This window comes from Sorex araneus, chromosome 9 (assembly GCF_027595985.1).
Source record: "Sorex araneus isolate mSorAra2 chromosome 9, mSorAra2.pri, whole genome shotgun sequence".
Taxonomy (NCBI): domain Eukaryota; kingdom Metazoa; phylum Chordata; class Mammalia; order Eulipotyphla; family Soricidae; genus Sorex; species Sorex araneus.
In genome coordinates, this window is record NC_073310.1 from 20,260,412 (window position 1) to 20,332,500 (window position 72,089).

At 41.0% G+C, this 72,089-nt stretch overlaps 1 protein-coding gene and 4 gene segments (V, D, J or C); all 5 read left to right on the forward strand.

Annotated features, from left to right (window-relative positions):
* The first annotated feature begins 3,341 nt into the window (after positions 1 to 3,341).
* On the forward strand, positions 3,342 to 7,812 carry LOC129407043 (immunoglobulin lambda variable 9-49-like). The segment is given in 2 exon segments: positions 3,342 to 3,467; positions 7,471 to 7,812. Coding segments are annotated over 2 exon segments (468 nt in total).
* Positions 7,813 to 20,903: 13,091 nt separating this feature from the next.
* LOC129407129 (Ig lambda-2 chain V region-like) lies at positions 20,904 to 28,395 on the forward strand (the record flags this gene model as incomplete). The annotated part of the segment is given in 3 exon segments: positions 20,904 to 20,949; positions 21,049 to 21,360; positions 28,133 to 28,395. Coding segments are annotated over 3 exon segments (621 nt in total), but the record flags the coding sequence as incomplete, so codon positions are not given.
* Positions 28,396 to 29,371: 976 nt separating this feature from the next.
* On the forward strand, positions 29,372 to 43,112 carry LOC129407044 (immunoglobulin lambda-1 light chain-like). Its single transcript, XM_055147156.1, has 4 exons — positions 29,372 to 29,444; positions 35,001 to 35,102; positions 37,762 to 38,055; positions 42,787 to 43,112. The coding sequence occupies exons 1-4, from the start codon at positions 29,372 to 29,374 to the stop codon at positions 43,110 to 43,112; spliced, it is 795 nt and encodes a 264-aa protein (XP_055003131.1).
* A 6,649-nt stretch (positions 43,113 to 49,761) lies between these two features.
* Positions 49,762 to 50,324, forward strand: LOC101558032 (immunoglobulin lambda variable 5-37-like). The segment is given in 2 exon segments: positions 49,762 to 49,817; positions 49,925 to 50,324. Coding segments are annotated over 2 exon segments (456 nt in total).
* A 16,894-nt stretch (positions 50,325 to 67,218) lies between these two features.
* LOC101558570 (immunoglobulin lambda variable 8-61-like) lies at positions 67,219 to 67,769 on the forward strand. The segment is given in 2 exon segments: positions 67,219 to 67,339; positions 67,450 to 67,769. Coding segments are annotated over 2 exon segments (441 nt in total).
* Positions 67,770 to 72,089: the final 4,320 nt, after the last annotated feature.

A 72,089-nucleotide genomic window follows, 5' to 3' on the forward strand; every position in this document is an offset into this window, starting at 1 on the left:
CGTAATCCCTTATCCCTTTTTTATTGGGTAAATATTCTTTTCCATTCTTCGGCTCTTTCTGTATTTTGGTCACAGTTTCTTTTGAAGTGCAGAAGCTTCTTAGTTTGATGTAATCCCATTTGTTTATGTTTGCTTCCACTTGCATGGTCAGTGCTGTTTTGTCCTTAAAGATGCTTTTAGCTTCAATGTCATGGAGAGTTCTTCCTACATTTTCTTCTACAAATCTTATAGATTCGTGTCTGATATTGAGGTCTTTATTCCACTTTGATATGACTTTTGTGTCTGGCATTAGACATTTTTTTGCAAGTAGCTGTCCAGTTTTCCCAGCACCACTTGTTGAAGAGGCTTTCCTTGTTCCACTTTGCATTTCTTGCTCCTTTGTCAAAGATTAAGTGGCCATATATTTGTGCTACCTGCCAAGTGACAGACATTTTATGAAAATTTATGGATTTTACAAAGTGGACTGGTTGATTTAGGTGATTGGGTTATCTACTTACGATTTGCCTTGGGTATTGTCCATTTTCTCTTAGTGTTCAGTTAGCAAGAATCTTTGTATTAGGAAATTTCAAGCCTCCTTTCCTCAGGAATAACCTGAGATGTGACTCTATGCCTAAAATATAGAAGGAAGGCAGCTAAAAATGGACTGGTCACATCAGCTGCTAAGGGGAAACTGAGGCTTCCTCTTTCATCCCCACATCTCAAAGAAAAAATTCTGACTGCAGTCAGGAAATGAGCATTGAATTGATCAAGCAACTTCCTCCTTGGGAGTATTGATAGGGTTCAGTACACTTATTTAGAAGCAACTTCGGCTTCATAAAAATCATTCTAAGATTTTTCAATTTAAGATAGTTGAACGTACAACTTTCAGTGAACTCTCAAAAAAATAAGATGGAGCAGAGATATATATTTTACTTGGCAAACCAATTTTTAATGATGAGAAACAAATGGATTGGCTTTTATAAGACTATTTGCATAGCATCTATAACCTGCCTAGGTATCTTACTTAGACCATCAGCACCACCGTGCAGGTAGAAAGCCCTCACAGGACTTGGATTGTGTTTTGGTAGGTGTTTAAGAGACTTTCTTTACACTACTATTCATCAATCACCTCATCCATAGGCTCCTGTGCTCAGGGCTATTTAGTTTTCTCTGTCTCACAGAATAATGCATTCAGGTATTGAGAAACTGAGTAGATTCAAATGAAAAAGTATTTCCAGCAAAGAGACGATCTGACCTCTCTCTCATTTTCAGGCACTGAAGCTTCAGTTGTAAAATGAAGACAGAGGGTTCTGCAAGAGGGGAGCTGGGTCTGAGGTGCTGGATGAACATTGAGCCTGCTCCAGGGAAGATGGATGAATCACTTTTAGAGCCCACAGCACACAGGATCCAAATGCTTTCCACTGATAAGGTTAAGGAGTTCTCAAGGCTAGACTATATCCTCTCCTTCTTACACCACACAGGCAATTGGCCTGTGATGTTGATGTTAGTTTCTGCACATCAAGGATTAGCTAAGTTTAAGGTAACTTTATTCAAAGAAACTATATAGAAAACCCAGATCTACTGTCTACTATCTTTTAATGCAGTGGAAACAAGAGCTTTGGGGGTTCCTAGTGGGAGCCCAAAAGGAAAACTCCTAAGTTTGCCAGTACTGATTTACCGTCGTGATTCCCAGCCTGAATGTCTTCTTCTGGAGTAGCGAACGTCCTCTGGGTTCTAGTGAACACAAGACTGGCCATCCCTGTCTTTCAGGTGACATTAAGGTCCAACCACGAGAGCGTCTGATGAACAGACTCAAAATCTTCTATTCATCCAGTTCTGATATGTCCCTGTTTCCCTTCCTGTATCTCCCACATGCTTATCTTGTGTTTTCTCTTAACACCTTCTAAAATGAAGAATTAGCTCAAATAAAAACATCTCCGTGTCTTGTCAGCCACACATATAAAGATAATCATGTGATTTTGTGGGTAAGATTAGTTCCAACCACATAGCTGTGTGGAAAAGATTAAGTAACAAGAAGCACCCAAGTCCTGTTATGTCACCCAAGGATCCAGTTCCTTTTGTCTGACCTCATATAAGACCATCCTCAGGAACAATGATTTGCAGGTTGTATCTGAGATCTAAAACCATAGCTGTGCATAATTTATTTTCATTTGTCCAAAGTTCTTTCATCTATGGGACATTACGCTACTATTTTAAGCTACAGGATATTACTGTTACACTTCAGCTATATTATTTAGATCCCATCGTTTCATGTTTTAGTATCATAAATAACAATATTAGAAACTTATTTCCAGAAACTCCTGCTTTTATTCAGAGTCAGTTCACGCAGTATTTAGCAAACAATGAGTCAAAACCATATGTTTGTGATAACAGACCATTATCCTGTGGTTGAGGAAGAATCAAAGCCAGAGGGATGGGCAATCACTCAGGGTGAGGTGCATGATTTTCATTACAAGGACGCAGTTTGATCTTCAGCTCTGTAGTCCACTAGCACTAATAAGTGTAGCCTGGGGGGATGACTCTTATTGCACCTGGCACTGTCACACTAAGAGCAGAGCCACCTCACGGGGCCAAACATTGGCCTCAATTGGCAGAGAATCACTGTGTGAGGCAACTGGGCCCACTGAGCACTATATTGGAGTCCTCCCCTAATGAATATCTAATGGGGACCTCTCAGAGTAAAATTTTGGAGTTAGGGATTAGACCACATGCAGAGGTGCTCTGGGGCTATTCTTGGTTCTGTTCTCAAGAGTAATCCCTGGTGGTGCTACAGGGCCATACTTTACCAATATAAGTTATTGACCATTCATGAAATTCTATATTGTTCCTTCAAATCTGAGTAATTATTTAGCTAGATAGATTTTCTTAGTGAGAATTTCACTTCAAAGAGTTTTATATTATTTTTTTAAACTGTATCACATCTTCTTCTGGCTCATAGAATCACCTTTGATAATTCTCTTGTTAATATTTTGGGCTTTAACTTTATAGATATGTTATTTATTTATTTATTTATATTTACCTGCTTTCAATATTCTGACTCAGTCCTTGAATTTAGTCATTCAGAGTAAAATGTTTGTTTGCGTGTGACTGACTCAGGTTTGATTCCCTGCACCAAATATGCTCCCCACACACAACCACTGCCAGTAGTGAAACGTAAGCATATAGGCAAGAGTAATCCCTAAGCACAGACAGATGTTGTAAAAACCCACACACAACCAAAGCATCCCTCCCTCCCCCTAAGTGAAGGTACATCAACTGTTTGATCACTGAAACCAACTTTCATAAAGAAACTGGACACACTCCCACATACTGAAAAGGTGAATAAGAGATCCTTTGGAAAGATGTGTCTCCATGAGGTATTGACAGAGTTCTGGCAGCATCAGCAAAATCGTCCTGATTTCTCTGAGTCACCTTTCTCAGACATTGAAAAGGAAGTTTTAGGTATGGGCATGAGAAGCAATGTGAGAGTGAGTGCTCATTAAAGATTACTCTGAGGGCATGAAAAGATAATCAGCAGTATCGAAACTCCATTTACTTCAGGTAAAATGGTAAATCATAGGGGGAAAATTCCCCCAATTTTTATTGAGTTACTATGATTTATAATACTGTTAATGGTATTTTTCGGCATACATCATTTCAACACCAACCCATCACCAGAGTACCTCTTTCCATTCACTAGTATTCCAAGGATCCCTTCCAGCTATCCCCTCCACATGGATACTCAGTTGTGTAGACAAACTTACATCCTCTGTCCCCTGACTTGGTTAAGATAAGTTCTAAGCCAATTGTTAGATTTTGTTGCTTTTGATCATTTGACAATCCTGTATTTTATTTTCTTTTATATCTCACAGGTAATAGATATCATTGTGGCTTTGTCCTTCTCCTTCTGACTGGTTTCATTCAACATATGATCCTCTTCTTTCATCCATATAGTGGCAAATTACATAATTTTATCTTCTGTTATTTTGCATAATATTCCATGTTTACATATACCACAATTTCATTATCCTCTCATTTGTTTTTGGACTGAGTTTGTTTCTAGTTTTGGACTAGTGCATATTGTTGCAATGAGTATAGGAGCAGAAATGCCTTTCAAAATTGTGTCTTTTGGTCCTTTATCATATGTGAGAAGAAGTAGAATTCCTGGGTAATTGGAAACTAAGGAATTATATAAAGCAAAATAGAGAAAAATATGGTCATAAGTTATGATTTTTTCCTTTAGGGCTCACACCCAGTGATCCACAGGCTCTGCACTCAGGAATCACTTCTGGTGATGTTCAGGGGACCATTGAGTTGCTGGGAATCAAACCCGAGTTGGCCTCATGCAAGGGAAACACCTTACTCACTGTGCTATTGCTACAGCCACAGGTTATGAATTTTCTTACAAAACTGTGACAATAAATAAAACCAGATTGTATCAGATCTGAAATACAAAGGTGATTTTATTTAGAGTGTTAAAACTCTCAGCATATGAAGAAATAGAATGCCTCTGATATTCACTTTTACTTTGATCTCAGGGAATATTTGCATGACAGAAAGATCCTTTGTAGATTGACTAACATAGACACTGGTGGAGAGAAAGTATGACAGGCACTGAGTCTTTTGTCAGATATTTTAATCAGAGAGAGACTCCGTGTGATCTTAAGATAGGACAGGATGTGAGGACAGATCCACTCCATAGTGGGTCTCGTCCATATGCTGACCCAGATAATGCAGTGTGCCGTGTGCATCATGGTAGTCTATCACGGATTTTGAACTAAAGAGAAGAAAAAAAATTCTAATCTGTACTAATCAGCACTGAGTTGCTCTCTCTCTCTATTTTTTTTCTTGCCAACTCTAACCAGTGGCAGGAAGTATTACTGTGAAGAGTGTAAACTTGCTGAGAAGAGCCTCCAGGTTCAGAAGATGTGACTCTAGGGCTATGAGTTTTGTGGAGGTCAAGTGTGACGGCTCCAGGACTCAACCTGAAGGGAGGGGATCTGCCTTCAGTCCTGAGTAAGGTCAGGGATGTCAGCCAAGAGGTGAATCTCACATGCAAGGGTGGGGCAGCAAGAAGAGGTTCATGAGTTAGGGCATCAGCCCTGTTAATGTGCTAAGATTGTTTAAAGATATTACCAGGAGATTTCTAAGCTCTAATATTTAAGAAGCAAATTTTCTTGTATAACTATTTTTATTTTATTATTTTATTTTTATTCTATTATTTTTCTCGCCCCACCCCGAGCAGAGCTCCCGGCGGCCGAAGACCACTGGAACCTAGCTACAGCCATGCTGGAGGCTCCTCTCTATACCTTTGGACAGGCCTCATGCATGAAGGTACCGGCAGAGGAACCCAGGTGTGTGTAATCCCATCAACAGCCAACATCCAGAGATTTAAAAGCAAGCTTCCAGAAGCGCTTATATCTTTAGCCTACTTCTCCCTCTAGGAGAAACTGGCAAGCTTCTGAGAGTTTCCTGCCCACAAGGGACAGCCTTGCAAGCTTCCCATGGTGTACTCATATGCTAAATCCAGTAACAAGCTGTATCTCATTCCCCTGACCCTGAAGAGCCCCCAGTGCAACATCCATAGGAGGGCCAAGTCGAGATAGACTTCTAAGATCTCAGGGAAAGGATGAAATGAGATGTTACTAGCCAGCCTGAGAAATCAGTGATTAACGGGATATTGTGATTGTGAGTATTTTTATAAATATTTATGTTTGAAAATTTGTTGACAGAGCAATCCATGAATCAAGTTGTACCAAATAATCAATAAAATGTCTAAATACTAGGCTAACAAATTTGTTGGATGCTGGAAAAATACTTTATATGTGAAACTGCAGTTTTGATCCCAACACCACATGGTCTCTATGCTCCACTCTATATGGTCCAAACAAATATCAATGGAAGCCCAAAGCAACAATATATTTCTGTGTTTGTGTGTGTGGGAGGGTGGGATTTGGGCATGCTTGGAAGTACTTATGGTTGACTCCTGGCACTAGGATTAGAAATTATTCCTAGTGGAATTTGGAGGATACGTGATACCAGGAATTCACTTTTTGTTGTTTTTTTTTTCTTTTTGGGGTCACACCTGGGGATGCTCAGGGGTTACTCCTGGCTCAAGCACTCAGGATTACTCCTGGTGGTGCTCATGAGACCATATGAAATGCTGGGAATTGAACCCGGGTCTGCCAAGTACAGGGCACACACCCTACCCGTTGTACTATTGCTCCAGCCCCAGGAATTCACTTTCAAGTCAATTGTCTCAACCACAATATCTCTTTGGCCCCAAGTATCAGTTTTTATCTTCGTGTCATCTCGCTGAGTTTCTACAAAGATCCTCCACTGTCCTCTCCTTTAAAGTTCTCTGCATTATAAAACTTCTCACCCCTAATACACCTGCATCAAAACTGACTTGTGTATGTTCCTGTTCTCTCTCTTTAGGTCCAGACCCTCTCACAAGAGTCACCCTCTAAGATAATGATGTAGGTCTTTTTATTAGGAAATTCATGGTCTCTACTCCTGAAAAGGGATGCCACACTTAAACCTACTCTGCAGACTCCCTAATTCTCAAACAGTTTCAAATCTATTAATTATCCTTCTCCTCAGCTCAGAAATAGGTCCTTCAAGGTGCATTTTGTTGTTCCCTTTTCTCAGGAAATCCCGTTTCTTTGTAATCCCAAAACACCCATTGCAGTTTATGAGGTATATCTCATGAGGATCATGTAGAAAATGGGAGATGATGATTATTGAGCAGCCTAGGAAGTGACTTCATATTTGTACTACCTTTTCTCTGATCACCCATGCACTTTTGCACTCCCTTCTCTATTGCATTTTACAAGGATGGCTGCTATTGATTCCCGTGAAATCCTAATGAAAAAAGGATTGAATGAGGTGAGGTAGGAGGTTGCATATGCTAAGTTCTGTCCTTGTGCAGAAATGGGAGGAGGTCAAGCTCTGAAAGAGACAGGGACTTCTGTGAAAGTCACCAACCTTCTGGTGAAAGACATTACCAATCTGAGGCAGCAGGGGGCACTGTGCACCTTGCCCTAATGATGTGGAGGAGGCTGTTAGCTTTGGAATCAAACACCTGTCATCTGGTGCCTGCTCAGTGCTCACTGGACCCATCCACCAGTTGCTCTCTATCCCCATGGGTATTTTCTTATCAGACCCAACCCAGAGGCAATGCGGCAAGATTTGAAGCCAGGACATTGGGAGGGAAATAAGGTGCAAGAATGAGCTTAGTAGAACAGAGAGGAAGAGCACATTTGCATGAAACTGCTTTCCCCTGAGTCTGAGGGTATAAGAAACACAAGGCATACCTGTCTCACAGAGTTCTGAGTGTCTGCACCATGGCCCAGACTCCACTCTTTCTCCTCTCCTTCCTCCTTCACTGCATAGGTGAGGGTGTCTGTCTTCATTGTAAACTACAGAAAATTGCCTGCCCCTCACAGCTGTAATGCTCTTCTTTGCTGACCTTCTGAAAATGCTTAACAGGTATCTGTGTTTTCAGGGTCCCTCTCTCAACCTGCTCTGACTCAAGAATCTTCTGCATCTGCCTCCCTGAAAACCTCAGTAAAGCTCACCTGTACGCTGAGCAGTGGCTACAGTAGCTATGTTGTGGGATGGTACCAGCAGAGCCAAGGAAAAGGCCCCCGGTTTGTGATGCGTGTGGGTCCCAATGGTCAAGTTGGATCCAAGGGAGACGGGATCCCTGATCGCTTCTCAGTATCAGGTTCTGGCCTGGATCGGTTCCTGACCATCCAGAACATCCAAGCAGAAGATGAGGCTGACTACATCTGTGGGGTTGACCATGGTACTGGGAGCAGCTACGTGTAACCCACAGTGACACAGACAGAGGAGAAGTGAGACAAAATCTGTCCCTAGCCTCTTATATCCCCGTATCTCACTCTGGCCCTATGTCCATTCTCTAATATGGTTGGGGTATTGAGGTTCATATTTTGAACCATTACTACTCACCAGAAATCAAATCTTCCTGTTGTGACCTATCATTAATTAATACGATGCTGAAGTTAAGGTGTGGTATTTTGAGGATTAAATTTTTATGTTCATAAGATAAATGTTCTATCATTTTCATATTATAAAATATCTATAGATTACAATGAAGCATAATGCCTCAGAGTGTAGATTTTCTCCTTCTTGCTGTAATTATTTCTGTGGTCAATCCATAGAAACACTGGTATCATGATTTTCCTTGATGGTATTTTTTTAAATGTTTGTTCGTTTGTTTTAGTTATTAATGTGTATGTTCATAATTTCTGAGTTAATTATAATTGAATCTTAGTGTGTGTACATCTTTGATTTCATTGTTTTGTTAAATTTATTCAGTTGCCTTTAATTATCATTTTTTAAAAATTTCTCACGACCTTCTAATAAATCAGCAGCTAGAACAGCAGGAAAGCATGAGAGAATTGAAGATGGAAAATATGGTGGTAGAATTTCTTTGTAGCCAAGAACATTTGGTTATTTCCCTCCATGCAATGGCAGTTACTTTGCACTAGATTACAGGTTAGCAGTGGGAGAAATACCATCTGTCAATGAAGAAAGTCTTACATTTCTTCTGGAGATGTATTTCTGAAATATTTTATAAATTATGCTTGTGTGCATCACTTTTTTAATTATCATTTTTATATTATAAGTTGGAGGGCTAGGTTACAATGGTTATTGAATTTATGGTCCTGATATATAAGTTACTGCACAGAACCACCAACAAACTCCCCATGACCCTCTATTTCTGTTTCTGTGTCACCTCTGGTACCACCTTCTTTCCACCTCACACATACCCTCATTCTTTGTTGATTGACAATGATGGTTTGGGTGCATAATGTGTTTAAACCCTCCACATATGCTCCCTTGTGACTTCACAACTCTTCACCTTCCCCTCCACCCTGCCCTCTCATTTCTTTTTTTAATTTTTATTAGTGAATCACCGTGAAATAGTTACAAACTTATGAACTTTCGTGTTTGCATTTCAGTCTTACAGTGATTGTTTCCCATCCCTCCACCAGGGCCCATTCTGCCCTCTCATGTCTCATGTCTTTAATCCAGTGTCCAAGGTTTTCTATCAATGGACATTGTCCATACCCTTATTTATTCTTTACATACCACTTATGAGTGGTATCAATTTTATATGTCCCAGATTCCTTAAAGAAGTTAGGTCAGCTGGTCACTCACCTGATGTGAAAAAATAAACAACCCTCTGGGAGATTTGATAACATAGAGGTCAAGGGAAAGGACAATCTTTTAAGTAATTAGTAAAAGTTTCTATGATTTTAGACAGTTGGTGCCTGCACAATTAAGACTCGTTTGGTGTAAAAGTTTTCAGCTCTCTGAAAAAATTCTAAAATATCAAATGAACTTTTCCCAAACTAAAATAATGAAGGAGAAGACATGACCAATAACAAACTGTTTCCAAAGTGAGCAACTTACCAAGAAAGTAAGCAAAACTTAGATAAAACTCCAAAACACATTTGCACAGAGAACAAAGATATAATAAGCAAAGGGAACTTTTATCACAAAATATAAAGATATGTGTCTTAGTACTCAGATAAGTATTCAGTCTACTTAATCCTTTTGTATTCCCTGAATCACAATTCATGATTGATTCTATCCAATTCTTTAAAATGTTGATGAATTCAAAAGATTGTTGAGTTGATTACTTTTGGCAGCTATATTAAAGAAATTCTATTTTCATTTTGAGAAATGAACTAAATATTCTCAAATCTGTGGTCTTGCAGGACACTAAACATTTTTAATAATCATCACTGCTATTTCTAAAATCTCAGTTTTAGATTTTTATGTTTAGCATCTATAATGACTTCTCTGGGAGTTAGAAATACCGTCATCACATAGAGTTTTTGGCAATAATATTCCAAAAAATCAGATCATAGTTGTCTGACTAGAAAATTTGAGCTGATGAACTCTAGAAACCACATGGTTTATTTGACTATGCTCTGTGTTCTTTGTGTATACCTTATGTGTATATGTGTGTATCTGTGTGTTTGTCTGAGAGAGAGAAAGAGAGAGAGAGAGAGAAACAGAGAGAGAGAGAGATTGCATGTGTGCCCATAGGAGCACTATCATTCTCACATAAACCTTGAGAACAGCTGGGCACAAATTAAAAACAAGTTATCAAATGCTTCCTTTCCAGCAGGTCTGACTTTGGTTGGGTGGGAACTCCAAACAATAATAGTGAGTTTTTTTGTTGTCATATTGAATGTAACCAAAGTAAAGAGAAAGTAAAGTGAAATTTATCAACTACACAGGTGGGGTGGGAGGTTGGGGGTGGGGGGTAGGGGGGAGGTTTACTCTAGATCTTGGTGATGGAATATGTGCACTGGTGAAGGGATGGGTGTTTGAGCATTGTGCAACTGAGACTTAAAACTGAAAGCTTTGTAACTTTACACATGGTGATTCAATAAAAATAAATAAATTTTAAAAAAAGAAAGAAAACTTAAGAATTTGGTTTTACATGGCAAAAAAGAATCTTTAAAAAATTAAAAAACACTTATGAAAAAAATCTTTGCTGTGAATAATTAAAATACTCTAAACATTATCTTGAGATATCAACAGGAGACATTGATGCTTTTGAAGTGTACAAGGCCTGCAGCAAGTTCAGACTGAAGAAGTGCCAACAGGTGCTTCCTCCCAAGGGACTATCCCAGCTCAAAGCTAGCCCAAGGTTCCCCTTCACTGAAGAGCTAGTTCTGCACTGAAGACACAGAAAGGTGGAGGGGATTTATGCTAAATGGCTGAGATTTGCAGCATGCACACCCAACACAAACCCTTCCCCCAGGTCAGAGGGACATAAAAGAGTGACATAAAAGAGTCCTGTGTCAGCTGTGAGGCCAGAATGTCCTTCAGAGTCTGCACCATGAGCAGGGGTCTTCTCTTCCTCCTCGTCCTTCTTGTCCTTACTCACTGCCCAGGTTACTGGAGATTCAAGTGACCAACTTTTGGGGAATTTCTCTGATTTCCATTTTCATTCCTGACATGCTTCTGTTTCCATTTCAGGGTCCAATTTTCAGGCTGTGGTGACTCAGGAAACTTCACTGACTATGAACCTGGAAGGGACAGTCATTCTCACATGTGCTTCCAGCACTGGAGCAGTCACTGATGGTCACTATCCATACTGGTCCCAGCAGAAGTCTGGTCAAGCTCCCAAAACAATGATTTATGAAACAAACAAAAAACACTCCTGGACTCCGGCCCGGTTCTCAGGTTCCATCCTTGGGGACAAAGCTGCCCTCACAATCTCGGGGGCCCAATCAGAGGATGAGGCTGAATACTATTGTTGGCTGTTATACAGTAATGCTTGACACAGTGACAAATTTAGATGAGGTACCAGTACATAAATTACCTGCCCTTGTTACCTTGGGTCTATGAGTAATCGTGCTATACAGTTGCTGTAAATCTCTATGCATTTAAAGCTTTACTCAACTCTATAATATTTGAAATATTCTTTGAATTTTCACGAATCTTTTAATTTAAAATTTTATTCTTTATCATGAGTCATGATTTGCCAAGTTGTTCATAATACAGTTATTTCAGTCATTCAATGTTCCAACGCCAATCCCACCATCAGTGTGTTTTTCCCTCCACCAATATGTCCAACCCACCACTCGAGCTTGCCCTCTTAGCAGGCACAAACAACTTTGCTTCATATTGCTTATTGTAACAAAAAGATGTGCCCTGGTGACCTTGTACAAGGAGCCAATTCCAATGCTTCCTGTGACTGATGATTACAGACATAAACTACTGACAGATGGTCAGTAGACAAGTTTACTCAGGACAAGCCATGATTATATAAAAATGAATGAAATGCACTACGTGCAGGACAAGGGCATGTGGTAAGGGGAAGTGAAAGCAAAGATTAATGGGAAGGAAAATTAATCTTTATATGGGCTGTGTGTAGTTTCTGAAAAGGAATACGTACCCAGGGTCTCTAAGTTTTCTAAACAGGAACAAAGCTTTTACTCTCTTAGAGGATTCATATAATAAATGAAACTCACATCCCCAAGCCCAGCGAATTATAAATTATTCATCTTTAATTAATCTTTAATATTCTCCAGGAAACATTAGGTCCCTGACTTCAGTCTCTTGCCATTGTTTGGACTCAGTATCCAAACTTTTGCCTCTCGGATTCCCTGGAACATTCTCACAGGTTACCCAGTCCAGATGTCTCAGGAGCTAAGCCAGCAGGAACTCCAACATGAAGGGAGATGGAATGATCAAAACTTAGATCAATAAAATCAAATTTTCATAATTATTATGTCTCACAATTGATTACTAAAGTTATAGTCTGAAAATTTACTGGGTTGATTGATGCTAATTGAATCTTCTGTATTATTTGGTTTGCTCATTGGGATTGGTGGACTTCTGTGTGACTTTTCATCAGATTTTCTGTGGTCCTACTGGGCTGACAGTACTACAAAATTTGGAGGTATCTGTGGCTAAGAGCTCCAGGAGCTATGAAGCTGGAACGATTTGTGTCTGGATAAGTTTCAGTTGTGGGGCTGGGCAAGTTCCATGCCAGAGAGGGTCTCATGTTTCTGGGGGCTCCTGTGCCTTCATGCAGAAAGGAGAATCTGCCAGTCCTCCTTCCAAGAAGGCCCTGATGATTCAGATTCTTCTTTTTTTTTCATTCCATTCAAAATTACTTATGGAGCTGGGTTGTTTCTATGCCAGGGGCTGACGGTTGTGATGGGGGCTGTTGTACCTTTTGGCAGAAAGAGGAATCTCCCACCCTATTACAAGAAGGCCCCTAAGTTTTCAGTCCATAACCAGTCGCACCTGGGAAGATTCAGTTGCTTGTCATTCTTTTCCTGAGATTACATTTTTTCCACCATTTGTAGCACATTTCTGTGTATTCTCATTTTGTTTAAAACTACTGAAAAGTTTTATGTGCAGTGGGGAGGAGAAAGACAGTCACTTTCTCCCCTTCTGCCTCTGCCACCCGGGACCCAGGGTTATTGGGTTTTTGTCTGTCCTTGCAGAAAAGCATTTCAGAAGTAGACAAGCAGTGAAGCAAAACAGATTATATTGAAAGGTTTTGAAGGGAACAGGGGAGAGGAAGTGGAGAGAGCACCAAGTAATGTGCTCAAGAGAGAAACCAGGCTTCTCCAAGGGCAGAGGAGCCTCTACACACATGCCAGTATTAGACATGAAAACATGAAAGCACACATCTCAAGTGAGGAGATGCTGGCAACACATGTGCTCGGGCAACACATGTGCTCAGGTAACACATATGCCTGACCACGTGGGCACAAGTAGCAAATGGGTTTGGGCAGCATATCTGAGCCCCTCCTTTGTTTAAGGTGGCTTTTACAGAGTTTCTCCAACTTGCCCCCCATGTGGGGCTTCACCTAGGTCAAAGTCCATTGTTATGGAGGTTGTCAAATGGGTAGAGTTGGGAGTGGTGATGGACTTCTTTGAAATTCCTTTCTGGCCTTTTATTCCTGCTGGAGCTTCTGTCAGAGGGGTGTCAGCCTCCTCAGGGTCCATTGCTGGAGCCAGGGGAGGGTCTTATCAGGCCTTAGTTCCTGTTTTCTTCCAGGTTGGTCTTTGCAACTTGAGAACTTTTATTTCCCAGGAAATTTACTGCCATCATCTGGGGAGGAGAGATTCCCTATCTGCCTATATCACTATTATGTGTCTAGTTGGATTACTGTATTTTCTTGACTTGCTTTTCAGACTTTATGTGGAATTTGTAGACTGAAGTGTTAGACTAAGGATATTTACTCATAATGTTGCGTTTGCCTTATATATGGACACTCCTGAACATGTCTTGATTAGAGGTGTATTGTCATCGCAAGGATGAAATCAAACGAGTAGAGAGGTCTCTAGGGGAGAGTAGCATAAATTCTGAGCTGAGGGATGAGAGTGAGCTCTGCAGCCTCCCTCTCCTTAGGCAGCTCTATGGTCCCTGCTTTCCCACCACTTCAGGTTATCAGTAATCACTCATCTTTGGTCTGGTCCTGATCTGAAGGTTCTGTTGCCAGGTCTTTTAGAGGGTTTCAATAGGAAGAGATCTAGGACATACACATGTAAGATTGTCAGCAACAGACTCAAAAGCAATCAGTGAAGAGATTCTCTGTGAAATCTAAAAAGAAAAACTGAATATAGTCTATAGATATCGTATAGATATCTATAGTTGCAACAACTTTGTGTCTCACCACGCCTAGATGCTTAGACATCACTTCCTTCTCATTGGCAAATGATTTCCTACATCTTTTTCAAAGTAACAACTAAAAACACAGTCTCATGCTCAATTAGTAAAACTAAAAGCAAAATATTTTCAGTTCATATATGCTTGAAACAATATTTTTAATGTTGGATATACACTTCTTCATCTCTGACAACTGATGAATAACAAAGGAGAATCTGGTGTCCTGCACAGGAGGACCTATGACAATTTTTTTTATCTAAGAGCATATGGTATGTAAAAACAGGGGCTCATATATGACCACTCAATAAACAAGAAAGCCAAAAGAGTCCAAGTGGAGCATCAAGATTTGCCCGAGTTCCTGAGGAAACCATAAAAAGGAGTGATATGTCATACTTCTTTTTGTTTTTAACTTTTGAGAACTTTAATTTTTTTCCTTTATTTATTTTTAATTAGTGAATCACCGTGAGGGTACAGTACAGATTTACTCATCTTTGTGCTTTCGTTTCCCTCATACAAATTTTGAGAACCCGTCCCTTCACCAGTGCCCATTCTCCACCACCAGTAAACCCAGCATCCCTCCTACCCTCCCCAATCCCATCTCCCCCCACCCCACCCTGCCACTGTGGCAGGGTATTCCCTTTTGTTCTCTCTCTCTAATTAGGTGTTCTGGTTCACAATAAAGGTGTTGAATGGCCACTGTGTTCAGTCTCTAGTCCACATTCAGCCCGCATCACCCTTCCCCCACATGGCCTCCCACCACATTATACTTTGTGATCCCTTCTCTGAGTTGCCCTCTCCCCAGAAATTGAGGCCAGCCTCCAAACCGTGGAGTCAGCCTCCTGGTACTTATTTCTACTAGTCTTGGGTGTTAGTCTCCTACTCTGTTATTCTATATTCCACAGATGAGTGCAATCTTTCTATGTCTGTCTCTCTCTTTCTGACTCATTTCACTTACAGGATACTTTCCATGCCTATCCACTTATATGTAAAGTTCATGACCTCCTTTTTTCTGACAGCTGCATAGTATTCCATTGTATAGATGTACCAGAGTTTCTTCAACCAGTGATCTGTTCTAGGGCACTCGGGTTTTTTCCAGATTGTGGCTATTGTAAACAGTGCTGCGATGAACATAGAAGTGCAGATGTCATTTTGACTATACTTTTTGGCTTCTCTGGGATATATTCCCAGCAGTGGTATTGCTGGGTCAAATGGCAGCTCAATTTCTAATTTTTTGAGTGTTGTCTATATTGTTTTCCAAAAGGGCTGAACCAGTCGGCATTCCCACCAGCAGTGTAGAAGGGTCCCTTTCTCCCCACATCCTCTCCAACAGTGGTTGCTTTTGTTCTTTTGGATGTGTGCTAGTCTCTGTGGTGTGAGGTAGTATATAATGGTTGTTTTGATATGCATGTCCCTGATGATTAGTGATGTAGAGCACTTTTTCCTGTGCCTTTTGGCCATTTGTATTTCTTCCTTGGGAAAGTTTCTGTTCATTTCTTTGCCCCATTTTCTGATGGGGTTGGATGTTTTCTTCTTGTAGAGTTCAACCAGTGCTTGATATACCATTGATATTAACCCCTTATCTGATGGGTATTGTGTAAATATCCTTTCCCATTCTGTGGATAGTCTTTGTATTCTGGTCACTGTATCTTTTGCGGTGCAGAAGCTTTTTAGTTTAATGTAGTTTCATTTGCTGATCTCTGATTCCACTTGGTTGGCCAGTTGCATATCATCTTTGAAGATACCTTTATCTTCAATATCTAGGAGGGTTTTGCCGACCTTGTCTTCAATGTACCTTATGGTTTGTGGTCTGATGTTGAGGTCTATAATCCATTTTGATCTGACTTATGTGCATGGTGTCAGGTCGAGGTCTAAGCCCATTCTTTTACATGTGGTTTTCCAGTTGTGCCAGCACCATTTGTTAAAGAGGCTTTCCTTGCTCCACTTCACATCTCTTGCTCCCTTATCAAAGATTAGATGGTCATACATTTGGGGTTGTGTGTAGGCATATTCCACCCTATTCCATTCGTCTACGGCTCTGCCTTTGTTCCAATACCATGCTGTTTTAATTGTTACCGCTTTGTAGTAAAGTTTGAGTTTGGGGAGGGTGATGCCTCCCATCGTCTTTTTCCCAAGAATTGTTTTAGCTATCCGTGGGCGTTTGTTGTTCCATATGAATTTTAGGATTGCTTGATCCGTTTCTTTGAAGAATGTCATGTGTATCCTTATAGGGATTGAGTTGAATCTGTATAATGCTTTGGGGAGTATTGCCATTTTGACAATATTGATTCTCCCTGTCCATGAGCAAAGTATATGTTTCCATTTCCTCATGTCCTCTTTTATATTATGGAGTAGTGTTTTATAATTTTTTTGTAGAGGTCTTTTACTTCCTTGGTCAAGCTGATTCCGAGGTACTTGATTTTCTAGGGTACGATTGTGAATGGGATTGTTTTTTTCATGTCCCTTTCCTCTGCCTCATTGTTTGTATATAGGAAGGCCATGGATTTTTGGGTATTGATTTTGTAGCCTGCAACTTTACTGTATAAGTCTATTGTTTCTAAGAGTTTCTTAGTAGAGGTTTTGGGCTTCTCTAGATCTAGTATCATATCATCTGCAAATAGTGAGAGTTTGATTTCTTCCTTCCCTATCTGGATGCCCTTAATCTCTTTTTCTTGTCTAATGGCTATCGCAAGTACTTCCAGTACTATATTGAAGAGAAGTGGTGAGAGTGGGCATCCCTTCTAAGGAGAAATGTTGTGGACTGACGGCAGGGATCAGGCTGTATCGTACAACCACTAAGTCCTGTACTGGTGTGTTTGCATCTTTCTATAGGGGTACATTCCAGACCTGATGAATGTCCAGGGATAAACATAAATGGGAGCAGCCAGATAGAGCTGCCTGATGGTCTCTGCTGAGATCTCAAAAGTCAAAGATTCAGCTGCATGGATACCTGATGTTGAGGTAATAGTCTGTGAGGCAAATTGAAGTAATAGTCTGTGAGGTCCACCAAGCCAAGCAACCCTACCCAGTATAGTGTTTCTGTCTCTTCTTCAAATAGAAGTAAACTAACTGCTCAGGGTTGCAGCAGCCCATTCTCGAGCACTGAAAGTGGGGATAGGATGCTCAAATGGAGAACACGGAGGATACAATGGATATGAGTACCCATCTATCAATGCTTTGCTTTAAGAACTGCAAACTAAACACAATTCAGATATAAATTCTAAACAGAATTGGACTGGAGAAGCATTCATACATGACATAAGTAATCACCCATACGGCAATGTATCTATATTATTCTACAGGTTTGGGGAGAACAATTAACACAGAATAATGATACTGCTTAGATCCTCTGCTCAATAGGGCTAAGAAAGTAGGTAACAAGAAGGGAGGAGTGCTGATTCATGAAGACGCCTTCTTCTCAAAACTCCTCTATACAGTTCCTTCCTGGGAAATCATGAAGCTAAAGTTAGCTACTTTGGGACCTAACAACTCCAGATCTGAGAAAAAAGTCTAAGCTAGAAAAAAGAGAAGCAATAGTGAACACTAGAGGGGGCAGTAGAGGGGGCAGTGTGCCATGCCCTCAGAGCAAGATCTGCAATGAAATATAGCCCCAGACCTTGGAGCTCTCTTCTGTATGGCACTGACTTGGAACAACTCAGAAACTCTGTCATGGTCACATTGCTGAGTGACCCTCAGGAACTTATTTGCATGACAGCCCCACCTCCACAGTGGCATATATTGAGGATATTTCAATTCTGAAATTTTCTCTAGACAGACTAGTTGACCATGTCAGCTCCAGCTGCTTCTTATCTACTGCTTTTATGACACCTACAGCCACTCTGTTTAATGCTGTCAATAATAAAAGCAACTTAAAAGATAGCCAGAGTAGTTTTCAATATACTTACACTTGCTTGAATCATATCAACTCTGTCAAGGATCACATAATATCAAGAAATCTGGGGCCTCTTCCTGAGTTCTCCCAGAATTACCATCAATCTTAACTTTGTTTTAGCAACCCTGTAGCACTGTCTTCCTGTTGTTCATCGATTTTCTAGACCGGGCACCAGTAACACCTCCATTGTGAGACTTGTTGTTACTGTTTTTGGCATATTGAATCTGCCACGAGTAGCTTGCCAGGCTCTGCTGTGCGGGTGGTATACTCTCTGTAACTTGCTGGGTTCTCTGAGAGGGACGGAGGAATTGAACCTGGGTCAGCCATACAAGGCAAATGCCCTACCCATTGTGTTATCACTCCAGCGCAAGCAATCCTGTATTAATGCTAAAATCATGATCTTGGTAAAGACTGACTATGCAAAGAAGACATGTGGCACATGTGAAAGCATGTTCTGTCCACTGTGCCTGTGCATACAAGTTTGTGCCTCCCCACTTATACATGCTCACACATCACTTCCTTCTTACTTGCAAAAAATTTTCCCAGAATTATTCAGAAGAACAATTAAAAAAATAGTCTCCTCATTAACTAGTATAGCTAAAAACAAAATATTTTCAGTTTATTTATGCTTGAAACAATATTTTTAATGTTGGAGATACATTAAATGATGAATTAAATGACAAATGATGAATAACAAAGGAGAATTTGGTGTCCTGCACAGGAGGACATATGAACAACTTTCTTATCTAACAGCATATTGTGTGAAAAAACATGGGCTCATTTATGGCCACGAATTAAACAAGGAAGCTTAAAGAGTTCAAGTGGAGCATCAAGGTTTGCCTGACATCGTGAGGAAGCCACAAAAAGGGTGATGTGTCATGCTTCTAAGGAGAAATGTTGTGAACTAGATAGTGGGGAGGAGGACATATGATACTATCACAAAGTCTGGTACTGGTATATCTGAGCCTTTCTATATATTAGGGGTACATTCCATACCCACTTGAAACTGCCTGATGGTCTCAGCTGAGGTCTGAAAATCCACGATATTCAGGTGCATGGATAATGACACAGGAAACTTGAAGAGATACTCTATGAGGTTCACCAAGCCAAGCAACACTATCCAGCTTCGTGTTTTTGTTTCTTCTTCAAATAGAAGTAAACCAAGTGCAGGGGTTTGCAGCAGCCCATTCTCAATCACTTTGGTGGGGATAGGATTCTCAAACAGGACATACAGGATGCAATGGATATGAATACCTATCTGTCAACAGGAGATTTTGTTATAGTTTAGTTTGCTTTGATTTAAAAACTGAAAACTGAGCACTATTCAGATATAAATTCTAACCCGAATTGGACTGGTGAAGCATACAAACAAAGCATAAGTAATTACCCATAGAACAAAATATGTATATTATTCTACAAGTTTAGGGAGAACATGCTTCAATTTTTCTTTTAATTTTTTAAATTTTATTGAATCACTGTGAGATAGTCACAAGCTTTCATGTTTGGGTTACAATCTCACAATGATCAAACACTCATCCTTCCACCAGTGCACATTCCCACCACCAATATCCCGGGTATACCCCCCACTTTCCCACCCTCCCCTTGCGTCTATGGCAAACAATATTCCCCATACTCTCTCTCTACTTTTGGGCATTATGGCTTTCAGCACAGACAGATAGGTCATCATGTTAGGTCTATTATCTACTTTCGGCATGCATCTCCCATCCCAAATGGTTCCTCCAGCCATCATTTTCTTGGTGATCCCTTCTCAATTCCATCTGCCTTCTCCCCTCCTCTCAGAAAGCAATCTCCCAGCTATGGGGCAATCCCCCTGGCCCTTGTATATACTGTCCTTGGGTGTCAGCCTCATGTGATGTTATTTTACACTCCACAAGTGAGTTCAGTCCTTCTTTGTCTGTCCCTCTCTTTCTAGCTCATTTCACTTAGCATGATACTCTCCATGTCTATCCATTTATAAGCAAATTTCATGACTTCATCTCTCCTAACAGCTGCATAGTATTCCATTGTGTAGATGTACCAAAGTTTCTTTAACCAGTCATCTGTTTTAGGGCACTCGGGTTGTTTCCATATTTTGGCTATTATGAACAAGTGCTGCAATGAATATATAGGTACAGATGTCATTTTTACTGTGCTTTTTTGCATACTCGGGATATATTCCCAGAAGTGGTATTGCGGGGTCATGTGGAAGCTCATTTTCTAGTTTTGGAAGGACTGTCCATATCATTTTCAAGAAAGGCTGGACCAGTTGGCATTCCCACCAACAGTGAAGAAGCGTCCCTTTTTCCCCACATCCACGCCAGCACAGGTTGTTTTGAACATGCTTCAATTTACACAGAAGAATCCTCGACCTTAGATTCTCTGCTTAAAAGAGGAAAGAAAAGTGGAAAAGGAGAAGGAAGAAGTGCTGATTTATGAAGTATCCTCCTTCTCAAAACTCCTACATACAGTTCCTTTCTGGAAAATCACAGACACTGAAGTTAGTTACTTTGGGACCTAACAACTTCAGATCAGAGCAAGGAAGGTTTGAAGCTAGAAAAGAGAGAAGCAAAGGTGAATCTTCTCATCAGTGGACACTTGAGGGGGCAGTGTGCCATGTACTTAGAGCAAGCTCTGCAATGAGATGCAGCCCCAGGCCCTGGGGCCCTGTCTAGTGCATGTCACTGACTTGGAGCAACTCAGAAACTCTGCCATGGTCACACTGCTGAGTGACCCTCAGGAACTCATTTGCATGACAGCCCCACCTTCACAGGGGGAAGCAGGTATAAGGAGAACTTGGAGGTTGGTCCTGAGCTGAGGGAGTCTGACACATTACAGCATTGGGTTGTCTCCACCATGGCCTGGGCTCCTCTACTGCTCACATTTCTGGCTCACTGCACAGGTCAGGGGACTCTCTGGGTTGGTGGGAGAAATTAGCAAAGGATGCTCTGCTTCTTTATAACATCTCATCTTAAGCCCTTTGTCTTACATCTGTTTACAGGGGTCACTTCTCAGAATGTGGTGATTCAAGAATCGTCATTGTCCACAAACCCTGGGGGTACAGTTACATTCACCTGTGGCTCCAGCACTGGGGCTGTCACCACCAATAATAATTATGTTTATTGGATTCAACAGAAACCCTTCCAGAAGCCCCGGGCTCTAATAGGTGATGCCAGTCATAGGCATCCAGATGTTCCTGCCCGATTCTCTGGCTCCCTGCTTGGAAACAAGGCAGTGCTCACCATCACTGGAGCCAAGGAAGAGGACGAGGCTGAGTATTTCTGTGCTCTGTGGTTCAGCAACCATTTCCACAGTGACAGATGCAAGTGGGGAAGTGAGACATAAACCTGGGGCTAAGCTTTATCTTTTGCTGCTGAGTAGAGCAGGTCCTCTCATGAAGTCACCCAGCTCAAGATCTTCTCTATTTTGTTGGTGGAAAATGGCAACAACACTTCAATGCCAATTTTCAAATAAACAAAATTGTTCCAGGGCTTGATGAACTCCTTCACTTTTATACTGTTGTCCTATGACCTACCTTCATATTCAGTTAGGATTTACTCTATTTAGTTATTTTTTCTTACACAAGCTAAACACAGTAAAATTTACAGGTATGAACAAGTTATGCTATTACTGCAAAGTCAATTACATTTTCTCAAAAGAAGCCTCATAATGTCCATTCTCACTAGGGGTCAGGAAGGAAACAATGGTTTATGCATGTATAACATATATTTTCATTTTATACAATATAAGTATTTGTATTGCTATAAATTCATATGCATAAAATGTAACATAAATCATATATGCAATATTTGAAAATTAATTCAAATCATATCCTATAGCCACGATTTTCCAGAAAAGTATTAAAAATTTTTATGAAATAAAGGAATTTCTATTCTGGAAAATTTTCAAAACTTGTTAATATGAGGAAGTAACCAGGGGCCATCGATGCTTTTGATGTTTGGATTTGGGGCTGGGGACTGTTGTATTTTGAGGGAGGGTGTGTGTGGACATACCTTAAATGATCATGCTACGGTGATGGTCCTGGATCTGTACTCAGGAATTAATCCTGACAGGTGCATGAGACCATATGGGAAGCCAGGGATAGAACCTGGGCCAGGGGCATTCAAGGCAAGGGCCTTACCCACTGTACTGTCCCTCCAGCCCCATGACACTATTGAAGTGAACAAGGCCTGCAGGAAATCCAGATTTATGAGCCCCAGAAAATCTAAATCTCTCTGGTCTGAACTAGATGTGCCAACAGGTGCTTCCTCCTAGGGGACTAACCCAGACCCCAACCATCCCAGGCTTGCCCCTCCCAGCAGAACTAGTCCTTAATTGAAGACACAGTTGGGGTTGGGCATGTATGCTAAAGGGCCCAGGTTTTCAGCAAGCACACCCAACAATAACACTTCCCTCAGGGCCAGAGGAACATGAAAGAGGCCCTAGAGGTCAACTATGGGGTCAGTGTGTCCTTGAAAGTCATACTATGAGTAAACTCCTCTCTTCTTTCTTCTTGTTCTCTTCTTTACTCGCTGGCCAGGTTTGTGGATATTTCTTTTTTTTTTGATGATTTTTAAAAAATTATTAATTTTTTTAATTGAATCACTGTGAAATACAGTTACAAAGTTTTCATATTTGATCCACCACCAAACCCCCACATACCTCCCTCCCACTCCCCCTCTGCCTGTGTGGCAGACATTTTTCACTTTACTCTTTCCTTACTTTGATTACATTCAATTTTCAACAGGAATCTCACTATTATTATTTGGAAGTTTTCCTCCAACAGTCAGACATGCTGGATGGCATCAATAGATTGTATGTTTTCATTGTTTGGAAAAGGTCTGTCCCAGTCCCGAATCCCGGACCATGATAGTAGCTGCTCAGTGTCGCTGGGGCTCCATCTGGAGAAGGCGTACCGGCTGTACCTCCTTAGTCTGGCTCCCCGGTGTTGCTGGCCTGGTCTGGGGTCCGGAGCATTCTCCGGCCTGCGTGGCTTACCGGAATGCCTGGATTCTTCCGGTTTGTGGATATTTCAATGACCAGCCTTTGGAGGATTTATTGGACTTCAATCTTCATTCCTGACATGCTTCTGTTTCCATTTCAGTGTCCAGTTCTCAGGCTGTGGTGAATCAGCCTTCACTGACCATGTACACACAAGGGACAATAATTTCACATTTAGTCTCAGCCTGGAGCAGTCACTGATGGTCAGTATTCATACTGGTTTCAACAGAAGACTGGTCAAGCTCCCAAGATACTAATTGATGATACATCCAAAACACTGCTGACTTTGGCCTGATTCTCTATCTCTCTCCTTGAGAACCCAGCTGGCCTCACCCTCTCTGGGGCCCAGCAGAGCAGTGATGCAGGAGCAGGGAAAGCTTGTCTCTGTGTTCTTTACAAGGTTCTAGATTCTTCAATATTTGTAGAAATGCTCCACGGCATGGAAACCGACCTCACATGCTGGAGGAAAAGGCAGCTCAGATAGAGAGGGGAACACCAAATAAAAGATATTGGGAGGACCCATTCGGGTTGAAAGATGTGTGCCAAAAGTAGACCATAGACAGAACATAAAGACTGCTCAATACCTCTATTGCAAACCACAACACCCAACACAAGAGAGGGAGCACAAGGGAATGCCTTTCCACAGAGGCATGGCAGGGTGGAGGGGATGGGGTGGGGGTGGTGGGAGGGATGCTGGGACCATTGGTGGTGGAAAATGGGTACTGGTGGAGGGATGGGTACTCGATCATTGTATAACTGAAATGCAAGCACAAAAGTTTGTAAGTCTGTAACTATACCTCACGGTGATTCACTAATATTAATAAAAAAGACAAAAAAAGATGCTCAAATTTAGAAAATAGAAATAGGTCTTAGAAATTAAGAACAATAGAGAGGCTTAGTTTAGAAGTAAGTAAGATATGCTTCCTGTGTGTGTGTGTGTTTGGGTGGAGGGACTGAGGGGGTTTTATAAAAACTTGGTCTTCATTCGGGTTGAAAGATGCGAGCTGAAAGTAGACTATAGACCGAACACGAAGGCCACTCAAAGCCACTCAATACCTCTATTGCAAAATACGACATCCAAAAGGAGCGAAAACAAAAGGGAATGCCCTGTAGCAGAGGCAGGGTTGGGTGGTGTAGGATGGGGTGGGGGTAGTGAGAGGGATACTGGGATCATTGGTGGAGGAGAACAGGCAGTGGTGGAGGGATGGGTAAACCGATCACTGTATGAGTGAAATGCAAACACAAAAGTTCATAAGTTTGTGACTGTACCTCACAGTGATTCTATAGTAAAAAATTAATTAAAAAAAACAAAAAAACCCCAAAAAACCCAAAACTGGATCTTTGTGCTACTTGCCAAGTTACTAGCTTTTCATGAGTAGTTAGGGATCTTACACTGTGAGCTGCCTGATTAAGGTCTTTGGGGTTATCTACTTTACCATTTAAGATAGGTACTGCCCATTTTCTTTTAGTGTCTAATGAGCCTAAGCTCTGTGGTAGGAGGTGGTACTTTTTTCTTGGGAAATTTCAAACTTCCCTTCCTCAGAAAGGCAAACCCTAGATGTGAGGGGATGACTAAAGTGTGGAATAAAGACAGGTAAAAACGGACTTTTTTTTTTCATCAACTGCTAATGAGAAACTGAGATTCCCTCTTTCATTCCCTCCTCTCAAAGAAAAAAATTGTGACTGCAGTCAGGAAATAGAGAATCAGATTGCTCAAGGTACTTCCTGCTTAGGGGCATAAATAGGGCTCCAATGCAGTGAAGGTGTCTTAGGAAGAAGGATGCAGGGATGTCTGCAGTAACATGCCTCAGTCCCTTGTGTCCGTGGTTACACATTAGTCACCCTCTGTGGTTTAATGGCCTCAAGCATAAGGCACTGTAGCACTGTCTTCCCATTTTTCATGGATTTGCTCGAGTGGGCACCAGTATCGTCTCCATTGTGAGACTTGTTGTTAGTATTTTTGGTATATCAAATATGCCATGGGTAGCTTGCCAGGTTTTGCCGTGCTGGCAAGATGCTTTGGTAGCTTGCTGGGCTCTCCGAGAGGGATGGAGGAATCAATCCAGGTTGGCTGCATGTAAGGCAAATGCCCTACCCGGTGTGCTATCTCACCAGCCCTCAAGCATAGAGGCCTTAAGCATAGAGGAAACAAATTAGACAAGAAGGCTATAAGACCAGGTCCAGTTGTAGTCAGAAGACCACCATGGATTAAAAAAAGGCAGGACTTAAAAGAGCCAAGATTTAGTATTTACCATGGAAATCATGCCTGAGAAGCCTGTTCCCACAATTAGGGAATCTTTTAGTGAGTTGAAGATTGGTCTGTATTTGTCTAAATTTTTTCATCAAAGAAGCAAAATACCTTTCTATGCGTAGCATACCAATGATGGACTGATGAAACCTCACCTTTAGGCGATGGGTAAAATATTTCAAGGTCAAAAGCCAATTATTCCCAATATAATGGAGACCTTTAGAATTAATTTTTTTAGTTTGTGGTATTGGAACATAGCCATACAAACAGGGGAGAGGAAGTTGAGATGATTATCTAAGAGTAGAATCTCCATTCTGGATAGCATCAACAAATATAACTTAAAGTACTGTGAACGAGAGACAAGTTTTGTAAGGTGTACAAGAGGTAAGCACCAAAGGTTTTAATCGATTTGTTCAAGCAGACACCAGTAAGTCTCTCATTGAGAGACTTATTGTTACTGTTTTTGGCATATCCAATACGCACAGGTAGCTTGCCAGGCTCTGCCGTGTGGGCTCCGTACTCTCAGTAGCTTGCCAGACTCTCTGATAGGGGCAGAGAAATCAAATATGGGTCGGCCATGTGAAAGGCGAAAGCCTTACCACTGTGCTATCGCTCCAGCAAAAAGGTTTTAATGTGCGTAAATAATTAAAGATCTTAAGAAAACCTTGCTTAGTGCTAGTCTGGCCTAGAATGCATCAGACCCAGTAATTGAGGTTACTTAACCCCTCCAATTCCAGGGGTTCTGTAGGAGCATCCTCAAGCACTTTAAATAGGGGTGGGTGGGATGCTCAGCCAGAGGAAATACAGGATGCAAAGGATTTCAAGTTCCCTTTTATCTACAACAGAGTTTGTTTTGTTTTCATTTAAGAACTGAGAACTTGGTCCCTGGTGCCATCTTGCCGCATTCAGCATTGAAGAAACCCGGTGGGCACCACAACACTGGAGATTTCTCCAGGCCCCATACCAAGCCAATATCTCTGGGATGCCCCAGATGGAGCAGGTGCAGTCTCCCTGCCTTCTCCAGATGGAATCCCAGTGACCATGAGCTTCTATAAGCATGTCTCCAGTATGTGGCTATCAGAACTATCCCTCTGACCTTTCCTGATACGCAATGTGAGCAATGAAAAATAAATTATCTAGCATCTGCCCCTGGCCAAAACTAGACAGAGAGCAGTGACATTTGGGGCCTCACAGCATGGGGGATGGAACCGGCTCCTCTCCCCACCCTGGCGAGGCCCTGAACAGCGATGATCCCAGAGGCACACAGACCAATCTTGGAACCCAGTGGCTTTTGGCAGAAATGCATCTGGACTGAGCATTAAACTACTGCTCAGTATTCAACATGGTGCCACCCTGGGTGGGGAAAGTGTTTTTCCCTCCCGCCTTTTCTCCCTGGCAGTGTGGTGGCCTCCAGCTTTTCAGAGCCTATTGGAGAGCCAGGTATGAGACTGAAGTGACGTTTCACGTGGAGCCTCTCCGGATGGGAGGTGGAATTGGCCCCTCTTCCTGCCCTGATGAGACCCCGAGTTGCTGCCCACAAAAGGTTTCTTTCTCTTAAACAGCCATGATCCCAGAGGCACACAAACCAATCTTGGAACCCAGAGGCTTTTGGCAGAAATCCCTCAGACTTATTACTAAAATATGAGAAATCCAAAATCACGCATCTGCGAAGAGGCAATGTGACATGATATGCTTTTCATAATCAGCAATAGAAAACAAATTATCTAATGATGCCTATTTTGTCAGGTCTGATTGTTGAGGAAAAATACAAATAATAATGGTGGGTCTTTTGTCAAAATATTGAATGTGATTAAAGTGGAGAGAGAGTAAAATCATCTGCCACATAAACAGGGGGAATGGTGGGACAAGGGATATATCCGGATTCTTGGTGATAGAAAATGTGCACTGGAGAAGGGATGGTTTTGATCATTGTACGACTAAGACTTAAACTGAAAATCTTTGTAACTATTCTCACAATAATTCAATAAAAAAACAAAACAAAACAAAAAAACCCTGAGAATTGAATAGCACTCAGCTTTAAAAGGCACTGGTAGAGGTGAAGTATTACATGTGACATCATCAATTACCCATGTGGCAAAGTATCCACATTAATCCATGAGTTTCTCAGGAACTTGCAGCTATTAACAGAGAAGAATCCTAGACCTCAGAGCCTCTGCTCAACAGAGTTGTCTAAGGAAAGTGGAGGAGGATAAAGAAGAAGAATAGTGCTGATGCTTGCAGGTTCCCCTTTCACAAAACTCATTCATCCAGTTTCTGCCTGGGGAATCACAGGGACTGAATTTAGATTGTTGGAGACTTAAAACCTTCAGATCTGAGCAAAGAAATTGGAAACTAGAAAAAAAAAAAGCCAAGCAATAATGAATCTTCTCATCAGTGGACACTAGGGGGGACAGTGTGCCATATTCTGAGAGCAAGTTCTGCAATGAGCTGCAGCTCCAGACCCTAGGGCCCTCTAGTACATGTCACTAACATGGAGCAACTAAGAAACTGCCATGGTCACACTGCTGAGTGACCCTCAGGAACTCATTTGCATGACAGCCCCACCTCCACAGGGGGAAGCAGGTATAAGGAGAGCTTGGAGGCTGGTCCTGAGCTGAGGGGTCTGACAAGTCACAGCCTTGGTTTGTCTCCACCATGGCCTGGGCTCCTCTCCTGCTCACATTTCTGGCTCACTGCACAGGTCAGGGAACTCTCTGGGTTGGTGGGAGAAAATGGCAAAGGATACTCTACTGCACTTTTACATCATTGTCTCATCCTAAGCCCTTGGTCTTATATCTGTTTACAGGGGTCACTTCTCAGAATGTGGTGATTCAAGAATCCTCACTAGCCACAACTCAAGAAGGCACAGTTACACTCACCTGTGGCTCCAGCACTGGGGCTGTCACCACCAGTAATTATGCTTATTGGATTCAACAGAAGCCCTACCAGAAGCCCTGGGGTCTAATAGGTGGAACCAGTAATAGATATCCTGATGTTCCTGCCCGATTCTCTGGCTCCCTGCTTGGAAACAAGGCAGTCCTCACCATCACTGGAGCCAAGGAAGAGGACGAGGCTGAGTATTTCTGTGCTCTGTGGTTCAGCAACCATTTCCACAGTGACAGATGCAAGTGGGGAAGTGAGACATAAACCTGGGTCCAAGCTTTATATTTTGCTGCTGAGTACAGCAGGTCCTCTAATGAAGTAATCTATTTCAAGGTTTTCTCTGTATTGTTGATGAAAAATAACAACTATTCCTGCAAACTTTCAAATAAACAAATTTATTCCACGTTATGATCAATTTCTTCACTTAAACACTGGTTTCCTAGTTCCTGAATTCTCATTAAGTTAGGATTTACTCTATTTCTTTTTTTTTTTTTTGGTATACAAGCTGATCACAGGGTCTAGGAATTTTCCAGGCTCGCACAGGTAATATTATTGGGGTAAAGTCAATTATCTTTTCTCCATATGCAGCATCACTGACAATGTTCATTCACATTAAGAGTAAGGAATAAAACAATATTTTATGAATTTATAACATCACTGAAAAGCTTTTTATACAGTGTACGTGTTGCTCTAAACTAGTATACTTAAATATAACATAACCAGATGGAATATTTAAAAATTAATTCCAATTATATTCTGTTATCATTAATGTCCAGAAAATCATTGATAAATACTTATGAAATAAATGATCATTTGCTCTGAAAAATTAAAAACAACATTGTGAATTGAGGAAGTTACCATGGGACACTGATACTTTAGACTTCAGAGTTTTGGGTTTTTTGTTTTATTTTGTCTTGGCGGCCACACCCAGCAATGCTTAGGGGTTGCTGCTAGCTGTGCACTCAGGAATTCCTCCTTATGTTCTGAAAGATGACAGTTGACGTTTCTTTGGATGAAGCCAGAGTGGGATATATACACTTTATCAATATAATAACCTACAACCGGGATTTTTGAAGTTTAATTTAGAACATTTGTTTTAACATTTAAAATTGTAGGTTAGTCAGAGAGATAGTTCGGTAGGTTATGTGCATTCTTTTCATGCCAGAAACATTGGTAAATTCTCCAGGATAGCATGTTCTTTGAGCCTTCCAGGGTGACTTCCAAGCACAAAGCTGTTGTTGCCCACAAATCCAAACAGAAATATAGTTAGATGTATATAAATTCAATTCTTTTGAAAATTATTTATTTGAGTATTTAATATTTTATTATTTATTTTCAAAAATATGATATTTATTTTTCTAAAATATTATGAAAAATATTTTTGTTTGTTTTTGAGCCACACCCACTAGTGGTCAGAGATCTGCACAGAGGAATCACTCCTGGTGTCCTCAGAGACCATATGAAATGCCAGAGATTAGAGCCTGGGTTGGCCACATTCAAGAAAATGGTAGGAGACTACAGAATTGTCTAGAGGAAACCTGAAAGTCTGTGTAACATCTCCTGAGCAAGCACACTGACTCAGACAAGGACCAGGGCTTGTCTGTACCACCATTCGAGCCCCTTATGAAAATCACTGAAAGGAAATTTGACCATGTAATCTTGAGACTTCTCTAAGTACCCTCATGATATCTTCTATATTTTATGCAAATCTATAAACTTGCTCTATATGGCTTTTCATATCTTTTAGTGCTGCTTATTTTTTATCTAATATACAATTCTGTATCTTACTTGAAATATTATTTGTAATCTAGTCTATGAGCTCTTTTTAGATTTTATTTTCATTTCAGTTTCTTCAAATTCAATTAGCAGGGTCACTGTGGAACTACCTGTGCTTCTTCTTTATCTGTTCAGTGAGATCAGTAAACTTGGTGTCTGGGCTGGTGGCTGTTCCCTGTGCCCTCACTGACGAGACTCTGCAGCTGCTCCTTCTCTGGCCCATCAGAGTCGCTGAGCATGGACTGTAGTCTCCATAGGTGCTTCCTGCTGGGCTCTCCCATGGGGGAAAGCAAATCTCCTCACTGCTGACTCTGGGCTGAGATTTGGGTTCTAGATGCAGGACTCCGGAGGGTGTAGGTAATTCACTGTATCATTGTCATCTAGTTGTTCATTGATTTACTGGAGCGGGTGCCAGTAATGTCTCCATTCATCCCAGCCCTGAGATTTTAGCAGCCTCTCCTTACTCTTGTTTCCCAACGATTGGAGGCTCTTTTCAGGGTCAGGGGAATGAGACCTGTTATTGATACTGTATTTGGCATATCGAATACGCCACGCGGAGCTTGACAGGCTCTTCTGTGGTCCAAAAGACAAAAGAGAGAGAGAGAGAGAGAGAGAGAGAGAGAGAGAGAGCGAGAGAGAGAGAGAGAGAGAGAGAGAGAGAAGAAAAACAGAAAATGAAACTGTCTGAAAAAGAGCAGAGGCCTCCTGTTCCCACTGTCCGCAGCCCCCAAAAGCCGTAGGTAATTAGTGGATGGAAAATTGTTTGCATAGAAAGTCCTTACATTGACATAGATTGAAGAAGAAAAGGAGACTTGGGTAGAAATTCTCAAAGGTGGGGTCAGGGATCTTTATGTACCAGGGCCCGGGCTCCTCTCCTACTCGTGTGCCTCTCTCATTGCACAGGTACGTCAGACTTGAAGAGCCAGCCCCAACATACCCCACAACCTAAATATTATTTCTCCTATTCCAATTTTGAAGAAAAGCTTCCATAATGGCCAACTGAAGGAACAAGATTGTCATGGAAGATAAGACATACAGGATAATTCAGGAATACATTTGCAGATCAACTCAGAAAAAAGTTAGTCATATCCAATGTGGGGCTGGAGTGATAGCACAGCGGTGGGTGTTTGCCTTTCATGTAGCCGACCTGTGTTCGATTCCTCCACTACTCTCAGAGAGCCTGGCAAGCTACCAAGAGTATCTTCTGCACGCAGAGCCTGGCAAGCTACACGTGGCATATTGTATATGCAAAGAACACAAACATGAAAGCTTGTAACTATCTCACGGTGATTCAATAAAATTTAAAAAATTAAAAAAAAGAACAGTAACAATAAGTCTCACAATGAGAAACATTACTGGTGCCTGCTTGAACAAATCGATGAACAACAGGATAACAGTGACAGTGACATTCATTGTGATGATTTAATTGACTAAAAAGCCTGAATCTACTTGCTGGAAAATGAAATTGTTTATTTGTTCATTTTCACTTCTTCTGAATAATCACATATATTAAAACTAACCAAAACATAAATGAACCAAACAAAGAATATCCCTCAGATTCTTTAGCAAATTTCTCGAGAGTTGACCAATAATAAATAAACACAAAATACAAATCTATTTAAAAATCAGGAGAAATAATAATGCAAGAAAATAGGAATGACCTTTAAAAATAGAGCTAACACATTGCTAGATATTCACAATATAAGGAAGAAACACAAGAAATTATGACCTAAATAATTAGGGAATTATAAGGTAAAAATAAATTAGATAACACCATACAAAATAGAAATAGAATAGAAAAAGTTTCAGTGTGCTGACAACTATTTGAAAATGGAAAGATGGAAAAATTGTAACAGTAAGTAAAGTATATACCCAATAACAAAATGATCAAGATTAATATAATACCTAATTATAGGTAATAGGCAAAACATATATAAGAAATCTTTCTATATTTTTTGCTTTTGTTCTGTAAATATAAAATTCTCACAGAAAAATATCCCCATCATGAACATAGAGAAAAGAATAGAAATGTATTCTTTTTTCAAAAAAAAAGCATTCTATTTCCTCTGCTGTTTTAAATATTTGCCAGACCTAATTTATTTACTGCATGTAATCTGCATGTAATCTCATACTAGCCTATAAAACCTTTTTTGACAGGTGGTACATAAGGCTTACTCCTGGCTGTGTGGTCAGGGATCACTCCTAGCACGCTTAGAGAATAGAATTGGGGATTGAACACTAATCAGCCCCATCTGAGGGAGGTACTCTCCCCACTGAACCATAGCTCAAACCAAGACAAAGTTTTTTAACCATAAACATAACGTCACCTTGATAAACACCCAAAACCAATAAAAATATTTCTGAAATAAAATCAGTTATGAATACAAAGAAAGAGGAAATTACATAAGTGGTAATTGCTAAATGGGTGCAAGGATAGGTAGACACTTAGGCAGAATTGAAACTTTGAGAAGGATATTGAACAGAAGTAAAGAAGTTTCAACAAGGATTAGTAAAGATTGAATCAGAGTGATGGTACTAAGGGGAATTCAAAGGGAGAATTCTGAGTTGAATCCTAGCAACATTTTGAATGACTTCCGTTTTTAAAAAGAAGCAAAAGCAAAAATAAGAATTTGGTTTTACATGGCAAAAAAAATGTTTAATGCCATCAGTAATAAAGCAACTCAAAAGATAACCAGAGTATTTTTCAATGTACTTTCACTTGTTTGAGTCATATCAACTGTCAGGATCCCAAAATATCAATACATTGGTAGTCTCTTCCAGATTTCTCCCATAATGACTATCAATTATCACCTTTGTTTCAGCAAGACTGTATTAATACTAAAAGTCCTGGTCTGGGTGAAGACTGGCTGTGCAAGGAAGACATGTGGCACATATGAAAGCATGTTCTGCCCACTGTGTCTGTGCACACAACTTAGTGCCTCCCCACCCCTAGATGCTTAAATATCACTTCTTTCTCACTTGCAAAAGATTTTCCCAGTCTTCCTCAGAAGAACAACTAAAATCACAGTGTCCTGGTTAGTTAGTATAACTAAAAACAAAATATTTTCAGTTCATATATGCTTGAAAAATATTTTTAATGTTGAAGATACACTCTTTCATCTCTGACAAATGATAAATAACAAGGGGAATTTGGTGTCCTGCACAGGAGGACCTATGAACAACTTTCTTATCTAACAGCATATGGTATGAAAAAACAGGGGCTCAGTTATGACCACTTGTTTATAAATAAACAAAGAAATCTAAAGAGTCCAAGTGGAGCATCATGGTTTGCCTGAGGTCCTGAGGAAGTCACAAAAAGTTTGATTTGTCATACTTCTAAGGAGAAACATTGTGAACTAGATAGTGGGAAGCAGGACGTACCATACTATCACAAAGTCCTGTACTAGTGTCCCTGAGCCTTTCTATATATTGGGGGTACATTCCATACCCAAAGTGACTAGGAATAAGCATAGTTGGGAGCAGCCACTTGAAACTGCCTGATTGTCTCTCCTGAGGTCTGAAAATCCACAATACTCAGGTGCATGGATACTAACACAGGCAACTTGAAGAGATACTCTATGAGGCTCACCATGCAAAGCAACCCTACGCAGTAGAGAGTTTCTGTTTTTTCTTCAAATAGAAGTAATTTGGGGTTTGCAGCAGCCCATTCTCAAGCACTTAAAGTGGGGTTCGAATGCTCAAACAGGAAGTACAGGATGCAATGGATATGAGTATACATCTATCATAGGAGATTTTGTTACTGCTTAGTTTGCTTTGCTTTAAGAACTGAAAACTAGACATTAATCAGGTACAAGTTCTAACCGAATTGGAGTGGTGAAGCATACAAACATGACATAAGAAATTATCCATATGGCAAATTATCTATATTATTCCAGATCTTGATCAATTCCTTCACTTAAATCCTGGTTTCCTAGGACCTGGCTTCTCATTAAGTTAGGCTTTACTTTATTTTGGTTATTTTTGTACACAAGCTAAACACAGGAAATTTTCTAGGCACGAACAAGTTATGTTATCACGGTAAAGTCAATTACATTTTCTCAGAAGCATCATAATATCCATTCTCACTACGGGTAAGGAGGGAAACAAAAGTTTATGTATTTATGGCATCCATTTTCATTTTATACAATATAAATATATGTATTGCTATAAATTCATATGCATAAAGATATCACATAAATCACATATGCAATATTTGAAAATTAATTCAAATTATATCCTATAGTCATTAATTTCCAGAAAAGTATTGAGAAATTCTTATGAAATGAAGGAACTTCTCTTCTGAAAATTTTTCAAACTTTTTAATATGAGGAAGTTACCATAGGACATCGATGCTTTTGATTTTTTGGTCTTGGGGCATGGGTCATGTTGTATTATGCGGGTTATGTGTGTGACATGACCATGCTCAGATAATAGTCCTGTTTCTGTACTCAGGAATTAATACTGACAGGTACAGGAGACCATATGGGATGCCAGGGATAGAACCTGGGTCAGGAGCATTCAGTTAGGGCAAGGTCCTTACCCACTGTACTTTCTCTCCAGCCCCATGACACTTTTAAAGTGAACAAGGCCTGCAGCAAGTCCAGACTGTATGAGCCCCAGATAATCTAATCTCTTTGGTCTGATCTATAAGTGACAACAGGTGCTTCCTCCTAAGGGACTAACATAGCTCCCAACCATCCCAGGCTTCCCCCTCCCAGCAAAGGTAGTCCTTAATTGAAGAGACAATTGGGGGAGGGCATGTATGCTAAAGAACTCAGGTTTTCAGCAAGCACACCCAACAATAACACTTCCCTCAGGGCCAGAGGAACAAGAAAGAGGCCCCACAGGTCAAGAGTCAACTATGTGGTCAGTGTGTCATACTGACACACTTGAAAGTCATACTATGAGTAAACTCCTCTCTTCTTTCTTCTTGTCCTCCTCTTCCTTACTCACTTGCCCAGTTTGTGGAGACTTCAGTGACCAGAACTTGGAGGATTCTCTTGACTTCCATCTTCATTCCTGACATGCTTCTGTTTCCATTTCAGGATCCAATTCTCAGGCTGTGGTGAATCAGCCTTCACTGACCATGAATCCAGAAGAGACAGTCATTCTCACATGTGGTCTCAGCATTGAAGCAGTCACTGATGGTCAGTATTCCTACTGGTTTCAACAGAAGACTGGTCAAGCTCCCAAGACACTAATTTACGACATATCCAAAACACCACTGGGCTCTGCTCTGATTCTCTGTCTCTCTCCTTGAGAACTAAGCTATTCTCACACTTTCCTGGTCCCAGACAAAGAAGTGATGCACAGCAGGGAAAACTTGTCTCTGTGTTCTCTACATGCTTCTAGATTGTTCAATATTTGTACAAATGAAAACATTGTTTAAAAAATGGATGCTCAGGGCCGGAGCGATAGCACAGCGGGTAGGGCATTTGCCTTGCACGTGGCCATCCCGGGTTCAATCCCCGGCATCCCATATGGACCCCCAAGCACCTCCAGGAGTGCAGAGCCAGGAGTAACCCTGAGCATCGCCGGGTGTGACCCAAAAAGAAAAAAAAATGGATGCTCAAAGTTAGAAAATAGAAATAGGCAGAGGAAATTAACAAGGAGAGAAAGAAATTTTCCAACAGTGGAGAAACTTAGCATAGAACTAAGTTAGATGTAGCTCGAGTGTGTGTGTGTGTGTGTGTGTGTGTGTGTGTGTGTGTGTGTGTGAGTGTGCATGGTGGGCAGGAGGGGGTTATAGAAAAAACTGGGTTGATCTTTGTGCTACCTGCCAAGTGACAGGCTTTTCATGAGTATTTAGGGATGTTACAGTGTGGGCTGGCTGACTTAGTTCTTTTGGGATATCTATTTGACCATTTAAGATAGGTATTGACCATTCTCTCTTAGTGTCAAAACACTCTAGCTCTGCAGTGGAACTTTTGTCTTGGGAAATTTCAAACTTCCCTTCCTCAAAAAGGTGAACTCAAGACGTGAGAGGATGCTTAAAGTGTGGAATGGAGACAGCTAAAAATGAACTGGTAACATAAGTCGCTAATGATAAAATGAGGCTCCCTCTTTCATTTTCCCCTCTCAAAGAAAAAAATTCTGACTGCAGTCAGGAAATGGATCATCACATTGCTCAAGGTACTTCCTGCTTATGGGCATCAATAGTGCAGTGAAGGTGTCTTCGGAAGAAGGATGTGGGGAGGTCGTCAGTAACACGCCTCAGTTCCTTGCGTCTGGTTGCACATTAGTCACCTTCTGTAATTTAATGGCCTCAAACATACAGGAAACAAATTCGACAAGAAGGTTATAAGGCCAGATCCTGTTGTAGTCAGAATCCCACCATGGATTCAAGAAATCAGGACCTAAGAGAGCCAAGACTAAGCATTTTCTATGGAAATCATGCCTGAGAAGCCTGTTCCCAACTAGGGGGTCTTTCAGTGAGTTGAAGATTGGTCTGGATTTGTCTAGATTTGTTCACAAAGGAGCAAAAAACCTTTCGAAGCATAGCACACCAATGATGGGCTGAGGTGATCTCACCTTTAGGCAATGGGTAAAATATTTTGAGGTCAAAGGCCAATTATTCCCAAGGCAATGGAGGGCTTTAGAAATTTTTTTTAAAAATTCATGATACTGGAATGTAGCCATACAAACAGGGAGAGGAAGCTGAGATGATAATCTTCAAATCATGTCTATTCTGGGTAGCGTCAGGAAATATAACTTAAAATATTGTGAATGAGAGTCAAGTTTTGTGAGCTGTACAATAGGTATGTGCCAATAGTTTTAATGTGGGAAAATAATGAAAAACTTTAAGAAAAGCTTGCTTAATGCTAGTCTCCCCTTGAATGCCTCAGACCCAATAGATGAGGTTATTTGACTCCTCTAACTCCAGGGGTTCAGTAGCAGCACCCTCAAGCACTTTAGGTGGAGTTGGGATGCTCATCCCGAGAACATACAGGACTCAAAGGACTTCAAATTCCCTTTTATCTACAATAGATTTTGTTTAGTTTTCATTTAAGAACTGAGAACTAAATAGTACTCAGCAGTAAAAGGCACAGGTGGCAGTGAAGCATTACACGTGATATCATCAATTACCCATATGGCAAAGTATCCACATTAGTCCATGAGTTTTTCAGGAACTTGCAGCAATTAACAGGAAAGAATCCTGTAGCTCAGAGCTTCAGCTCAACAGAGTTGTCTAAGGAAAGTGGAGGAGGATAAAGAAGAAGAAGAAGAATGCTGATGTGTGCAGATTCCCCTTTCATAAAACTCATTCATCCGGTTCCTGCCTGGGGAATCACAGAGACTGAATTTATATTGTTAGAGACCTAAAATCTCCAGATCTGAGAAAAGAAATTGGAAACAAGGAAAAAAAGACAAGCAATGCTTAATCTTCTCATCAGTGGACACTAGGGGGGGCAGTGTGCCATATTCTGAGAGCAAGTTCTGCAATGAGCTGCAGCTCCAGACCCTAGGGCCCTCTAGTACATGTCACTGACATGATACAACTCAGAAACTGCCATGGTCACACTGCTGAGTGACTCACAGGAACTCATTTGCATGACAGCCCCACCTCCACAGGAGGAAGCAGGTATAATGAGAGCTTGGAGGCTGGTCCTGAGCTGAGGAGTCTGACAAATCACAGCCTTGGGTTGTCTCCACCATGGCCTGGGCTCCTCTCCTGTTCACATTTCTGGCTCACTGCACAGGTCAGGGGGACTCTCTGGGTTGGTGGGAGAAAATGGCAAAGGATACTCTGCTGCACCTTTGTATTATTGTTTTATCCTAAGCCCTTGATCTCACATCTGTTTTCAGGGGTCACTTCTCAGAATGTGGTGATTCAAGAATCCTCACTAGCCACAACTCCTGGAGGCACAGTTACACTCACCTGTGGCTCCAGTACTGGGGCTGTCACCACCAATCACGTTGCCAGCTGGGTTCAACAGAAGCCCTACCAGAAACCCTGGGGTCTAATGGGTGGAACCAGTAATAGATATCCTGATGTTCCTGCCCGATTCTCTGGCTCCCTGCTTGGAAACAAGGCAGTCCTCACCATCACTGGAGCCAAGGAAGAGGACGAGGCTGAGTATTTCTGTGCTCTGTGGTTCAGCAACCATTTCCACAGTGACAGATGGAAGTGGGGAAGTGAGACATAAACCCATAGCTAAGCTTCATCTTTTGTTGCTGATTACAGCAGCAAAAGATAGATGACTTCTAGTAAAGTCATCTATTGCTATGTCTTCTCTATATTGTTGATGAAAAATAACAAATATTCCTGCAAACTTTCAAGTAAACAAAGTTATTCCAGGTCATGACCAATTCCTTCACTTAAATACTGGTGTCCTAGTTCCTGGCTTCTTATTAAGTTAGGATTTACTCTATTTTTTTTTTTTGGCATACAAGCTGATCACAGGAATTACCAGGCATGCACAAGTAATGTTATTGGTGTAAAATCAATTATATTTCCTCCATATGCAGCATCACTATCAATGTTGACTCTCATTATGAGTACAGAATAAAACAATATTTTATGTAATTATAACATCACTGAAAACTTTTTATATAGTATACATGTTGCTCTAAATTAATACACATTTAATATAACATAATCATATGGAATGTTTAAAATTAATTCCAATTACATTCTGTCATCAGTAATGTCCAGAAAATCATTGAAAATTACTTATGAAATGAATGATCATTTGCTCTGAAAAATTACAAACAACACTGTATATTGAGGAAGTTACCATGGGACACGGATACTTTAGATTTGGGGGGTTTGGGTTTTGTTTTGTTTTGGCGGCCACACCCAGCAATGCTTAGGGGTTGCTGCTAGCTGTGCACTCAGGAATTCCTCCTTATGTTCTGAAAGATGACAGTTGATGTTTCTTTGGATGAAGTCACAGTGGGATGTATATACTTTATCAGTATAATAACCCACCCTTGGAATTTTTAAAATTTAATTTAGAACATTTGTTTTAACATTTAAATTTATAGGTTAGTCAGAGAGATAGTTCAGTAGGTTATGTGCATTCTTATCATGCCAGAAGCATTGGTAAATTCTCCAGGATTGCAGTTCTTTGAGCCTCGCAGACGGGACTTTCAAACACAAAGCGGGGGTTGCCCCAAAATCCAAACAAAAACAAAGTTAGAGGTATAAAAATTTAATTATTTTAAAAATTATTTATTTGAGTATTGAGTATAGTATTATTATGTTTTCAAAAATATGATATACTTTTATAAAATTTATGAAAAAGGGCTGGAGCGATAACACAGAAGGTAGGGCATTTGCTTTGCACGCGGCCATCTGGGGTCAATTCCTCCATTCCTCTCAGAGAGCCCAGCAAGCTACCGAGAGTATCCCTCCCGCACTGTAGAGCATGGCAAGCTACCCATGGCATATTCAATAAGCCAAAAACAGTACAACAAGTCTCACGGTGGAGATGTTACTGGTGCCTGCTGAAGCAACTCGATGAACAATGGGACAACAGTGCGACGACAGTGCTACAGTTACAAAAAATATTTTTGTTTGTATTTGAGCCACACCCACTAGTGGTCAGAGATCTGTACAGATGGATCACTCCTGGTGTCCTCAGAGACCGTATGAAATGCCAGAGATTAGAGCCTGAGTTGGCCACATTCACGGAAATGGTAGGAAACTACAGAATTGTGTAGACGAAACCTGAAAGCCTGAGTAACATCTCCTGAGCAAGCACACTGACTCAGACAAGGACCAGGGCTTGTCTGTACCACCATTTGAGCCCCTTATGAAAATCATTGAAATGAAATTTGACCATGTAATCTTGAGACTTCTCTAACTACCCTCATGATATCTTCTACATTTTATGCAAATCTATAAACTTGCTCTACATGGCTTTTCATATCTTTTACTACTGTTTATTTTTATCTAATATACAATTCTGTACCTTTCTTGAAATATTATTTGTAATCTAGTCTATGAGCTCTTTTAAGATATTATTTTCATTTCAGTTTTTTCAAATACAATTAGCAGGGTCACTGTGGAACTACATGTGCTTCTTCTTTATCTGTTCAGTGAGATCAGTAAACTTGGTGTCTGGGCCTGGTGGCTGTTCCCTGTGCATTCAGATGAGACTCTGCAGCTGCTCCTTCTCTGGCCTATCAAAGTCACCTGAGCATGGACTTAGTCTTCATAGGTGCTTCCTGCTGGGCTCTCCCACAGGGGAAAGCAAATCTTTTTCCTGCTGACTCTGCACTGAGATTTGGACTCATTTAATTAATAGATGGAAACTTGTTTTGCATAGATAGTCCTTACTTTTACATAGGGTGAAGAAGTAAAAGGGACTTGGGTAGAAATTCTCAAAGGTGGGGTCAGGGATCTTTAGCTACCAGGGACCGGGCTCCTCTCCTACTCATGTGCCTCTCACTGCACAGGTAGGGTCAGACCTTAAGAGCTAGCACCAATATACCCCACAACCTATATAATTTTTCCACCCAATTTTTAAGAAAAGTTTCCAAAATGGCCAACTCAAGGAGCAAAATTGTGATGGAAGATAGCACATCCAGGGTAATTCAGGAACACATTTGCAGATCAACTCTGAAAGAATCACTCATACCCAATGTGATGGTTTAATTGGCTGAAAAGCCTGAATCTATTTGCTGGCAAATGAAATTGTTCATTTGTTCATTTTCATTTCTTCTGAATAATCACATATATTATTCACATATGTTACTCTCTGCAGGCAGAAAGGCTCTTGCCCGCCCCCCTGGCTGTCTTCCCCAGGGCCCCTCAGAGGGCATGGGCTCCAGCTTCCCTCCCCACCCCGAGCAGAGCTCCCAGCGGCCGAAGGCCACCGAACCTAGCTACAGCCATACTCGAGGCCCCTCTCCATATGTTCGGACAGGCCTCACGCATGAAGGTACCTGCAGAGGAACCAGGTGTGTGTAATCCCAGCAAAGGCCAACATCCAGAGAGAGACTTAAAAGCAAGCTCCCAGAAGTGATATCCTGTAGCCTACCTACTTCTCCCTCTGGGAGAAACTGGCAATCTTCTGAGAGTTTCCTGCCCACATGGGACAGCCATGCAAGCTTCCCATGGTGTATTCATATGCTAAATCCAGTAACAAGCTGGATCTCATTCCCCTGACCCTGAAAGAGCCCCCAGTGAGACATCATTGGGAGGGCCCAGTCGAGATAGACTTCTAAGATTTCAGGGAAAGGACGAAATGAGAAGTTACAGAGTCTGCTAGAGAAATTGAAGATTAATGGGATTTCGTGATTGTGATCGTGAATCACATATATTAAAACTAACCAAAACATACAGAACCAAATACAGAATATCCCTCAGATTGTTTAGCAAATTTCTCGAGAGTTGAACCAATAATAAAAAATAAGGCAAGAATACACAAATGACCTTTAAAAATAAGTCTAACACATTGTTGGATATTCACAATATAATATAAGAAGTAAACACAGAAACTTATAACCTATATAATTAGGGAATTATAAAGTAAAAAATAAATTAGATATCACCACACAATAGAATAGAAAAAGTTCAGTGCATTGACACCTATTTGAAAATGAAAAGATGGAGAAATTGTAACAGCAACTAAAGTAACCAAATGATCAAGATTAACATAATACCTAATTATAGGTAAAAATCAAAACATATGTAAGAAATCTCTATTTTTTTGCATTTTGTCTGTAAATTTAAAATTTTTACAGAAAAAAATCCTCATCAAGAACATAGATAAAAGAATTAAAATGTATTCTTTTTTCTTCTGCCTGTTTTAAATACTTGCCATATCTAATATTGTACTGCATGCAATCTCATACTAGCCTGTAAACCTTTTTAGCCACGTGGTATTCAGGGCTTATTCCTGGCTGTGTGGCCAGGAATCATTCCTAGCAAGCCTTGAAGACAGTATGAGATACTGGGGATTGAACCCTATTCAGCCACATGCAAGGGAGGTACTCTCCCCACTAAACTATAGCTCAAACCAAGACAAAGATTTTTGACAATAAACATGATGTCACCTTGGTAAACGCCCCAAACCAATAAAAAATACTTCAAAGTAAAATGAGTTATGAGTACAAAGAAAGAGGAAATTACATAAGTGATCATTGATAAATGGGTACAAGGATAGGTAGACACTTAGGCAGAACTGAAAGTTTGAGGAGGATATTGAACAGAACTAAAGAAATAGTAACAAGGATTAGTAAAGACTGAGTCAGAGTGATGGTACTAAGCAGTATTCGAAGGAAATGAGTTGAATCCTGGCAATATTTTGAATGATTTCCATTAAAAAAACAAAAGCAAAAATAAGAATTTGGTTTTACATGATGAAAAAGGATCTTTTAAAAGACTAAAAGACACGTAAACAAAACCACTTTGCTCTGAATAATTAAAATACACTAAACATTATCTTGAGATATCAGCAGGGGGCACTGTTGCTTTTGAAGAAAACAAGGCCTGTAGCTTGCCCAGACTGAAGAAGTGCCAACAGGTGCTTCCTCCCAAGGGACTAAACCAGCTGAAAACCACCCCAGAGTTAGTGTTGCCTTGAAGACACAGTATTGGGGAGGGGATTTATGCTAAGTGACTCAGATTTGCAGCAAGAACCCACAACACAAACCCTTCCCCCTGGGTCAGAGGGACATAAAAGAGGCCCCAGAGTCCTGTGTCAGCTGTGTGGCCAGAATGTCCTTGAGAGTCTGCACCATGAGCAGGACTCCTCTCCTCCTCGTCGTTCTTCTTGTCCTTACTCACTGCCCAGGTTCATGGAGATTCAAGTGACCAACTTTTGGGGAATTTCTCTGATTTCCATTTTCATTCCTGACATGCTTCTGCTTCCATTTCAGGGTCCAGTTCTCAGGCTGTGGTGACTCAGGATCCTTCACTGACCGTGAGCCCGGGAGGGACAGTCATTCTCACATGTGCTTCCAGCACTGGAGCCGTCACTGATGGTCAGTATCCATACTGGTTCCAGCAGAAGTCTGGTCAAGCTCCCAGAACTATGATTTACAACACAAACAAAAAACTCTCCTGGACTCCGGCCCGGTTCTCAGGTTCCATCCGTGGGGACAAAGCTGCCCTCACAATCTCGGGGGCCCAATCAGAGGATGAGGCTGAATACTACTGTTTGCTGGTATACAGTGGTGCTCAACACAGTGATACATTTAGATGAGAAACCAGTACATAAACCTGCCCTTGTTACCTTGGGTCGATGAAGAATCTTGCTATGCAGTTGCTGTAAATCTCCATGCATTTAGATTTAAATTTTACTCAGTTTTACTCAAGGAATATTTGCAATGTTCCTTGAATTTACACTAATTTTTAAATTTAAAATTTTATTCTTTATTATGACTCATGATTTACCAAGTTATTCATAATACAGTTATTTCAGGCATTCAATGTTTCAACACCAATCCCGCCATCAGTGTGTCTTTCCCTCCACCAATGTGTCTAACCCACCTCTCAAGCTTGCCCTCTTAACAGGCACAAACTAATTTACTTCATATTGCTTATTACAACAAAAGGATGTGCACTGGTGACCTGGTATAAGGAACCAATTCTAATACTACCTGTGGCTGATTATTATGACACAAGCTACTGAATGATGGCCAAGAGACAGATTTATTCAGGACAAGTAATGATTACACAAAAACAAAAGAAATGCAGTACATGCAGAACAAAGGCATGTGGTAAGGCGAGGTGAAAGCAAAGATTAATGAGAAGGAAAATGAATGGTTACATGGACTCCGTGTAGTTTCTGGTGAAATAAGTGCCCAGGGTCTCTAATGTCTCTACCAAGGAACAAAGCTTATACTCCTTCAAAGGTTTCATACACAGAGGAAACCCTCTTTCCCAAGCCCGGACAATGATAAATTACTAATCTTTAATTAATCTATACTGTTCCCCTGCAGGGAGTCTCTTGTCCCCTAGCCTGCCTGTCTTCCAAGGGGTCTCTCGGAGGAGGCGGACTTCAGTTTCCCTTCCCGCTCCGAGCAGAGGTCCTGTGACTGAAGGAAGACCTCCGGAGCCTAGCCACAGCCATGCTCAAGGCCCCTCTCCACAAGTTCGGATGAGCCTCACGCATGAAGGAACCAGCAGAGGAACCCAGGTGTGTGGGACTGGGGCTGAGACCTCCAAGTCTGCTCGGATTGGGACTGGGTCTCTTCTGCCCAGATTTCCCATTTTCCAGTAGCTAGGCGGTCACAGCCAGAGACTGCCCCTGGCACTGTGGAATCCCACCAACAGCCAACATCCAGAGACTATAAAACCAAGCTCCCGGACATCTTGTAGCCTAGTTCTCCCTCTAGGAGAACCTGGAAAGCTACTGAGAGTTTCCTGCCCACATGGGAGAGTCTCGCAAGCTCCTCATGGTGTATTCATATGCCAAAACCAGTAACAATGATGGTTCTCATTCCCCTGATCCTGAAAGAGCCTCCAATGCGGCACCAAAGTGCCCTAATGTTTAACTATAAGTTAAGAGCTTGGTCTAAAACAAATTATGCCATGATCCCAAAGTAATAACTAGATTTGGACCCTGCTGGGGTTAGGAATGATTGATCCAGCCTGAGCACTGTAGTTTGAGTCTGTGGTGAGATGTCTCCAGGAGAGTCACCCTATAAGCCCAAAAGTGTCTATTACTGTGTCTATACAGAATGGTAAATATTAGAAGAATTAAAGATGCTAATTAAGTTGCAGGTCTAAGGAGAGGAGAAACACACCTAAACGCTGTTTTGCCCTCATGGGCTGCTGGTGGTCAAGAAGTCTGGAAAAAACATTTTTAATCATGCATCCTGTGGGGAGGCATGGTTGGGGAGGCGTGGTGAGAGGGTAAAAAAAAGCGGCTGCAGGGAGAAAGGGGGATTGTTGAGAGAAATGGATTCATGGATGGATGGATTGATAGATTGATTGAAGTAGACAGAGATAGAGCAGACAGATATAGCGGGAAGAAAGAATTGCATGGTTAGATAGAAACAGCAGAGAGATAGACATAGAGAGAGGGGGGGGGTTGGAAAGAGCTGGGAGAGACAAGGGATTGAATAAATGGCAACTTGGCAACAGGTTGGCCATCATTTTTCCTTCATCTATCCAAGGAAACAGCCATCCCGGGTGGAGAAGCAGCTGGAGAGCACCAAATGCAGGCGGCGAGAGAGACCTTAGAAATTTTGCTTAGAAAACTAATGATTCAGACTCTGACCCATTCCCAGAATTATGAGTGTCTTTGCAGGTTCCCTCGCCCAGCCTGTGTTTACTCAGCCAAACCTCTCGGCATCTTCTGGGACAAAAGCCAGACTTATCTGCACCTGTTCATTGGATACAGTGTTGGAAACTACAAGGTTAGCTGCCAGCAGCAGAAGTCAGGGAGTCCTCCATGGTATCTCCTGAACTACCACAGTGACCCACAAAAGGGCCCGGGCCCTGAGGTCCCTACTCACTTTTCTGGATCCAAAGATGCCTTTGCTAATGCAGGCATTCTGCTCATCTCTGGGCTGCAGCCTGAGGATGAGGCTGACTCTTTTTCCTTGGCTGGCTGCAGTTGGAACTCTCACAGTGACACACACACACACACACACACACACACACACACACAGGCAGGAAAGTGGTTGAAAACCTTGAACGGTTCAGGAGCCAGATCTCTGACTCTTACCCAGTTTACATGTTCTGAATATGCACTACTTTGATTTGCAATTTGCTTTCAGATTACTCCCTCATATCTGAACTCTGGATCAAAATAAATATATGTATCTAATCAATCAATGTCTGTATTGATTGATCTTCAGGAATCTCTATCTGATTTTATCACTTAGGACCCTGATGTTCTATAGGTTACAATCTGAGTATATTGCTATTATTAGCTGACTTTATTGTCTAGCCACCATTATTTTTTTCACCCAGGTGAAAGGGATAAATAAATTCAAGTTTCTTGTTCTTTGTCTGAGCTCTTTCTTCTCCATGTCTCTGACACATCAGAGCTCATGCCTCTTCTTCTTCTGACAATTCCCAAAAAAATTTTCTCACTTCTTTGTGTATGTCCATGTCTTTGAATTTTTTGAGTTTGTCAAGAGAACTGATGAAGTCCAAGTTTCTTCTTCTGGTCCAAAATAAGCTCATTGGAAGCATCTTTGAGATGTTTATCAGTTTTCAGGTTCAGAATCTCAGTGGGCCTAACCTAGTCAACTGCAGTATGATTTCCTTGGAGAAACACTGTCATCAGTGAGATAATAAATAATGCTATAGGCCCACTCAGTCTAAGGTCTCTGAGGGAATGTCTCTCTGAGTGAAGATGGACTGTATGTTCTTTCTCACACACATAATTTCTTCTGCTAACACTATATTTGTATTGTCCTGGGACTCTGAAGCTGGAGGACTTCTTATTTATTCCTTCAGAATCAGGGATCAACCTCTGGCTGACTCAGGGATCAACCTCTGCATCCTCACTGTCAGAATCTGCAGGAAGATGAATCTTCTTCAGCAAAACACACCAGTAGTAACTGTGTAACCGGGTTTCATTAATAATTCCTGTCTGGGAAGTGTTGTGAAAAGTTGCTTGCTGAGGTAAGTTTGATCAAAGACATCTCAGGGCAGGGATTTCTTCCCTTTGTGCAACTCAACTATAAGAAAAGATGAGATCATGAAGTTAACTGCTACATGGATGGATCCAGAGAGCAACATCCTGATTGAAGTAATCAGAAGGACAGACACAAATGATCTCTCTCATGCACAGATATAAAGAAACACAGTAGTGGAATACCTAATGGCCAAAGGCTACAGAAACTGGGAACTGATCTTTAGTAGGAATCTAACCACAGGGTCTCTGGGAGAAGGGCGTACACTGGAGGGAAGTGGACACACCAGCTTGAATATTTTATTTATTTTTAAATTATTACGTTTTTGTTTTGGCAGCCTCACCTAAAAATGATCAGACCTTATTCCTAGCTTGGTGCTCAGGGATCACCTCTGATGGGGCCCAGGGGATCATATGGTGGGTGCCAGGTTCCAACCAGGTTGTCCACATGCAAGAAGAGTGCCCTACAAGTTGTACTATTTCTCAGTCATTGGAATGTTCTATAGAGCTTTAAAATCATGGTGATTAATTAATTTTTATTGCATTTAATATTTTTAAAAAATTTTATTTTCATAAAGTTGTTCACAATAATTGATTCCATCAATATTCAACACCAATCCCACCACCATGACACCTTCCCATCACCATGTTTTCGAATTTTCCCACCACCCATCAGGCCTTCCCCACAGGCAAATGCAAGATAATTTACTTTGTATTACTTTGCTATGAGTAATATCAATATCTATAAGATCCTATCTCACAGTATTTCTACAAAAGAGTTAAAAAATAATAATATGAGATGATGCATGGTCACAAAAGCAGCAACAGTTTCCTAGAATTCTAAAACTTTAAATAATTGGGGTCCGGAGACATTCTGCAGTGAGCTGCTGGGTTCAGAGATTCATTTGTGAGTCTCTGGATCAGGGCCATTTATGAGCTTAAATGGCACCCAGAGGCGGTTTGTGGGTGTGACAGTCAGGACCCTTAAAGGGCAGGCAGATGGGAAAGGGTAGCCAAGTTCCCACCTCTTGAGGGCTGGAGTTTTCAGTTACTGGTCCCACATACCTGGGTTTTTCAGCAGATTTATTCTCTTGTGTGGGGGCCAAGCCAGGACAAGCCTGTGAATATCTGCCACAAGAGTGACAGGGATTGGGTTCTGGAGGTTTGCAGCTGCAGGGCTTCCTTTGGGGCAGGCGGAGAGAGGATGCCTGCTCCAGGCTCTGTAGTGAAATCAGCCTGGTGCAAAGTGTGGAAACAAATATGCCAAGAGCAGTTTGTGGACATGACAGCCAGGACCCTGGAAGGGTGGGGAGATGGGAATTAATTTTTTTTAACTAGCCTAAACCTATTTATTAATTAATTAATTTTTATTTATTTATTTTTGTTATTTATTTTATTGAATCACCATGTGGAAAGTTACAAAGTTCTCAGGTTTATATCTCATTTATACAATACTCAAACACCCATCCCTTTACCAGTGCCCATATTCCACCACCAAAAACCCCAGTATACCTCCCACCCCCCGCCCCCCACCCCCACCTGCGTAAGTGATAAATTTCACTTCATTTTCTGTTTACCTTGATTACATTCCATATTTCAACACAAAACTCACTATTGTTGTTGGAGTTTCCCCCCAAAAAAGACAGCCCTACTGCCAAGGAAGCATTTGATAATTAGTTTTCCATTACTGAGAATGAAGAGATACGAAATCCAGCTGTTCCAAGTACATAACTCTTTTTTTTTCTCCTTCCCTCAGCCCCAAGTTTGTGCCTGCTTAATAGTCCTCATAATATGGCGGTGGCACGGGGGGAAACTTGAGAAAGAAGGATATTTCCCCTCCTCGGCAGGCGTGGGGCTATGGCTTAGTTCAGTCTAGAGACATGAAACTAGCCTACATTTAATGGCTCTTTATAACATATAAAATTCATGCAGCTGGCCAAAGGAACAAATGCAAAAAAGAAGCACATTTCCATTCATACATTACCAAATTATACCATTCCCATCACTTATTTTATGCTATTTTCTAATACTTTCATAATAATGTGAAATAATAATGAAAATTAAGCTCACCTTTGTCTTGGCCATATCATGAAGTCTATCTATAGTATATGCATGAGTTTGTGTAATATGTGTGTGTGAGAGAGAGACAGAGAGAGAAGGAGAGCTAAGTCATAATTTCATGTGTAAATTTCTATTTTGGCTTTTCAGAATTTATTTGAATTTGATCATGAGTCAACTGTGAGAAATAATTTTATTCAAGTATTAATATGATATATCACTTTAAGATATGTAAACAAGGGTCAAGCATGTGTCATTGCAATGAATACTAATTTGTCCTTTTAACCAATTTGTAAATATTTCACTAGAATTTTAAAAAATATATTCATAACAGTTATATAAAATATAACTTTTGCATAATTTTCTTAATTGAATAAATACTAGTAAGCTATATTTACCACTATTATAACTACATCACAAGAATTAGAATATTTTCCTTTTATGAAATGTATGTAGACTGCGCCATAGTAATAGAGCATTTGTCCTGCACATAAACACCCAGGAACTTCAAATAGTCCCAGGGTGATTCCTGAGTTCAGATCATGGAGTAAACATTGAACACTGCCAGATGTGGGCCCAAATAGTAGATGAAGAAAATTTATGTGATGTGAAAAAAATTTTAAATTTAACATCTTGAAATTTTCTGAGAAAGTATCTGAATTGTAAGCCATTCTGTGGAATGCCTACATAATAACTTTTCATAGGTTGTGAAAAAAACTAATATTTTATTTGTTTTATTTCAAATGCAGCCAATTTTGTATTTTTCTAGATGAATATGCATTTCACTAACTCAATAATACAAAAAATCAGGGTTTTTTTTCTATTCTTTTCAAGTACAGCCAATAGGGGGAGCTGTGGAACTCCCTTCCTTTTTGAGCACAGCTGCTAAGTGAGGGCCATTAACTCAGAGAAACCAGTCCTGGGGTGTGGGCCTGTGAACAGTGAGTGGGATTCAGCTCTTGTGTACTCTGGGCTAGGACCTCTGTGTGTGTTCTCTGCAGGTGCTTCCTCCCAGAACTCCCCCTCAAAACTCTGTCCATTCTGTCTGGAGTGTGAGCTGAGCCCCACCAACATGAACAGCAGGAGATGGGAAGTTATTAAATTTAACTGATTTGCATGGACAGCTCCTCCTCTGGCAGAGGGAGACAAGTAGGTGTGGGGCAGCCAGTGCCCACTGTGGGATCAGAGGGTGGTGTGCACCATGGCCTGGACTGCTCTCCTGCTCACGCTCCTCTTTCACTGCACAGGTATGGCTAGGACTCAAGAGGCTGCCTGGTAGAACTTCCTCCTTGTTCGTAGTATTGATGAGTTTAACCTGATTCTTGCCTGAAGATAATGCAAGTCTTACTTCGCAGGGTCCCTCTCCAGCCTGTGCTGACTCGGGAGCCTTCAGTCTCTGCATCTCCTGGAACAGCAGCCAGACTCACCTGCACCCTCAGCAGTGGTTTCAGTGTTGGCAGCTATGTAGTAAGCTGGTACCAGCAGAAGACTGGGAACTCTCCTAGGTTTCTGCTGTATTACTACACAAATACACAGTTGGGATCTGGAGTTTCCAATCGCTTCTCTGGATCCAAAGACACCTCAGCCAATGCGGGACTCCTGCACATCTCTGGGCTGCAGTCTGAGGATGAGGCTGACTATTACTGTATGATTGGATACGGTAGTGGTAGTCACAGTGACACAGGCATATGGGGAAGTGGTACAAAAACTTTCATCTGTTTTGAAACTCAGATAATGACCCTGTTCCAATTCAAAGCTCTTTAAGCATATAGCAATTTTATTTGGAAGTAATTTTTGTTTCATAATGACCTATCCAGTATTTTCTTATTTAACGCAGTTGAATTTGAAACTTCTAATAAACTTTCAATAACAATAAGAAACTCATGCAGAGGTCAAAATTTTACTCAGCTAATTAAATTTTAAAAGCCACTCACGTCCCACCTCCATAACTGTGTAAGTTCCTCATCTACTGGACTTATTCCAGAGACTCAAACAAATCTCTAAAGAACTCACCTAGCCACACACACACAAAAGTCTCAAAAACCCATTCCTTACTGAGAGCTCCGGGAGGGGGATAGGTGGGCCAGCTCTTGCCAAACAAAACCCTTACAGTCACTCCCCTAAAACCACATTCCAGTTAAAAATTGAACTCCAACCGGACAGCCCAGTTAAGAGCTCTTGAGTTTCTAGAGCATGCAGCAGCAAAGGCACGTCCATCACCTACATCACTGATATGCCAGTAGTAGATGGATGGCATGTAAAGTAGAAACCAACCGATCTCCGCTAACAAAAACATTAACAATGGAGGTTAACTTCCAGCAACAGCTTAGTAAAAGCCTCAGACAACGATTTCATGTCTCATGCTGAGATACAATTTTCACAAATATTTTTATACAGAAATATATTTTTTTAAATCTTGAAGGTAGAAAGGATAGGTTTTTATTGTGCCTCTTCTTCAGAATTTTAAGTTTTCCTTTTTTCTAAATTAGTGAATCATTGAGAGGTACAGTTACATATTTATAAACTTTCGTGCTTGCATTTCAGTCATACAGTGATCGAGTACCCATCCCTCCGCCAGTGCCCATTATAGAAATATTTTTTTATCATTCTGTTAGGGATAAAAAAACATTATAAAGTAAATTATTGTCGGCCTGCTATGGGCACAGGCTTGAGGGGTGGTTGGGAAAAATGGAGAAAGTGGTGGGAGGAAAGTGGTAATGATGGTGAGATGGGTGTTGAAATATTGAATACCTATAATCAATCATCACGAACAACTTTCTAAACCATGATGTGGGTGTCTGGGTGGGGGACGATCAAACTAGAACCAATTGGGCTGAATTTTAAAAGACTGGAGCAATAGCTTAGCACAGTAGGGCATTTGCTTTGCACTCGGCCAACCCGAGTTTGATTCCTCTGTCCCTCTCAGAGAGCCCAGCAAGCTACCGAGAGTATCCTGCCGACATGGCAGAGCCGGGCAAGTTACTCATCTTATATTCGATATGCCAAAAACAGTAACAAGTCTCACAATGGAGATGTTACTCGTGCCCGACAATGCTACAGTGCTATTTACATTGCAATTTAAGCCTGCATTGCTCAGATCACCAGCACCATAATAAATATAGAAATCCTTTTATAGCACTTAGAATATGTTTTTGTAGGCATTTGAGAATTGCTTTACATGACCATCCACCCCTCACCCTTACTGACAGTCCCCTGTGCTCAGGGCTATGTCATTTGCTTTGATCATATGGATAAGGCACTCAGATATGAGAAGCTGTGCAGACTCAAACAAAAAATATCCAGAAAAGAAATGGTCTTGACTCATACTCTCAGGTACTGAAGCTTCCATTGCAAAGTCTGAACAGAGGGGGCTAGAGGGGGAAACTGGATTTGAGGTTCTGGGTCAACATTGATGTATTCCAGCAAAAGTGATAAACTCGGAGAGGGATGTGCTACTCTTATAGGCAACACCATTCAGGACCCAAAAGCGTTCCTCTGATTGTTTCCTTCTCCTTAAACTGGACTGTATCCTCTACTTCTTGATCCCTGCAAGCAGTTGACCAACAGTCCAAGATATTGATGCCGGCTGGCCACACATCAAGGATATCACTTAAGGTAACTTTATTTTTTTTTAAATTTTTTTATTGAATCACCAAGTGGAGGGTTACATAGTTCTCAGGATTGTCAGTTATATAATACTCAAACACCCTTCCCTTCACCAGTGCCCATCTTCCATCACCAACCCCCCCAGTATATCTGCCGCCCCCTCCCACCTCCCCAGTCCCCACCCTTGTACGTGATAAGTTTCACTTCGTTTACGCTTATCTCGATTACATTCCATGTTTCAACACACAACTCACTACCGTTGCTGGGGTTTCCCCCCAAGAAGAAAAAGACAGTCCTATTGCCAAGGAGGCATTTGATAGTTCTCCATTGCTAAGAATATAGAGATATTAAGTCCCGCTGTTTGTTACATAACTTTTCTTTTTCCCCCTTGCCCCACGCCACCGAGTTCACGCCTGTTTAGTAATCGCCACGCTGTCTGACAAAGGGAAAAAAAACCGAAGAGGATGGTTATTTCCCGTCATCAGCCGGCCTGGGGCTCTGGCTTAGTTGATAGTCTAGTAGAGTGTCTGCAAGCAGTTTCTGGAACCAAAAAATCTTGCGCTGGTATCGGCTCCGGCTCGAGATTCCACCAGCGTCCCGCTGTTCCATGTACATAACTTTTCCCCTTATATCCCATTCCCACGCCACCAGGTCTGTTTGCTTAATGGACATCACACTATGTTTGACACCACGCCGCGTTTCTTCCCGAGAAAGAAGGATATTTCTTCTCAGCCGGCTTGGGGATATAGCTTAGTTCAGTCTAGAGAGATGGCTACCACTTTGATTGCCTTCAATATTTCAACAAAAGACTTACTATTCTTGTTAGGATCTCCCACAAAAGTCCGACCCATTAAGAAGGAACCATTACATATTGCTGATACTAAGATGACATTAGGTCACGCGGCCGCGGCAGCGGCCACGCGGTTTTGGGTTTCTGTATAAAGTCCAGGGGAAATTCTGCCTGAAATTCTATCACTACAATCTTTTACCCTTTTATGGTGCTCATAAGATGGGAAAACCTAGAGAAATACCGGGCCCCCCGCACGGGCGGAAGTGGGAAAGCTCCCTTGTCCTCCTCAGTCATACTGGGGCTGCGGGCGCGGCGAAGTGGGGAAGCCCACGTGGCTGCACTCTCTTTAAGTGTCCGATGTGGGCGGAGACCGGTACTTCCCTGCCCTCGATCTCCCGCCAGCTGCGCTGCGCATTTGGGTGCGTCTCTCCATTTTGTGCTCAGAGAAGTGGGGTGGAGGCTGTGCTGTGCTCAGGAGAAGTTGAAGGAGAGAGAGAGAGAGAGAGAGAGAGAGAGAGAGAGAGAGAGAGAGAGAGAGAAAGAGAGAAACGCCGGGCTCCCGCACAGGGGGCCTGGCTGAAACGCTCAAATCACATACTGCAGGTTGCTGGCGGGCTGCTGGTGTCCAAAGCAGCTCCCTCATCTTCCTCCGTCATACTTGGGCTGCGGGCGCGGCGAAGTGGGGAAGCCCTCGTGGCTGCACTCTCTTTAAGTGTCCGATGTTAAGGTAACTTTATCCATAAAAGCTACATAGAAAGACATGATATAATATCTATATTTTTATTTACAGGAAACAATGACAACATTGGGGTTCCTAAAAGAAGCTCCAAAGGTAAACCCTAAATTTGCTGGATTTGATTTACTCTCATGGTTCCAGGTCTAATTGTCTTATCCTGAAATAATGAACCTCTTGTTCATTCCTTTGAGGACAAGGATGAGCATTCTTGTCAGGTCAGTGACTATAGTGTCCATACCACCAAGAGTTTCTGCTCCTGATGTATAGACTCAAATCTGCTATCTGTTCATTTCTGTACGTTCCTCTATCTCTTCCTGTGTCCCCACATGCTTCCTCTCCTGTCTTCCTCTAACACATTCTAAAAATAAAGAATGAGTTCAGTAGAAATATATAGTTGGTCACACACATAAATAACTACAATTTTATTTCTAGGGCTAAAATAGCTGCAACCATATGGTGATGTGGATGAGATGGGGCGATAAGAAGTGAAGAAGTCCTTTCATGTCACCCAGGTATCTAGTTCCACTTTGTCCACACCTCATACGTGATGCTCTTTATGAGCCAGGACTTGCCTGTTGTTCCTGAGACCTAAAGCTTTAGGAAATTTATATTCATATTCATTTTCCTTAAATCATTTCAACTCTCTGGCTCATGCTTGCTGTGAAGAAACATTGTTATGCTTTGGTAATTTTGCGTTTAGAGTTTATAGTTACAAATTGTATTGTGATAAATAAACTGGTAGAGACTTATTCCTAGAAACCCTTGTTCTTCTTCAGGGTCAGTGTTTGCAGTATTTACTAGTACAGTGAGGCAAATCCAAAAGTTTTAAATAATAGGACATATCTTGTCAAGTGGTAGAGGAAAATGAAAATATAAGGGGGTGAAAAGGGAGATAGTTTAGGGGTCAGTTGTGTGATTTGCTTTACAAGGCTGCTGTTGATCCCCAGTTTGATCTGTAGTCCCTACCAGGTTAGGTGTAACCCTGGGAGGTTGCCCTGGTGGCCCCCTACACTGTTGCACCAGAGCAGAGCAAAAGGGTCATAACATTGAACATTGGCCTCAATTGGCACAGTATCAAGGATTGTGTAGACTAGGTCCTCTGAGCACTACTTTGGAGGCTCTCACCACACAAAATGGGCACCTTCCAGAATAATATTTTTGGCTTGGATGTGGGCCATACCCTGAGGTCTCAGGAGCTATTCTTCCTTCTGTTCTCAGGAGTAATGCTAGTGGTTCTAGGGGACCACAGGCAGTACTAGAGATCAAATAAGGTCAGCCACGTGCAAGCAAGCACTTTAGCTCTTTAAGTTTCTGCTGTCCATGAAATTCTGTATCATTCCTTCATCTGAGCAATAATATCATTTGCCAGTCGAATAGCCCAAAACAGGAATAAGCCCCGTTCTGAGACTGCTCAATGCACTTTCTAAATTTCTTTTTGTTGGGAATCTGAGTTATCAAATCTAGGTATTCTTCCAAATGTTCTTGTACTTATGTGGTGGGGGCAGTGGTTTATAAAATTATCTTCTCCAAAGAGCATAGATTCTGGACATTGCCTGGGTTTATCCCCAGCAGACCTTCCCTAACACTATCCGTAACACTGTCTCTGCAGTCATTTCAATAAACAGTCCTTTCAAATCCTACCAGACTGCATCAATTCTAAAGCTGCAATCCCAGGTTTTTCGAGATGTTGAGGACATTGACTACCAAGTCTGAAGAAAGTACTAGGGAGGTCCAGCTGTGGACATGGGTCTAATGCTATTATCTTGTTGGAAAAATCACACATAGGAACACATCTAGTGAGGCAAAAGAAGGACTCTAATCAACCTTACTTCTAGTTAAGAATTGCAATCTGTAAACATCTCAGATCCATAATCGTAGCTTTCATAGCATACATTAATTACCACAAGGCCAAACACAACTCACCACATTTTCAGTTTCTCCTACCTACTAAGACATTCTCTGCTCTTTCCCCATTCTCCAATGACATCAATTTCAGATGTCTAGTCCTTTTGAAAGCCTATGTTGTATGTCATCATTTTTAGTTGTAAATTTATGGAGGAGGAGAGGTTGGTGTCTATAATATCTGCCATCTATCTTGACTCTCAATGGTTAAATTTCTACAAACTTCTGAAGCTAGAGTAATATAAGTGTAGTTCAATGCAACCAGAGACCAAAGAGAAATTTTTATCTATATAATAAAAATAAATAAAAACTAAAGATTTGTAAATAAATAAGAGTCCAATTCCATGAATTAAAACTACAAAAGACAGCTGCAAAACTGAAACAGGCTTAACTAAGAAGATTAGGTACTGGTATAAAGAAAACGACAAAACGCTACTCCAAGAAATACAGGAGAACATGAGGAAATGGAGACACATCCCCTACTCATGGACTGGGAGAATTAACATTGTCAAAACTACAATATTTTCCAGGCATGGCATAGATTTAATACCATCCCTATTAGAATACCCATAATATTCTTTTGCAAAGAAATAAACCAAACACTCCTGAAATTCATATGGAACAGTATACCCCTACAAATAGAGAAAGAAATCTTTGGAAAAATTAATAAGATAAGTATCAACGTCCCCCAATTCAAACTGTAATACAAAGCAGAAGTAATTAAAACATCATGGTATTGGAATAAAGACAGACCTGCAGACCAATGGAATAGAGATGAATATCTTGACACGAGTCCTCAAATACATGATCATTTAATATTTGATAAGGGAACAAGAAATATGAAGTGGAGCAAGGAAATCCTATTCAACAAGGGTGCTGGAAAAACTGGGCAGTTACATGTAAAACATGAACTTAGACCTCGTTCTAAGCATGCAAAAAAGTCATATTAAAATGAATTAAATATCTCAACATAAAACCTAAATCCATAAGACACATGGAAGAAAATGTAGGCAAAAACATCCATGACATTAAAGTGAAAGGCACTTCAAAGAGGGTATTCCGGAGATATCGGTGGTGAGGAATGTGCACTGGTGGAGGAATGGGTGTTTGATCAGTATGTGATTGCAATCCATACATGAAAGCTTGTAACTGTCTCATGGTGATTCAATAAAATTTTTTAAAAAAAGATAAAACACCACTGACTAAGCTAGTAGAAACAAAGAGAAACATATGGTACTATAGGAAGCTAAGAAGCTTCTGCGCCTCCAAAGAAACAGTGACCATGATACACAGACAGCCCACAGATAGGGGAAAATTATTTATCCAGTACCCATCTGATAATGGATTAATGTCCAAGCTATATAAGATACGAATAGATCTTTACAAGGAAAAAACATCCAAGCCCATCAAAAATGGGGAGTAGAAATGAATAGAAACTTCCTCAGAGAAGAAATATAATTGGCCAAAAGACACATGAAAAAATGCTCTATATTGCTAATCATCAGGGAGATGCAGATCCAAACAATGATGAGATATCACCTCACACCACAGAGGTGGGAATACATCAAAAATAAACACTGGCACAGATGCAGGAGAATGTTTACTCTCCTTCATTGTTGTTGGGAGTGCTGGACTGCTGTAGCCTTGGAGGAAAATAATATGGATATTCCTCATATAACTATAAATTGAGCACCCATTTGACTCAGCGCTATTACTTCTGGTAATATACCCTGGGGGACTAAAACCACACAGCAGAAACCCAACTGCACTCCTATGTTCCTTGCAGCACTATTCACAATAGCCAGAATCTGTAAAAAACCTGAGTGCCTGACAACAGAAAAATGGATAAAGAAACTATGGCACATCTACACAATAGAATACTGCACAGCTATTAGGAAAAATGAAGATATGAAATTTGCTTATAAACTGATGGATATGGAGAGTCTTATGCTAAATGAAATAATTGAGAAAGAGAGAGATAGATGTAGAATGACTGCGTTCATTTTGGGGATGAAGTTAATAACAAAGGCCAGAGAAGACTGGGACCAGGAGTACTAGTCAATGATTCAATGATTGGTAGCTTGTCACAATGGTGTTTGGGCAGCAAAGAGCAGTTAGGATAGAGAAGAGACCAGTGTAACAATAAACAATAGTAGTTGGAAATGAACATTTTGGACAGGAACTGGGTTTTGAAATTAGGTAAAGGAATATACCTGATAATGTCTCAGTATCTGTATTGCTAACCATAAGACCCACATGGGGGGAGAGAGAGAAAGAGAGAAAGAGAGGGAGAGAGAGAGAGAAGAGAGAGAGAGGGAAGAGAGGGAGAGAGAGAGAGAAGAGAGAGAGAGAAAGAGGGAGAGAGAGAAAATTCCTTCCATAGAGGCTGGTAGGGTGGGATATGAGGGAGCTGGAGGGAAACTGGGGACATCGGTAGTGGTAAATGCACACTGGTGAGAGAAGGATGTTGCAACAGTGTGAAAGAATTTCATAATTGTTTATCTCACATGATTTATGAAGAACTTTAAAATTGTTTATCTCATGCGATTCAATTAAAAAATTAAAAATAAATTTTAGAGGGGCCAGAGAGATAGTACAGAGGGCAAGGCACTTGCTTTGCATGCCACCAATCTGGATTCAATCTCCAACATCCAATATTATCCCTTCAGCACTTCCAGGAGTGATTCCCTGAGTGCAGAAAAGGAGTAATCCCTCAGCACTGCTGGATGTGGCTCAAAAACAAAACAGCAATAGAGATACAGTACTTGAGCAGTGGCTGTTGTGTAGTGACATATACTCTGAAGAACGCAAAACTGTAAATCTAATAGCATAGACACACTTGTGTAATCTAAATCTATCTCAGTGAAAAGGAAACTTTAAAAAGTGAGGTTAGATCTTAGACCACGTCATCCACTACATCAAAGGTTCTTCCGTATCAGATAGAGATTCTGTCTGTAAACCTCCCTCAGTGCAATCCCTTGCATTTGAGTCAGAAGAAACTGCCATTAAGAACACATAACCACTCCCCGCCCCTTTTAAGAAGTGTCTTCTGGGTGAAACCAAATTAAAAGTATCACTCCTCATCCAGAGTTTGAGAGAAATCTCAATTTGACAAACAAAAGGCAGATTAACATATCAATAATAAGAAATCTACTTAGGTGCTGAAATTCTGTGACAAATGATGCTTTTATTGTTTCTCTGATTCACAGGTGCTCAGGGCTTAGTCCAGTCTCTGTGCTCTTGGGTCACTCCTGAGGGTGCTCAGGGAACCATATGTGGTGCTAGTGATGGAACTAGGGTTGTTCACATATAAGGCAAACCCCTTAATCCCTGTACTAGCTCTCAGGCATAAGTGGAAAAATTTTAAAGCAGCAAACATAATATCACTTCAATGAACAATTATGGGTATTTTGTAAAATAAATGAACAAGGATAAAATGCAAAAAATGTAGTAATAACAATACAAACAAAAGGCACATATATATGTATATGCATACATATTACATATTACAGTATAGGAATCAAAACATTACACGAACTCAGAGAAGTAAACAGATGAACTTGATGTTAAAGAGTAGTTTATTTAACAAAACTAAGAAATATGATACCAACAACAATTAGCAGAGACAAAGAAAAAATAATGGGTGTCATTTAGCATGGTAAATAAGGTGAACCATTAAAAGTTGTTTCAAAGATAATGGGCCTGAGCAATATAGTGGGTAAGCTACCTGCCTTGCATGCAGCTGACATGGGTTTTATCAGCAGCACCTAACCCATATTTGATCCCTCGAGCCCCGCCAGAGCTGGGAGTTCGCTCGGAGCACCACTGGGAATGGCCCCCAAAGCAAGTCAAAACAAAAATAAAATAAAGTAATTTTAAAAGTAAATACTGAATTGAAAAGTGCCTTTTGACATGAAAAATTATCACCACTGTTAATTTATTTATCCATTTTTTAGTTTGGAGGCCACACCAGCAGTGCTCAGGGATTCCTTCTGACTCTGGACTCAGGGATCACTCCTAGCTGTGCTCAGGGGACCATATGGCATGCTGGGGGTTGAACCCAGGTCTGCTGCATGCAAGGCAAGCACCCACCTGCTCTCCTATCACTATGGCCTGCCACAGTTAATTATTATCAAGAGAATGTCTCCAGGGGGTCTATGAATAAGGTTGAGGAGAACAAATCCTGCTGCCAATTCAGGCTGACTGTGCCCAAATTGCACACATACCCACTGGCTTGAATTAGAGGTCACCACAGGTGCTTCCTCCCAGAGGACTCACTCTGCCACCTCAGGCATCACAGCAAAACTAGGCCAGAATTAAAGATGTAGAACTGGGGGGAGGGAGCATACTAAAGGACTCCAATTTGCAACAAGTGCATCCAAACACAAATCCTTACCCCAGGGTGTTGAGAAAGATAAAAGAGGCAGCAGAATAGTTCAATGTTAGTTATCAGGTCCAAATATCCAAAGAAACTCACAATTGTTAGAAAAGGCAAACAATAAACATCAATACATTGTTCATTTAGGTACTGACATCACAAGGCGAATTTTTAAACATTTTAGGCACCTTGACTTACAATACTGCTAATGATAGGGACTCATGCATACAATATTATACCACCACACACTCAAGCCACTATCTCTACCTGCATCAGGGTAAGTTCAATACTCTAGTCCAGACTTTAGATTCTGTTACCTTCAGTCACATGGAAAATATTTTCAATGCATCAATCATGGTGTCTGTCTGATAAGTAATTATAGACTCTTTAAGGAGAAAAAGCCAAATGTCATAAGCTAGGACAATAAATTACCAACCCGGAATTTTAAATCTTTAAAATTGCAAAAGATTATATATGTATATATATGTATATATATATATATATATATATATATTACTGTCACTGTCCCTGTCATCCCCTTGCTCATCGATTTGCTCGAGCGGGCACCAGTAACAGCACCATGTGAGACTTGTTGTTACTGTTTTTGGCAAATCAAATACACTATGGGTAACTTGCCAGGCTCTGCCATGCGGGTAAGATACTCTCCGTAGCTTGTCAGGCCCTCCGAGAGGGGCGGAGGAATCGAACCCGGGTCCACTGCATGCAAGGCGAACACTCTACTGCTGTGCTAATTAAAAAGTATATATTTTGAAAAGGCATAGAATTTATATACTAACAATTCAGTTATCACTAATCTATTTATAATTTCCTTTTTAGGTTGTTAATAATTATTTTCATGTACAAATATACAAAAAATTTTTTGAAATAACTCAACAAAGGGTAACTCCAACCTTGAAAAGAAAGCATAATAGATTTTGAGCACAGAATAAAACATGCAGAATGTTTTTGACAAGTCTCAAAAATATTAACGGATTATCTTTGTATCGGGAAAATAAGAGGAAAATATAGAACAAAAATATAGGACACTCTTTGCTGGAAGATTATTTGCGCTACAGAATTCTCACCATCAGATTTATCTTGAAATTGTCACTAGGCGGTGCTGTTCCTCTTCTCTAAGTTGACCAGGGCTTTAACAAATTCAGGTGGTTGTAAATCAGTTGACCCTGCACCCACACACACCGAGCGAAGTGGATGTTATATCTGGTGCTTTCTCCCAAAAGGCAAAACTCCAAGAGAAATACCATCCACTATCTCAGCAGGAATGTCTGGCTGGGGCCAACAACCCAAAATTGGATTGTGGTGGTGATGATGGTCTATGTTTCCTAACTTCAAACACACGATTTTTACCCAGGTTGCTTCAAGAAAAGATAAAAGAGACACTAGAGATACCAGCACCAGATTTGGGCCAGGGAGTCTTTGCAACCTTCATCGTGGTCCGAACTACTGCTCTTTGCCTTGCTCACTTGTTTCCCGCATCCATGGATTTTTCAGAATTCAGAGTTGGAAGTAATGGACCTGCCTTGGTTCCTAATCACGAACTGGTGCTTGTTCCTAATCTCTAACTGTTTTTTTGTTTCAAGGTCCAGTTCTCAGGCTAAGTCCTAACTGACCATGATACCAGGAAGAACAACCACTCTTGTCTCTGGTCAGTCAGGGATGATTACAAACCACTACTAGTGGAGAAGAAGCACGGCCAGTACCACAGGGCACTGACTTCTGACTTAATCAATAAACACTCCTTGCCTCTGCCTGCTCCTTTGGCTCCCTCCTTGGGGGCCAAACTGTTTCACTTGGGATGCCCCAGAGGGGGGCGGGTGAGACCCCTCCACACCCCAAATACCCAGCCTTGGCAGCCCAAACCCTCCAGAATCCAGCCTCCACCATGCTCATGCCACTCTCCACAGCTCAGGCCTAGCCTCACCCATGAGTGAGTGTATTCCTGTACTGCACAGTACTTCAAACCAGACACCCTAGCCATACTCCAAGATTGCCGCACCACATTTGATGGGGTTCAAAGTAGGAGCAAACCAATTTTAAAGGGAAATATACAGTTTTTACAGATATATTTATAAAAAGCACACAAAACTCAAACTTTAACGACATGTTAATGATCCCTTGTAGAAGGCCTAAATGATCTAGTAGAAATACAACAATCTCTACACTCTTTCGTCTAAGGATACTTTTTTTGTAGCAGTTTCAGCGGTTTTTCATAACAAATAATACAAAATATATAATTTCAGTTCTGCTTTTGGGCAGAGATTTGGGTTCAGGATGGAGAATGTGAAATATGGTGGTAGGAAGATGTAATGGTGGTGGGATTGGTGTTTGAATATTAAATTGATCAAATATTGTGAACTACTTTATAAAGCAAAAATGTTAAAAAAAAATTAAAAAGACTTCTGCCACCAGCGCCTGCCCAACTACCCTATGCTCTTCTCAACAGGTCTGTATACCTGGGCATTTGCATCTGGACTGGCTGAGGGTGTGGCCGCCACTGTAGGGGACGTGACCTCCTCCAAGGTGTGCGTGGCCTTCTGTGGGGCCGCAGTTGTACTTCCCATTCTGTGGAAAACGTCCTGGATACCTCAACCACAGTACGACAATAATCCACTGGCCTACTCCAATTCCACCAAAACCTGTGAAAAGAAGAAGTTGTACAAAACCCAATTTAAAAAACCACCTCGTCTAATGCTTCACAACATGCCTATCATAAGTCACAGAATAATGTCTGAGAGGAAGGATGTACTATAGAAGGGGAGAAGGTTGACTACCGTCCACCGAGCTTATTCAGAATCCTTTCCCACAATAAGAGGGAACAATACTAGTGAACATACAGGTGTTATCTCTATACAACGACAACAGCATGAAGAAACAGCACAAATCTCCACTATGAGGAGAGGATGAAGAAAAGAGTCCTGAATTCTAACAGGGATTACTACAAATACGATCTCTCCGACAAAAAATTCTGAGATAAAATGCTGTGGATGTTCAAAGAACTCAAAGATTCAATGGAGCAGACATACAGAAAATTTAAGGAAGAAATAAAAGAAACCATGAAATGGATAGCCGAGAATATACAGGAAGAACTGAGAGCAGAAATAAGAAAGCTGCAAAAAGAAATGTCACAAATAAAGGATTTGGTAAATGAAATTAAAAACTCAGTGGGTGCCCTCAACAGTAGAATGTCTACAGCTGAAGAACCTTGAAAAGGAATAGCAGAAATCGTACTGGCAACAACAAACAATGGGAAGAGACCTCAAAATAGCTCTAAGGCTAATCAGAGACCTAGGGGATGACCCAAGAGGAACAACATTAGAATCATCAGAGTGCCAGAAGGGCAGGGAGGCAACTTCAGTGAAAAAGCCACAGTTAAAGAAACCATTGCTGAAAAGTTCCCAGAGATAGAGAATGTAGGCGTCCAGATCCAAGGAGCCTGAAAGGTGCCAGCTAAAAAAAACCCGAATAAAAACACTCCTAGGCATATCATAGTCAGAATGATGGATGCCATGGATAGAGACACAATATTGCAGGCAGCAAGGTCAAAGAAGGAAATCACATACAAAGGAGCACCCCTTAGATTTACAGCAGACCTATCAGAGGAAACCCTCCAAGCCCGAAGACAGTGGTGGAATATAGTGAAAAAAACTCAATGTGATGAATACTTCATCAAGAATACTTTATCCAGCTAAACTCTCATTCAAGCTTGATGGAACGATACACTATTTCCTGGATAAACAACAGTTCAGGAACTTCATAGACTCAAAACCAAACGTAAAAGAAGGACTAATAGGGCTCTTGTAAGACAAGAAGGAAAACACCCATAAGCACAACAAACCCTTAAAGAAAGATGGCACAAAACCTCATAGCAATAATCTCTCTCAATGTCAATGGTCTAAATGCACCAATCCAGAGACACAGAGTGGCAAAATGGACTCAGAAACTAAACCCAACATTCTTCTGCCTACAAGAAACACACCTGAACAGTCAAAGCAAACACAGACTCAAAGTCAAAGGATGGAAAACAATCCTGCAAGCACACAACTCCCTCAAAAAAGCTGGAGTGGCCAGACTAGTATCCGACAACATAGATTTCAGGTTGAAAAAGATTAGAAGGCACAGCAAAGGTAATTTTCTATTTATCAAGGGATATGTAAAAAAGGAAGAAATCACACTCTTCAAGGTATATTGACCTAACAGAGTAGAATATCCCTACATACAACCCCAAATGTATGATCATCTAATCTTTGATAAGGGAGTAAAAAATGTGACGTGGAGCAAGGAGAGCCTCGTTAACAAATGGTGCTGGCATAACTGGACAACCACGTGCAAAGCAATGGGCTTAGACAGGGACCTACACTGCAAAACAATGGGCTTAGACAGGGACCTAACACCGTGCACAAAAGTCAGATCAAAATGGATTAAAGACCTCAACATCAGACAACAATCCATAAGGTACATTGAAGACAAGGACGGCAAAACTCTCCACAATATTGAAGCTAAAGGTATCTTCTAAGATGATACGCAACTGATCAACCAAGTGGAAGCAGAGATAAACAAATGGAACTATATTAATCTAAGAAGAATATGCACTGCAAAAGGTAAGTGACCAGAATACAAAGACAATCTACGGAATGGGAAAGGATATTCACCCAATACCCATGTGATTGGGGGTTGATATCAAGGGTATATAAGGCACTGGTTGAACTCTACAAGAAGAAATCATCCAACGCCATCAGAAAATGGGGTGGAGAAATGAACAGAAACTTTCTCAAGGAAAATATATGAATGGCAAAACGGCACAAGAAAAAATACTCTTCATCACTAATCATCAAGGAGATGCAGATCAAAACAACGGATATCACCTCACACAACAGAGACTGGCACACATCCAAAAGAACAAAAGTAACCGGTGTTGGAGAGGATGTGGGGAGAAAGGGACCCTTCTACACTGCTGGTGTGAATGCCGACTGGTTCAGCCCTTTTGGAAAATAATATGGACTCTTCTCAAAAAATCAGAAATTGAGCTTCCATTTGACCCCGCAATAACAGTTCTGGAAATATATCGCAGAGAGGCAAAATAGCATAGTCGAAAAGGAATCTGCACTTATATGTTCATTATGTTCATTATAAGTGCAATAAGTGCACTGTTTGCAATAGTCAGAATCTGGAAAAAATCCAAGCACATGATAACAGATGACTGGTTAAAGAAACTTTGTTTCATCTACACAATGGAATACTATGCAGCTGTCAGAAAAGATGAAGTCATGAATTTTGCATATAAGTGGATCAACATGGAAAGTCATGCTAAGCGAAATGAGTCAGACAGAGAGAGAGAGACATAGAATGATAGCACTCATCTGTGGAATATAAAATAACAGACTGGAAGACTAACACCCAAGAATAGTAGAAAAAATACCAGGAGGTTGGCTTCATGGCTTGGAAGCTTGCCTCAAATGCTGGGGGAAAAGGCAGCTCAGATAGAGAAGAGAACACCAAGTAAAGTGTTTGGAAGACCCGGTCGGGTTGGGAGGTGTGTGCTGAAAGTGGACTATAGATTGAACATGATGGCCACTCAATATCTCTATTGCAAACCATAACACCCAAAAGAAGAGAGAGAACAAAGGGGAATGCCCTGCCACAGAGGTGGGGTAGTGTAGGGCAGATGGGATGGGACGGGAGGGATACTGGCATCATTGGTGGTGAGAATGGGCACTGGTGAAGTGATGGGTACTAGAGCATTGTATGACTGAAACACAAGCATGAAAATATGTAAATCTGTAACTATACATTCAAAGTGATTCACTAATAAAAATAGTAAATTATTAAACAAATAAAATAAAGTAAAATTTGCATAGAACCATAATATCCAAAGGAATTATGGGAGTAAAGGGAAAACTAATGAAATGCACTTCATTCCCTGCTTTAAACTACAATTTAAAGCTAGGTTTTACATGTTTATATTTCAATATCTTTCATAAGTATTTATTTTATTATCTAATTGATGTACTCTTCACACTTCAAATTATTCTGCCTATCTACACAATCAGCACTCTGATTAAGAAATACATTTTTCTGTAACTAAAATAACTAATTGGATTTAATCTGTCTAGTGATGACTTGAGAATCAAGCACAGATGATAAGAAAGTAACCATGCATTTGTTATTAATCAGATTAACGATTTTAATTTAAAAACATTAATTTGAAAATCAGAGAGTTAGTACAGAGGTAAAAGGGCTTGCTTCACACATGATCGAACTTGATCAATCCCTGGCACCATATATGATCTTACAGCACTGCCAGGAGCAATATCTGAGTATAGAGACAGAAGCAAGCCCTGAGCACCACTGGATGTGGTCCAAAAACTAAGAGCGCAAGTCAAATTACATTATTTTTCAACATGACAAAACCAACGTGAGGTTAATGATGGCTAACTTTGACCATCCCATTGCCTTTGCTGACTTGGAAGTCCCCTCTAACTTGTTTCATCTTCTCCAGAGATTATTATTGGAACAAGAGATTATGGTGCCTCCACAATTCACATCAGCAGGGTGTTATGCCATTTGTTTTTCTGAAGATAGGAATGATTTTTCAGTTTTCTTATGTCTGCTGTTAAAATGAATGCCATAATTTAATGATGAAACATTTAAACAATTGTCGCAAAATCTGCTGTACATTGAAGCTGGTCCGTGTAATCCTGGCTTGTTATCAGGATTACAAGGGAGATATCAGTCCAAATCAGGCAGTGAAACTTGGGTTGTTCCACCTACACTCTCATGCTCCATCATTGCTTCTGAACAAGGCTCAGAATTATGTCCAGGGGAAACCATGTCTCTTCACACCCCATAAATGGTCTCTGTGATTTCCTAAGGACAAGCACGGTAGGAAGACTTGCTACCCATTCAAGAAGGAGGAGGTTAGAGTGCTCAAAAGAATGCATTACCACTGGAGACTCGATGACTGGGGTGAAGGGGAGTGGGGGCAAGGTAAGATTTTGTACAGCTAAAAACTTCTAGAGAATAAATACAGTATCAATGTCCCCGGGGATGGTGGAAACTGATGCGGGACGGTCTCTCAGTGTATTAATCATTGTGCTGCCTCTTCTTTGTGTGAGGTTGCATCTTCTAATTCTCGAAATTTCCTCCAGGGAGCATCATGGTAACACTGAGCAGGTGGAGAATGAGAACCCTTATTTGCATGAAGCCCTGTTCCCTCTGATGTGTTGAAATGCATGAAAAGGCCCCAGGGCTCCACACACCAACTCAGGAGGCTGAGGAGGTCACATCCTGTGAGTTTCCCACCATGGCCTGGATGATTCTTCTGCTCAGTCTCCTCTCCTATGAGTCAGGTTAGAAGAAAGGACTCTGCATCCTGGTGGGGAGAAGGGGAGGTGGTCATGAGGCAGGGATGCAGGACAACCATCATCTTTTGTGATTGTCTCTCTCCTGTCATTTGCAGGGGTGGATTCCCAGACAGTGGTGATCCAGGAGCCATCACTTTCTGTATTGCCAGGAGAGACTGCGACCATCACTTTTGGCCTCAGCACAGGGTCAGTCTCTACGGGTAACTACCCAAGCTGGTACCAGCAGATACCAGGCCATGCTCCCCGTGGTATTATAGATAGCACAAATAACCGACCCTCTGGGATCCCTGATCACTTCTCTGGATCCATCTCTGGGAACAAAGCCGTCCTCACCATCACGAGGGCTCTTACAGAGGATGAAGCTGAGTATTATTGCTTTCTGTACCTGAGCAGTGGCCCTTACACAGTGATGTGAAACCAGGGAGAAGTGCAGCCAAAATCTTCAGATGTTCACAAGGTCTCATCATTTAAAGGAGGAAAGAGAAAAGACAAAATGCAAACACACGGGAAAGTGGAGGCAGCTAGATCTTAATTGGGGGTTCATCAATATGCTTAATTTTTTCTCTTCAAGGTGTGTCCATTTTTCTAAGGTGACTCCTAAGACTATTCGCTCTCTCCTCTCCTTGCTATAATGACGGTGAGAAAGAAAAACTTCAAATTATGTAGCCCACAGTGAGACTTAGGGAACAACCAACCTACTAAACGTCTTCTTATTCAAACAGTACTGTCATATTGATTTTATTAACTACACAGGCAGGTGAAATTAGTATTTCCTTTAGCACTGAAATGGGAATGTTACTGGAAATTTAGTGGAAATGTAATTCCCCTAACTTAGCCTCCTGAGTCACAAACTTCTGTTGGGGCGCAAAGATCTATTTCAACCAGCACTCCAGGTGATGTTTATAAACAGTGATATTTGAAAAATACCTCTACTTCTACATTACGCAGTTAGTTCCAAGAGTGTTCATTGAAAAAGTCACCATGGCCAACCTTTGGCACAGAATCATATAACTTAGAATGTCAAGAAAGTTGGGAATGGAGGTAGGAGAATGATATGTACATATGTGTGTGTGTGCGTGTAAGCACATAAGCTCAACCTTTAACATCATGTTAGTAATGTCTTATAGAAGGACTTAATGGCTTCTGGGTGAAATACAACAATCTTCACACACTTTCCTCTCAGAAACTTTTTTTGGTCTCATTTTTGCAGGTTATTCATAACAAGCTATACAAAGTAAACTAGCAAGCTACTGAGAGTTTCCTGCCCACATGGGAGAGCCTCGAAAGCTTCCCATGGTGTATCCATATACCAAAGCCAGTAACAAGTTGGATCTCATCCCCCTGACCCTGAAAGAGCCTCCAATGCGGCATCATTGGGAAGGCTGAGTAGAGAGAGGCTTCTAAAATCTCAGGGATAGGATGAATGGAGAGGTTACTCAGACCGCTCGAGAAATTCGGCGATCAACAGTATTTCATGATTCGTGATTTGTGATTCATATTTGTGGATAAAGCTTTCTTAAGGTCAAGACTAGGTTGATACCTGGTGAAAAAGCTTACATGAAATAAAATTCTCTTAATAATGACTAAAGTTGAAGCAGCTCTTTGTAACAGTGCCTGAGTTTAAAACTGCCCATTTCCCCCCTTCAGTCTTTTATCAGTAGCTTTCCCTGGATTCCTCCTGGAAGGGAGGAGTGAGAGAATGGAACTTTGGGCAGGTCTTAGATTCTTCCAATTCTATAACTTAGGAATCTATGTCTTAAACTAAATATCAGTTTCTTTTTATCTGTTATTTTCAATCATGAGTTATCTAGGCCAGGTATTTTAACAATCCCTCACAGAAAAAATAAATAGATGGCTTTCATCACAGAAAGAGACCTTGGTGGAACCCAACTTTTAGGGTGGTAGGGTTTAAGGCCAATCTTAGAGCATCTGAGGCTTCAGTCAAGCCAATAGGACAATTGTTCAGGGTTCCATCATTTTTCAGTAAGATATCCCATTTTACTGGATCTATGCAATAATATTGCCCCAGAAGATAAAACATGTTAAGAGGCTTAAGAGAAAAGTAGGCTGTCTATTCTTACCATAGACATGGTATACCCATTTGCTATGGGCCTTCAAAAGATGTGCTATGAAAATATGGAGTGGGAGCACTATAATTTAAGCCAACTATACCTTTTTTTTGCTTTTTGGGTCCCACCTGGCAATGCACAGAGGTTACTCCTGGCTCTGCACTCAGGAATTACCCCTGACAGTGCTCAGGGGACCATATGGGATGCTGGAAATCGAACCCGGGTTGGCCGCGTGCAAGACAAATGTGCTATCACTCCAGCCCCCAACTATACCATATTTTTCTGACCCTAGAATACCCATATTATTCACATAAGGTTGAACATTTCTTTGTATGTGACAATGCTTCCCATGAATTTCTAGCATACTGAACAAATATTTATACTATCTCACTAATAACATGCATTTTTCACAGACTGGGCAGGTTTGCAACATAATCTGTTAGAAAAAAAAGAGTGCTGCTATTTCTCATATTTTTCATCCAATTATCCATATTCAGAAGCCAATAAAACCAAAAGAGCTATACTTAGCTGCTTGAATGTTAAATTGCCTCACTTTTTTTTTTTTAGCTGGCAGCAGCAGAAGCCAGGAAGTCTCTGAGGTAAATCCTGAACTATCACAGTGACTCAGACAAGAGTCTGGGTTCTGGAATATCTATTCGCTTCTATGAGACCAAAGGTGCCTTTGCCAATGCAAGGATTCTGCTCATCTCTGGGTTGCAGGCTGAAGACAAGACTAACTATTACTGCATGGCTGTGTACAGCTGGAATTTTCACAGTGACACACACAATTGGGGAAATGTGGTAAAATTTTGAATGGTTCAAAGTCCAGACTGACTCTTGTAAAATTTTTATTAAAAGTAAATTTTTTTTTTATTTTATTGAATCACCATGTGGAAAATTACAATGCTTTCAAGTTTAAGTCTCAGTTATACAATGCTGAAACGACCATCCCTTCACCAGTGCCCATATTCCACTACCAAAAAAAAAAAAAACCACCAAAAACCCAGTATACCTCCCATCTTACCCCCCCCTACCCCGAACTGATAAATTACACTTTACTTTCTCTTTACTTTGGTACATTCAATATTTCAACAAAAACACCACTATTATTGTGCATAGAGGCAAACTGTTTTGACTAAGTGTGTATACAGAGAAATATCTAAAAGCCTGCCAATCCCTTGTACCAGGGTATATCAGTCATTGCAAGAAGCTTAGAAATGAGGATCAGGATGCAAGTCATTTTCATGAAGGTTTAGGTGTTCAGATAAGATTTGGATTGAGGACAATTGAAACACTCCTGAGATGAAACTTCTCTGCATGGATCCCATCCACCCTGTATGGGATGTGGTTTATGTACATGTTCCCCATGTCACAAGAAACAGGTACTGTAACTCCGGGTCCAGGTCACTAGCCCTCTTTTCTCCTCATCTCCTCATGTCCCCAGGGATGGTGGCAGGGACAGAGAACAAGGACTTGTTTGAATGCACCAACTCCACACCCTGTAGGGTAGGAAGATATAAAGCGAATTGGAGCAGCTCTTTTATCTCCACAACAGAGCTTTAGCCTTCAGAGTCTAAGGCTTCACCATGACCTGGACACCTTTCTTCCTCACCTTCCTCATTTACTGCATAGGTAAGTGTTGAATTTACCTGGGGAAAACCACCAATATCCAGTTCTGGTGAGCATCAGTACTCTCGTGAGACTCATTTGGGATCCTGCATGCATGCTCTCCTCTGTTCCCCTCAGGATCTATGGCTTATACAGGACTGACACGGCAGCCAACAGTGATCCAGACCCTTGGACAGATGGTCACGCTCACCTGCACTGGGAACAGCAACACTGCTGGGTATCATGGAACAGTTTGGATGCAACAACATCCATGCCACACACCCAAATCTGTGATGTCCATGGACAACAACTGGCCTTCTGGGATCATTGATAGATTCTCAGGTTCCAGGTCAGACCATGTGGCTACCCTGACCATCTCTGGGCTCAGACCTGAGGACGAGACTGATTATTACTGCGCAGCATGGGACCGCAGCCTCAATGCTCACACTGTGCTCCAGAGCAGTGAGGAAGTGAGACTCAAAACCACCAGCTTCCCTGGACTCAGCAGTGCATGGGGAAACATGCAAAACACACTCAACTTGTGCAATGAAAAGATTAGGGCTAGGTTTCTATTGACTTCACTGTGGACACTTCAGTAGTATTAAAAATAACTATGTAGGTCTGCCCCACAGCTTGGAAACTGGCCTCACATGCTGGGGGAAAGGGCAACTCAGATAGAGAAGGGAGCACCAAGTAGAGGATGTTGGGAAGACCCATTCGGATTGGAAGATGCGAACTAAAAGTAGACTATAGACCGAACATGAAGGACACTCAATATCTCTATTGCAAACTACAACATCCAAAAGGAGAAAGAACAAATGGGAATGGCCTGCCATGGAGGAGGGTATGTGGTGGTGGATTGGGTTAGGGTGGTGAGAGGGATACTGGGGTCAATGGTGAGGTGAATGGGCACTGGTGGAGGGATGGGTAAATGATCACTGTATGAGTGAAATGCAAACACAAAGTTCATAAGTTTGCAACTGTACGTCACAGTGATTATCTAATAAAAACTTAAAAAATAAGAAGTTAACAAAGTCAGAAGCATATTATAAAGTTCT

Bases quoted from the DNA above. Each gene is read 5' to 3' on its own strand.
- LOC129407044 (XM_055147156.1), top strand. From the start codon at position 29,372: ATGTTCTTTGAGCCTTCCAGGGTGACTTCCAAGCACAAAGCTGTTGTT. The intron at 29,445-35,000 runs GTTAGATGTATA...TTTCCATTTCAG, and splicing joins CAAATCCAAACAGAAATATA to GATCCAATTCTCAGGCTGTG. The intron at 35,103-37,761 runs GTCAGTATTCCT...ATCTGTTTTCAG, and splicing joins CATTGAAGCAGTCACTGATG to GGGTCACTTCTCAGAATGTG.